Raw genomic sequence first — 72089 nt, forward strand, 5'->3', positions numbered from 1 at the left:
GGTCAAATTTAATCTTACTCGACCTATTGATGCATCAAAGGAGAGGGCGTTCGATGAGTGGTATAGGGTGGCACCGAAGGAAGCAACCGTGTGTACATCTTATATGACGGTGGGAAAGGAATTTTTTGCTGAGCTACTGACCGATGAAGGATGGTTGAATTCCGATGTAAGTTATATGTTTTATGTTCATGCAAAATCATTGTGGTCCTATGTTTGGAATGATGTTTTATTTATCACCTCGCACTTGTTACTTATTTCCTTTAATGTGGTTTTGCAGCATATTGACACTATTTTGTATTTCATACGAAAAAGGCAGTTTGATAATCAGAAGATGTTCACCAACACCTGTGCCATATTAGACGTGTTATTTTGGGTAAGATGATGGGATGTTACTGCGTTGCTTAATGTTATATTGATGATATTTTATATTGTATATATTTCATTATTTGGCAGTCATCCATCAAAGGGCGTTATCCCATATGGAGGGCATCTCGTAGCACATATTCATGTGATGCGACCCTTTGTAACTATGTGCGTGGGAGGTCATCCAAACCTAGCGTGTCGTGGCGGATATGTGATTATGTAAGTCCATACATATATTGAAAAAAATTCTCACTAAGTTTCCCATTTTGTGGATAATGAGGTTATGTTCTAATTTGCAGGTGTACATCCCTGTCAACAATGGAGGCGCGCATTGGTTGGCAGCATGTGTGGACTTGAAGGCCCGGCATATTGATTTATACGATCCAAATATGGGAAATAAATATGTCAAGAATAGAGAGTTGAAGAATGCGGAATGCCTTACGTATATGCTGCCTTACCTATTGAGGGATGGGGGATATTACGGGAAGAATCCGGACGTGTCTCCCACTTTAGATCCATTCACGATGACCATGATCAAATATGCACCCCGCCAAGATAATGGGTATGAATGTGTTGTCATTTCAAACAACTTGTATTGCTGCTGTTTTTTATTGTGGTTACGTGTGAAAATACACGTAGTTGGTTTTCATTAATGCTATTCTACAGGGGTGATTGTGGTGTCTACGCTCTGAAATTTATTGAATACATGAGTAGTGAGGAGAACCCTTCATTTGGTCCGCAAGACATTATGTTTTTTAGAAAAAAATATGCTGTTGATTTGTACTTTAATAAACTTTCAATGTAGATCGTATGTTTAATGTTATGACGGTCTATACTAATGTTATACTAATGTTATCTTAATATGCTGAACCTATCGTTACTAATGACAACCGTTGAAAAAAAAAGAAAAAAGATAAAAGATAAAAAAAACCCTCGGTTGTGGTAAAACTTAAAGGAAAGATGATTATCGATGGTGCATCGATAATTCCCGATTCACCATCGGTAATTACAGAAACGCTTTTTCGTAACCAATAAATAAACCCTGGAAAAATTACCGACAGTTTCGTCAGTAATTTCCGAATGTGTACAGTCCATCAAGTTTTACCACTTTGTTGGGCCCCACAAGTTCCATAATGTGTGTTGAATGCAAAAACATGGCAAATAGGGATTCTAAAATTATAATAAGTGGAGAAAATCCCAAAATTTAATAAATGTGTATCACATTTTGCCAGAAAATGGGATTTCTGTTCACCCTCCGTAATTCCCGAGAAAAACGTCGGTAACCGCCAAATTCCCTCGGAAAATTACCGATTTTTTCATCGGTAATTCCCGAGGGTGTACAGTCCATCACATTTTACATATTTTTTGGGCCCCACAAGTCCCATAACGAGTGTTAAAGCAAAAACATGCAAAACGGGGATTCTAAAATTGTACTAAGGAGAGAAAATCCCAAAATTTCATAAAAGTATATCAAATTTTGCAAAATTATTGATGACTGTTCACCCTCGGTAATTCCCGAGGAAATCGTCGGTAACCACTAAATTCCTTCAGGAATAATTACCGACATTTTCGTCGTAATTCCCGAGGGTGTACAGTACATCATATTTTGCCAATTTTTTGGACCCCACAAGGCCCCTAAGGTGTGTTGAATGAAAAAACATGCAAAACAGGGATTCTATAATTGTACTAAGGAGAGAAAATCCCAAAATTTAATAAAAGTGTATCAAAGTTTGCAAAAAATAAGCTAACTGTTCACCCTCGGTAATTCCCGACGAAATCGTCGGGAAAATACAAATGCCCTCTGGAAAAATTACCAACAGTTTTGTCGGTAATTCCCGAGGGTGTACAGTACGGCATATTTTGCGAATTTTTTTGGACCCCACAAGGCCCCTAATGTGTGTTGAATGAAAAAACATGCAAAAAAGGGATTCTATAATTGTACTAAGGAGAGAAAATCCCAAAATTTAATAAAAGTGTATCAAAGTTTGCAAAAAATTATCTAACTGTTCACCCTCGGTAATTCCTGACGAAATCGTCGGGAAACTACAAATGCCCTCTGGAAAAATTACCGACAGTTTCGTCCGTAATTTCCCGAGGGTGTACAGTACGTATTATTTTGCCAATTTTTTTTACCTCACAAGGCCCCTAAGGTGTGTTGAATGAAAAAACATGCAAAACATGGATTCTATAATTGTACTAAGGAGAGAAAATCTCAAAATTTCATAAAAGTGTATCAAAGTTTGCAAAAAATAAGCGAACTGTTCACCCTCGGTAATTCCCAACGAAATCGTCGGGAAACTACAAATGCCCTCTGGAAAAATTACCAACAGTTTCGTCGGTAATTTCCTGAGGGTGTACAGTACGTATTATTTTGCCAATTTTTTTTACCCCACAAGGCCCCTAAGGTGTGTTGAATGAAAAAACATGCAAAACATGGATTGTACAATTGTACTAAGGAGAGAAAATCCCAAATTTTCATAAAAGTGTATCAAAGTTTGCAAAAAATAAGTAAACTGTTCACCCTCGGTAATTCCCGACGAAATCGTCGGGAAACTACAAATGCCCTCTGGAAAAATTACCGACAGTTTCGTCGGTAATTTCCCGAGGGTGTACAGTACGTATTATTTTGCCAATTTTTTTTACCCCACAAGGCCCCTAAGGTGTGTTGAATGAAAAAACATGCAAAATTTGGATTCTATAATTGTACTAAGGAGAGTAAATCCCAAAATTTCATAAAAGCATATCAAATTTTGCAAAAAAAAGAGAACTGTTCATCCTCAGTAATTCCCGAGGAAATCGTCGGTAATCCCAAAAAAACCCTCTGCAAAATTACCGATTGTTTCATCGGTAATTACTGATGGTGTACAGTACATCAAATATTCCAGAGGTTATTACGTACGAAATATCATGCACTGTAGACCCTCGGGAATTACCGATGAAATCGTCGGTAATTTTTCCAGCCGGCATTTGTAGTTTCCCGACGCTTTCGTCGGGAATTACCGAGGGTGAACAGTTTACTTATTTTTTGCAAACTTTGATATACTTTTATGAAATTTTTGGGATTTTCTCTCCTTAGTACAATTATAGAATCCATGTTTTGCATGTTTTTTCATTCAACACACCTGAGGGGCCTTGTGGGGTAAAAAAAATTGGCAAAATAATACGTACTATACACCCTCGGGAAATTGCCGATGAAACTGTCGGTAATTTTTCCAAAGGGCATTTGTAGTTTCCCGACGATTTCGTCAGGAATTACCGAGGGTGAACAGTTAGCTTATTTTTTGCAAACTTTGATACACTTTTATTAAATTTTGGGATTTTCTCTCCTTAGTACAATTATAGAATCCCTTTTTTGCATGTTTTTTGATTCAACACACCTGAGGGGCCTTGTGGGGTCCAAAAAATTGGTAAAATATCATGCACTGTAGACCCTCGGGAATTACCGATGAAATCGTCGGTAATTTTTCCAACGGGCGTTTGTAGTTTCCCGACGAAATTACCGAGGGTGAACAGTTAGCTTATTTTTTGCAAACTTTGATACACTTTTATTAAATTTTGGGATTTTCTCTCCTTAGTACAATTATAGAATCCCTTTTTTGCATGTTTTTTCATTCAACACACATTAGGGGCCTTGTGGGGTCCAAAAAATTGGCAAAATATGCCGTACTGTACACCCTCGGGAATTACCGACGAAACTGTCGGTAATTTATCCAGAGGGCATTCGTAGTTTACCGACGCTTTCGTCGGGAATTACCGAGGGTGAATAGTCATCAATGTTTTTGCAAAATTGGATACACTTTTATGAAATTTTGGGATTTTCTCTCCTTAGTACTCCAATAGAGTCCCTGTTTTGCATGTTTTTGCATTTAACACACCTGAGGGGCCTTGTGGGGTCCAAAAAATTAATAAAATATAATGAACTGTACACCCTCGGGAATTACCGACAAAACTGTCGGTAATTTTTCCAGCGGGCATTTGTAGTTTCCCGACGCTTTCGTCGGGAATTACCCAGGGTGAACAGTTAGCTTATTTTTTGCAAACTTTGATACACTTTTATTAAATTTTGGGATTTTCTCTCCTTAGTACAATTATAGAATCCCTTTTTTGCATGTTTTTTCATTCAACACACATTAGGGGCCTTGTGGGGTCCAAAAAATTGACAAAATATGCCGTACTGTACACCCTTGGGAATTACCGACGAAACTGTCGGTAATTTATCCAGAGGGCATTCGTAGTTTACCGACGCTTTCGTCGGGAATTACCGAGGGTGAACAGTCATAAATTTTTTTGCAAAATTGGATACACTTTTATTAAATTTTGGGATTTTCTCTCCTTAGTACTCCAATAGAATCCCTGTTTTGCATGTTTTTGCATTCAACACACCTTAGGGGCCTTGTGGGGTCCAAAAAATTAATAAAATATAATGAACTGTACACCCTTGGGAATTACCGACGAAACTGTCGGTAATTTTTCCAGAGGGTATTTGTAGTTTACCGACGATTTCCTCGGGAATTACCGATGGTGAACAGTCATCAATGTTTTTGAAAAATTGGATACACTTTTATGAAATTTTGGGATTTTCTCTCTGTAGTACAATTATAGAATCCCTGTTTTGCATGTTTTTGCATTCAACACACCTTAGGGGCCTTGTGGGGTCCAAAAAATTGGTAAAATACAATGAACTGTACAACCTCGAGAATTACCGACGAAACTGTCGGTAAATTTTCCAGAGGGAATTTGGTGGTTACTGACGATTTACTCGGGAATTGCCGAGGGTGAACAGTTATCAGTTTTGTTGCAAAATTTGATACACTTTAATAATGCTACATTTAGCATGTTATTGGTTGGAACACACATGATTGAAGTTGCAGGATGGAATTGTTGTGAGTCTTTTACGACGGTGTACAAATGTCAATTACCGATGATGCATTGGTCATTACCATTGGGCAGTAATATCATCCATGCAATAGTAAGAAACATACAAACAACTGAACCAAAAATTGAAGACGGAATGATATGTTATCAAAACAATACGACAGATGAATTTGACAATAAAAGAACACATAAAGCCAACGTCTATTACGCCAAAACACATGTTACGCGGTTGACCAACTAATTGCATTCCTGACTACATTTCATACACACGCATACCACATAACATGGCCTCATTGTCTGAATATAGCATCATGCGATTGATGGGAGTTCGTTTCAGTGGTGCTGTTGGTTGTTAATGCTATCAAGAGGTACGGCGGCGGAGCATGATCGGCTGGTGTGACCAACCTGTTTGCACCTCCCACATCTATATTGATGACGCTCCTCTCCTTGAGATTGAATCCTCTTCTTTCTCGGTCTTCCTGACTGTTTGCCAATTTGAGGTGGAAGTACAACCTGGTTTATGACATCATCTGGAGCATGCCACTGACATTTATCTCCAAGTGGATATATGGTTTCCGAATATGCATAACGGAGTGAGTCAACTGAGTAATGCGCCGAGCAAAGGAAATATGGAGAAATATGTCGATGCTTACATGCTGCAATTGCATGGACACAAGGAAATCCATCAATGTCAAATTCCTTGCATGAGCACGTCTTATTTTCTAAGTTAACAACTCCAACGAACATGCCATGGCCAACAACTTGAAACTCATATAAGTTCCTTGGCATAACACGTAAGCCTCTACCATTATTTGAGCGGTCCTGCATGATTTTTTCCAACCAATTAGTAACAGGAGTTTGCATTGCAGCAGCGTTAGTTCGACGTTCATACCACCACCTTTGCAAGACATCACGAATGTGATCTAGTAATGGCAAAACAGGTTTATGCCTAGCATCAATAAGCACAGAGTTCATGCTTTCTGCAATGTTAGTTGTCATTATGTTGTATCTATTGCCCGGAAAATGTGATCTAGCCCATTTTGAAGGACTTGCATCCTTGAGATATTGTACAGCTTCAATACTAACCCCTTCTAAAAGCTGCATGGCCTTATCAAAATCCTCAACAATATATGCTCTAGCTGCATCATTAAAAGTTGATATAATCGCGTTGACATTACCTTTAAACTTCTTAGCACGTAAATTTGTACCAAGATGATATGTGCAATGGCCATGGTGATTATTAGGGAAAACTGTACGTATTGCTTTTGCAATGCTCTTGTGTCTATCCGATATAAAAGCTATATTCGGATCATCCCCAAATGCTTCTTTAAAGCTCTCAAAAAACCATGTGTAAGCCGCATCCGTCTCCCCAGGTTCCATAAGCAAGTGGATAAATTTGATTGTTCCCATCCAAACATGATGCAATATATAACAAACCTCTATATCTATTCTTCAGTGTAGTTCCATCGACAGCTACGACTTTCCGCATATGCTGGAACCCTCTAATGCTAGCTCCAAGTGCCATGAAAAAATATAAAAATCTGTTTTGATCATCAGTTTCAATTCGAGTAAACGTGCCCGGATTTTTGCTCTTCAAAATATGACTCCATAAAGGAAGTTTTGCATATGAATCTTCTGGCGTGCCCCACAAACCTGATAGTGCAACTTCCTTAGCGGCCCATGCTTTGTTGTAGCTTATGTTTACTCCGTAATTAGAGCGAATGTCATGCACGATATCTCAAGGTTTGTATTGCCTTGAAATCCCATCAAACATTGGCTGGATGATGTCTCCGATAACTGAACTTGTTGCTTGACGATGATCCCTTTTCATGATATTTAAAGAGCAAATATGCTCATCTTTGAAGGCCCTAATCATGAAGGCCTCTGTATTATCACCATGTAGTTTGGTAGCACGCATTCACCACATGCAATTGTCGTTTGCACATACAACCTCATATTGGACTCTATCCGACTTCTTGACCTTGAATTCAAAATTTCTCCTTAGTGCATAAAGACTAATCTTCTTCTGTAGCACATTCTTACTCGCAAAGATTTGGTTGATTCGAATGATTTCATGGGCATTGACGGATGAGAAGCGATGGTTGACCCTACGTTCAGCCATGGTTGCCGTCGAATCCTGTCGAATGTCCAAATGGTTTTCGGTACAAGGAGAGGCAAGCACATCATCATTCACATTATCAATTGGAGTACTACCATAAGGAGACTCACCATGTCGACTATCACCAGCTGAAAGTCCCGAATGTTGGGTCCAAAAAATGTCTCGTAACCCATCTTCACTACGATCAGTGTTGACCTCAACCTCAAATTGTTCATCTTGATCATAATCATGTCCACGATATTCATTCAAATCATTAATTTCGAAGTGCTCGTTATCATGATCATGTTCCGCAGATTGCACATTGTTTTCACACATTTGATTTTCAGAGAATCCAGGTTGAGTTTCCGGCACATGAATTTCGGTCGCTGGGGATTGCATGTCGGCATCAGAGGTACAAGTAGCTATCTCGGGAACTGCAGATAGTGGGGCAATAGTCGTAAATCCTGAACTTGTAGGTATCCTATTCACCACACATCCAGCAGTATCAATACTCTTTGGAACCCTGGATAACATATCAATAATAAGTGGAGATCTGTCTTGAGGTCTGTGTGAACTATACTCTTCTATAAAACTTTGTAGGTCTTCATCATTTTCCACAACGTACGGCTCACATGACAAACACACATGGTATATGAACTTGAAGATTAATTGATGTTGTGTAGAATCTAAGTTTAGAGCGTTGTAGACAACATCTTCAAGTTCGGCCAACGTACAATTCCTTTTGATACGTATAATCTTCGTTCTTTGACGTTGGTATCTCCAGGTACCTTCAGAACATACACTCCATGTTCCATCGTAGAATAGTAAAACTGAAATTTGTGACATTGAGCACAAAGAGTTTACCAATTCAAAACATACTAAGTATCTACTTCTGCAATCGTAGAATCTTTGCTGGAAGGTTTAACTATAATCCTGAAGCAAAAGTAATGAAAAAATACAAATACATTTTTAGTAAATGAGTACATAAAATAAGCCAAACAATTATGTTATTAACACCTACTGGAATAGCATTTTAAATACAAATACAAATGCATTTTCAGTAAATGAGTAAAGATAAAATAGGAATGCATTTTATGTAAATGAGTACAAATGCTGATTAAGGGAAAAATGTTGCCATATATGTACACATATTTATATTTATAACACACCCTGTGAAATCTGATAGAAGGTACTAGCTGCTGGATAGAGAAGACAAATGAGTTTTGAGGACTCTACAATGAGAACATGTTTCTTGGTACTAAAGTGCTACTAAAAAAGGAACCCTATTACCTAGCTTCGTAATCTTATACAATCTGAGATCTAATTACTTGAAGATGACTGGCTTTTTTAAATTTAGTATTTGTAATATTTAACATAAATATATCGTTTTCATGTAGGTATATGAAATTGACTGATATGAAAATTGTAAAAGAAAGGAAACAAATATGTTAACAGTCTTTCCTGAAACAAAAATATGAAAGCCAAAAAAAAAAAAAAAAAAAAAAAAGTCATGGTTTGCAAGCCACAATAATGAAAATTACACTCATTAAATTTAAATGAAATTTTGTGTTCCAAAATACAAGTCCAATTGAGTCATCCAAAATCTTGACTGGAAACCAATGATCTTATCTTTCCTATAACCCTGAGGTGTTCCTTGTCACTTTGTAAATTGTCCCGCCTCACTCCTCCCAAATTCATTGTGAATTTGCTACACTTTAAGCCAAAAGTACTTGTCAACTCATAAATCACACTCTCTGTCTAATAATTTCTCTCAGCAACTTTATTCTCCCATCTAGAACAACAACAAAAAATAATAATAATAATAATAATACACGGTTTCGGTGAATAATCCTTTTTTGTGGAAATTACCAAAGTAATTTTTTTTTTATTTTTTTTTTTGTGGTACAAAGTTTTGACTTAAGGAGTCCTATTATTCGATCCTTTCCAATGCAGAAGGTACATATCCATGCTCCTTCGGCGAATTTTCACTTATCTGGTTAACTGGACAACAATTTTTCACCAAAACTGAATTGGAAATAAATAAATAAATAAATAAATTATGGGTTTGAAATTTGAAACCCAGTTGCTTTAGGGAAAAAAAAAAAAAAAAAGAAAGTTTTGTGGTCTTTTGGAGATGGTCCAGGCGAAAAACCTTTGCTCCTTTTCTTTATTCATTATTAAGTGGAGCTGTCAACAATGACCTTACATGTAAATTGGTAGGAAAATAATGATCAGTGAGACCATTTCCATATGAATTCTAGTAAATGTTATTTTTTTAATACAATATTGACTAATTAAATTCTTATTCTTAGGCTAATATATTTGACTTTATCTATCACCTATACATAAAATATATTTTAGGAAATTTTTTTCGTAAAATCAATTAATAAAATTAATATGAAGTATATTGTATTTATTTTTTGGCTTACTTATTAAGCCATTTATGTTTACTATTGGGAGTTCATGATTTCAAAACATTAAGATGGAAAAAATTTATTATAAATGATAAAAAAAATTATGTAAAGAAGTAGCATAAAGCCAAATTATGTATATATATATGTATATATATCCACATACCAGGTAATCGTTAACTCCGATCTGTAGAAACGTACAATTTAATTACATCCTTTTGAAGTGTATGGGCTCCACAATGAATATTTTCAGATGATGCAGGGAGAGTGAACTGAACTGAAGAGATTTTGGGATTTTCTGCAATGTTCGTCAATGCAAAGAAAGAAGGCTGAAAGGTACCCAACCAACAAAAGAGAAAGAGAGAGGAAGACACAGTATACATTTAATGTGGTAGCAGGACAGAAGTTAATGGGGTAGATAGAAATGAGGGATGGTCAAAAAAGTTGTTTTAATATTATCACCTGTATTCGAGACAGTCAATGAGAAAACTGTTATTTTTACTTGACACTTTCATAGGTATCCATGTATTTAAATAGTTTACAAAAGCCAGACAATTAATTCCCTCCTAACAAGTCTCATTTGGACATACTACCATGGAGCCATTCATGTAAAAGTGATTGATACCATTCATTTAAATTATCATCCTTCCTTACACATCATATTGACACGAGAATCAAGTACAAAAACTAAAAACAAAATCTGAATATGGAAGAAATTGGATCCTTTCACAAATATGGAAGTTTCCTTTTTTTTTTTTTTTCTTTTTTATTTATTACATTTTGGTATCTTTTTTTCTACGAAAATCCAGCTGAACACAACTCTATAATTCCTATGTTCCAAGATTATGTATAAGATTCGAAACATGTTGGATACAAAGTCCTACAAGGTAGCAAACACGGCAAGACGTTGCTGGCATACCTCATGCTGAACCAGAATCCTGATATCCCAAACAAAAATATATAAAAGAAAGAAAAAATTTGTGAAAAATTAAGTGAAAATTCAAACTCCAATGCCTGTTATCAACTGGCCCAGCGTGAAGGATTCTTTTCACATATACCAGGTTAGGCCATCTGCCTCTGTGCTAATAAGCCTTTGCAATTCAAATTTTTTTATGATGCTAAAGAATGATGCCTAAAATTCACACAGCAGCATGCATCTCTAGCCGTCTTCATGCTAAGATTTTCAAATTTGTTCAGAATGCTTTGAAGCAACCTGTGTGTCCACTGTTCTCGTGTCATGCTTTCTCTTGCTTCGTCTCTTTCATCTAGATGTGCGGGTCTTTGTAGGATGCCTTACAGCATGCTCTTGGATGCCCAACACTACATTTTCATTGGTAGGGAGTTCAGGAGGGGCATCAGGCCATGGTGTGCGTTTTGATGGTACATTGACCTCCAGAGGAGGATCAATTATCCATCTGTAAAGAGACCACACTAATGTCAAATGCATGTGCATAGGAAGAGATTCTGCTAAATGAATTTTAATTAAATAGGCAATTGACTGTCATGATTTTTGTGTGTCAATGATATATATTGAAATTTAGATGGCTTGATGAGGGGTGGGGGGAAAAAAGCCTTTCCATATGACAAAATTATTGACTAAAGGTAAAGATTTGCTGAACCAAAGTAAAATAAAAAGAAGCATGCTACATAAAATCATAGTACAATTATATAAGTCAATTGTTTAAAGGATTGTAGTCAAATTCCAAGTAAGAAAGCCCTTGGGAATGAGGTCAGAGGACTGAACAGAAATACATTGAAATGCCACACCAATACCACTTGACCACTTGAAACAATGCAATGACATTCACTTGAAAAGAGAAGTTGAGCATCATTGTCACATTCACAGGTAGGTTACTAATTTTAAGTTCTACCCATGTGTGATATTCAAAATCACAATTTCACAGCCACAATTTTATGCTTTGAAAATAAATTAGAGACGCATAGTACTTAGAAATTGAAGGATATAACAGCAGAAAGTTTAACATGACAAGAGCATTACAAAACATTTCTACCAATTGTATATGATCATTGGCACTGTTGACTCCATCTATGCTTCAAATTTTTTAAACAACCATGACAGCTTTCAGAATGCAAAAATCATATGCACTATAAAATGGAAAATGGATTGGAGACACAATAGGAAAGAAGATATGGTACCTGTAGGGCCAAACCATAACCGCCATTCACATCTTGCTCGAAATAAAGTAACTGGAAAATAAAGCAATTAGATTATAAATTTAATGTCACATCAGCAACACAAAAGAAAATGCAGATGCAGAGAGAGAGAGAGAGAGAGAGAGAGAGTTCGTAGTCATCAAACATGGTATATAAACAATTTAAATGCAAAAATATGAAATATACATACCTTAAATTTGCTTTGTGCATTTGAAGTAACTCTTACTACAATACCACACTCGGCTTGTTGCTCGTTGATCGTAACACCAAAGAAATGAGCATTTTGCTTATCCACCTGCAACAAAACAAAATCAACCAAACGGAAAATTCCAGAAAGAATGAAAGTCCATGATAACAAACATGAAAGCACCTTTCCACTAATTGATGACAGAATGGAATGTATCCCTAGTTGGCTGTACTCCATCCAGCATCATATCATCATACATATCTCTCAGCAAGAAATGCCTACCACCACCGTTATTAAAAAAAAAAAAAAAAAAAACAGAATACAACTTTCACAATTTCTCCCAAAAAAAAAAAATTCCCAAAACCACTAAAAGAAAATCAAAATTAGAGCTGTTGCCTACCTGTTGCTTCTGCTTCTACTCCTAGGGCTCTCTAAAATCCTGCAGTTTTCTCTCTGAGTCGCCTCTTCACCATCTCCTTCAAAACGCGCAGTCTCCACGCTTACAATCCGACCGATTCATGAAAGGAAACAGAGGGCTCCTAAGGTCTGGTTATGGATAAAGAGATGGAGGGGAAAAGTCGAAGAAAGGAAAGAAAAAAACATATAAAAAAAAAAACACATAAGGATATTTTGGGATTTTAAAAGATTGGAGGGGTAGATCAAAAAAGAAATGAATTGAGGGGGCAAAATTCATGAAGCTCGATCCTATGGGGGTATTGGGCCAAATTCCCCTTAATGAAAGGACTTCGGCTCGAGCTCACGCAGGCTTGACCCAATTCTTTTTTGTGTTCTCAATTGGGTCTTAGGACGTCTGTGTGTGTATGGTTTTATTTCTTATTCTTTTTATTTTTTATTTTTATTTATTTTAATTTTTTAAATAATTTATTTTTATTTTCATTTTATTTTTACTATTATTATCTCTTTTGAGAGAGGGAGGGAGAGAGAGAGAGAGAGAGAGAGGGAGAGAGGGAGAGAGAATGTGTGTACAATTTTTGTAAATTTTTTCACACCCTTAATTATTTGTTCCTGGTATAATAACTATAATAACTCATCAGCTCATTTTCCAAGAAAAAATACAAAATTACAAGTCAATAATATGCTTCAAAAGTCTTGATTTAGATTTAGGGACTTTGTCCCCTTGGGACGTGTAGGTGTATATATCTTGCCTATAGCAAAATTTCCACTTTTATCTAAAAATTACGAAATCCATAGATAAAAAATGTAAATTTCAATGAGAAAAAGAAATTGCATCAATACAAATAATCTAACCGGAATTTATACTAGCTACCACCAAAATGACTAGTATAACAAACCTTGACTTTTGATGAAGCATAATGAAAAATTAATGAAGCACTAAAAACTAATTTGTCATCATTGTTGCAACCGATAGAAAAAAGTGTTGAAAGACCTATTATCATCTTCTTAGGCAAAGATTTTAGGAAATGTTGTTCAGCGTAACGCGATATAATAAGGATACCAAGGAACATCGACACCGTATTAGTTGTGGAGGAAATGAGTGATATGGCATCTGAAGTTATGAAGAGCATGGAAATTTTCTTCTATATCAAGGAATAATCGAGGGTACCCATAAATATAATATTTTAAATTTGATAAACAAGAGTGCAAAGCTCTCGTGCTAGTGGAAATAAAATTGAATTATATATAACCCTTAAAAAAATTAATGACTAAGATAAAACTAACCTGGAGCCACTTCACTGTTAGCCAAATATTCCTGCAAACAAAAAGTCCAAAAGTTCACAACTTTCACCCCTTTAAAACCAAAAGTGAATGATGTGGATGTATACAGAACTCATGTAGCTTCACAATGTTTCAATGTCTTATATGTGTGTTAATGCACGAATCTCCCTCGTAAACGCTTTGAGATATCCAGAAATCCCACCTTCTTTTGTTCCATGAAACATCTTCACGGCAACAACCTGAACATATGCATGTGCATTAAATATTATAGAATGCTAATAATAACAATCATGGCTATGATTTAGTAGTGCAACAACTGAATTATATTAGAGTTGTTAAATTAAAGTAAGCACAATGTAACTGAAGGTACTGATATAATATATGAACAAAAGCGTATCAGGGTCTTTGAAATCGAATATGCATGTACAAAGTATAGAATGCAAGAATTTGGGCCATAATTCTATACAAGAATCAGTTAAATGAGATTTATTTGCAAAAGGTATCAAGTGTTGAATTTATGAGGATTGAGAGACATTTCTTTCATGTTGAGAGGCTAGAGTAGCTAGACATGGTAGGCTAGGCTCACAATCAGGTGCAGTGAAGGAAACTCAATCTCAAGTGTTTCTTCTCTTTCTACTGAAAATGTGATTTTATATGTATGGGAATTGGTAAATTTAGTAGCTCTAGTTTTGGACCTGAATGTATGGCAATTGTTAAAATTAAGAAATGTGTTACACCCTTGACCCTTAATTATTCATGGGGATTTCTATTCCAACTAGAGAGAAAGTTAGAAATTATTTTGAGATTGAATGCGGTTGTTCGTTCATGTATGATCTATTGCACGCACAAATTGAAGAACTACTTTATTCTTGATTCTCCCCAATAGTTTTAATGAAAACTCTCTTCCCTTCAGTTGGAAGCTTCTTATTTTCCCAGAATGTGACTACCAAATGATTTGGCCTAATTATTCGTATCATATGATTCATTGGACCTTTGGATGTATGTAGATGAAGAGGCAATCGGCTTAATCATTGTGCAACATTTTCTTGTCTCAACCAAAGTATCCCAAGCAATTTTAGTAGAATTAAAGTCTCTGGCCTCACAGAAAAAGCATCTGAACCACAAGACATCTGGATGGCATGGAGAGCGGATCAGGCTTCTTCATCCCAAGCTTTGAATTCAGCTTCATCACCACTATCTACAACTGGTTTTGGAGGTTCTTCCATGGATTCCCCTGTGTCCCACAAATCGTCACCTATCAAGTAGGTTTCAACCTTGAACTCCCCAGTCAGATAGCCCATCCTTGACACAATACCTTTTTTCTTGCTCATAGTCAACCTTCAGAACACAGAACCAAAAAATTAAAAAGAAAATTGATCAAAAAAATTTAAAAGAAAAAGAAAAATAGAAAATGGAGAAACAATAATCTGTGGTAGCAGATTTTGAGTTTATGAATCCAGTGTTGAAGCAAGAACGTAGGAAACTGCAAAAAAATTACATTTGATTGTATCTCGCATAAGATAGATGGGAAGGGAAATAGGATGATTTCAATTATTGAATTATTATCTCCATCCCAATATACATTTTAGAACGAATATCTTAAGTTCATTTCAAAGGCAATCATTATACTGAAATAATTAATTATAGCTGACTAAATATTTAGCTGTAGTTTCAGTTTTGTTTTTCCTTTCGATACTATTTTTTTTTTATTTAACTAAAATATATAAATATATATATATATATATATATATTTATATGTGTATATATATATATATATATTTATATGTGTATATATATATATATATTTATATTTATATGTGTATATATATATATATATAATACATATTTTTTCTAATCACAGTTATAAAAAAAACTATTACAAGGGTAATTTTATATAACTTCAGAAGGAATAAAAAATGAGTTTATGTGATTAAAAAAAAGTATAAATTTGTTCGCTAAACTATCGAATGTAATTCAGTTTCTTTTCTGAGGGAGATTGCTTGGTCAAGCCATTGCACTCTCCATCTTTTTGCTCACCTGAACTAGTTTCAACTAGAGATAGATGAAACCCTGTATTGTTGGAAACTTTTGAACCTACACTTCCTGTGTGCTAAGTTATGATAAGTTGCAGAACTAGGGGTCAAAACTTTGATGAGAAGTTATTCACCGTTATAACCTTCTCACTGCTATGGCAAAATAATGCAATCATAGTTGAACTTGTAAGCTGTTATTCTATGCACCCAAGGAAGGTTACTGAATGAGTATATTTACTCGGTTAGAAAACTTCCCTGCACCCTCCAGCCGCCAAATTTTACAAAATGATGCATTCTGCAGTCACCAGTGCAGAAATCCTAAACAAGGATGCCGAGAACTTATATGTCAATCTCTTACCATTTTCCATCATCAATCATCAACCGGACTGACGTTTTGATCTTCTACATTTCCCAAGAAGTATAAGCATGTTGTCAGCCACATCAGGTCGGGACATGTCATCTTCATCTCGACTGTCATAAGAAGTATGAGTTAACCATGCCAATGCCTCTACAGCAGCATCCCTATCAGCAAGCTGCATGTTTTTCTTAGGTTTTCCAACAAATTGCATACCCTTGAACTCTACCCGCACTGTAAACTCATTTGTTTTTAGGTGCTTTGCTTTGTATTTAGGAGGAGAGTGCCCTGCCGTCACCATCAGACTTTGAAGCCAGCTCTTGGGATTCATTTCATCTCTTGTGAATCTGTCGACATTACCAGACTCCTTTGGCTTCTTGCTATCCCTGCCAAATACAAATCTTCCTTCACATTGATCTCCAGATACCAGCTCTCGAACCGCAAGCATAAGATATTTCCTTTCCTTGTGAATGTCCAGGCTAGGATCTTCAAGCTGCAAAATTGCAGGAGTTTTATGTCCAGGCTACGATTGTTTTCTTTCAAAGATAGACCAGAAACAATCATCAGTGGAAGAAATCTGATATGTAAGGCAGCAAACATGTTGTGAAATTGAAAAAAAAAAAAAAAATGCTATATCACTTGTTAATGAAAACAATGCAAGTTTTTCAAGAAAAGGGTAGGAAATCAAAATCTAATAACCAGGAGAAAAAAAAAAAAAAAGTCTTAAAAAAAAAAAAAAAGGATGAACAACAGTGTTTGTAGTGGTTCATTAATGCCAGGATGCACCATACAGTACATAGGATGCATGCGGGTATGGTCTCTGAAGCACTGATGCAGATATTTTCTTATATCCTATCTATGAACTAGCTATATCCATCTTTAAGAAAATAAGGTATCTCAGGTAAAGGTCTCGATGATAGTGCAACATTTTAATAGAAACGAAAATACATGTTATTTTAACATAGTCAAAGGTCAAAAATTATGCTTAAGACAAAGAAGAAAAACATATCTGCAAAATCAAATTCCAGGAAACACTATGTTTCTCAATGAAACACTCAAATGTTCCATCTATATGAGGCACATTTATGAATGTACAATACAATTCAAGAAAGAAACAATTTATTTATTTGCCTATTTAATTCTAAAAGTTTATCACTACGGGGGTTTGGAAAATTGGGCATGAATGTTTTGGCTAACATACCTTATTACGTCTAGACTAGATCCTTTCAAGTACAAAAATACTCATTTCCAATATTTCATTGAGATATCTAAGTATAGGCATATGGAATTGAAATGAAATTGCTTATGATTTTCCATAGTCTGACTAACCACTACTAGAGCAAACATAATGTCCGGTATCGATGTTGTCTGAAACCCCATGTTTGAAATGTCCTTTTTAACTGGTTCTTGACTGCTAGAAACGCTTCTGCTTATCTTTACTTCAGAAAAATAAATCCTCCTTGGAACAAAAAGACTTGTTGGATTCAATACAGAAGCAGAACCAGCTCTTCTAATAAGGTCAAAAGAAAAAAAGTTTTTAAAGTCTTTCAACCTCCAAATACTCAATGAAAAAATTGAACTTTGACATAATTATTTATACCACAATCTGTTTATTCATCAGAAATTCCTATAGAAAACAGAGAGAAATTAAAAAACACATAATAATCAGTGTAGTGAAATTGTTTGTGATAAATTCTTCCCAAAATTCTTACAGCAAATTGAAAACCTACAAAAAAATTAGTACTGGAATTTAGATACAAATCACAGTAACAAAACCAGCAGAAACCAAAAAACTAATACAAAAAAAAAAAAAGAAAAAAGAAAAAAAGGAACTTCATGCAGCAGCACAATTAGCAATGACAAAAACAATCCCAAAAGCCAAAAAATGAAAAAGGGACTACGGACCTTTGGTTGAAACGGTAATAAGAACATTGTACGGAAGAAGCATAGGCTCTCTGTTGATGCTGGGCTTGGATTCGGACCGTACAGTCAGAGAATTGAAAACCCATTTGCCATACATGATCATCAGACGGTGAGGAGGAGTTTGGCGATTATGGGTTTTGTTGAGACAGAGGAGAGGGTAAGGAATGACTGGTTTTGGAAGAGAGAAGAGGAAAGAAAGATGGGGAAGGAAGATGGAGGAGAGAAGCACTAGTCGTCGCCATTTTTGCAACCACTGAAAGCTTCAAGCTTCACTCTACACTGTACAGCCTACCACCAACTGCCTTAGAGCGCACAGACACCAGCCGATAAACACGTGTCTCTGCATTCCTTGTACGTACTCTCTAGTCTCTACATTTAAAGTTTGGTTAGTCCAAAATTACCTCATCTCATGCCTTCGATTTTCCTCACATAACAAGGTAAAGATGATAACGGCATTTTTGGAATTTAATGTTAGAGGGGTGTATAAAGCAGGTTTTGGCTGTTTACCTTTGACTGTCGGATATAAAAAATAAAATTTTGCTGTTATAGAGAAGGTTGCTTGCTTCAAAATAAATGGGCGTTTCACGCTGGATTATACATCATTAGAAAAAAATATTTTTATGAGTTATATTTGTTCCCAAAATATATATATATATATATTTATTTATTTATTTATTTATAAATTGCGTGTATTCAAATAATATATTGTTATATATGAACATCCTGGTTGAACACAACAAAACAGAGTAAAAATACATATATTTTCTACTTTCTCCTCAAATATCATATATCCATGATACAATAACCATTTATATCAACTTCATAAATCTTCCAAGGTAAATTAAATAAAATAAGAAAAAAAAAAACATAGGTATATGATATGCTAAACAGTCTTGAATCAAAAGTTTATTATAGATAACAATTTTGATACATGAAAATTGATAAATAATAATAATAATAATAATAACGCACAATTTGCATACACTTCCTATATATAATCAATTCTATGGCTTCCTATTAAAGATATTAGGTCTATAAGTAGAAAGGTAAATCTCAATAAGAAGAGGGAATTGCATCAAAACAAATAAAGTAATTGGAATACCAGCCAGAGAAATTATAAAAAACGCAAGCCAAGATTTCTTATCATCAAGCATCACAGAAACAGCAGCACAGAAAGATATCATCATTGCAGCAATAGAGAGGAAAAGTGTGCCAAGGCCAATCATGAGCTTCTTAGGCAAAGATTTGAGGAAATCATCTTCATCATACGTTGAAGTGAGGATTCCCAAGAACATTAAAACTGAAGTAGTGGAAGAGAAAAGTGAGATTGCATCTGATTTGATGAAGAGCATGAATGTTTTGTTATCAAGAAACTTTGGGTAACCAGTTCCTTCATCATTCCCACCAGGAACAGTAAATGTTGCAGCAAACATGATTGTAACAATGAGTGCACCAACAACAGTACATGATGTTGCTGTCTCTTTCATCCATTTTTCTCCATCAGATAACAATTGTTTGTGTTCCCTTGTAAATAGTTGTCTTGGTGTCAAGGACTCAGAGTTTATGTGTTCATATGTCCATGGAGGTACAACTGACTCCACCTCCTATATATATATATATATATATAGTAAGAATATTAGTTTATAATTTATAAAACACACACACACACATATATATATATATATATATATATCACATGTTATAGCAAAAACATATAATTTTAACCCTATATTATTTGGAAAAGTTACATTTCAGAGTCTTTTAAGTTTCAATTATCATATATATTTTAGTTTAATTATTTATTTATTATTATTATTATTATTATTATTGTTATTATTATTTTGGTTTAAGAATGTCAATGGTTAGAGGGTACTAAAATATAAAAATTTTAAATTAATAAAGAGTTTAAATTACAATGAAATTGAAACCAAAGTTTAAAGGAACCAAATAACAAGAAGTTGTTGTTCATGTGGGAGGTAGATGAATACTAGGCAAAATATCTAACATTTTCAAATTAAAGAATACTAAAATATAATTGTTCCTTAATTAAATTGGCCAACAACTAATTAATGGTTGTTGTTTCTTTAAGAACAACTTAATAACAGAACTACTATTTTATTTGGCAATAATCTTAATATTTAGATTTTTTTTTTTTGAAAAATAATAATTTTCTTACTAGATTGTGTCCTTAGAAATGCACGGTTATGTTAAATACATTTTAGAACATATAGCTAAAGAAATTAATATATATGTATATATATTACGTACCTTAAACCATTGTAATTCTCTCTGCATTTGTAAAGCAGCTCCTGCAATACGATCAAGCTGTGGGTGAGGCAATGATAAGCCAGCCATATGTAGCATGTTATTAGAATCTCGATCTCTATGATTTGTTGCTTTTAATTTGGAGCGAACTCCATGAATAAGGCTAAAAAGTTTTGCCTGGCGACAACGAATTGCAGCCATAAATATATTCCTCTCATGGAAACCGTAGACCTCCTCTAGATCTGGACTTGACTTAAATATACTTCTAACAAATTCAAAATTTCCCTTTTCCACAGCTTCAAAAAGTGTTGTTATAATATCTGGTCTTGACATTTGGGTTTCATCTAATTTTTTTATTTCGTCGCACATTCGCCGTAGAAGTTCAGAGGTTTGAATGTGGATCAATTTCATTTCATATATTTTCTTGAACCCTGTGTAATTATTAATAATGAAAAAAATTATTTTAGCTATTATTGGATGTATGAAACTAAATAAATGTGAGGAAGAATTTAAACAATAATTGTAATAATAAAAATTGAATATAACTAATTAATTACCTAAAATGTCGAAGTGTACTGCGACTCTTTGTAATGACCAAACTTCACCATGTAATTCCTTATCTGTTGATTGACTAATGGCTTTGAATTAATAGTATATTCAGAAGAAATATTGTTACAATTATAACTATAAACATTTATCGTGCAAATATCTAACAATCTTCAATGACAAATGGAGATTTTTTCAGGAAAATTATGTATAAGCTATCGTGCAAGATTAACATATATGCCTAACCTTTCCATTTTTTAATTTTTTTAAAAAAAAATTTGACATTATGAATGTAGGGAATTAATTCAAACTGGTGATCATTGTACAAGTGGAAACAATGGTTTTTGCCATTCTTTTGTATCCATGAAACAAGTTCTTAATATCTTTGATTTAATTTAAATCTTCAATGTTATTTATAAAGTATTTAATAAAAAGGATTTTTTTTTTTTTTTTTAGATGCTCATTGATATTAAGTTTTATTGATTGAATATATATTAAAACTAGAGCAGTTTGTAGAAGTTTTCTTTTTTCTTTTTTTTCTTTTTGAAACAAATCATCTAATATACAAACTACTTGAAATGCCTTCTTGTATTCTGTGTGACTCGAACTCGTATTTTCATAGATATAAATAGGGATGTTCAATCACTGAAGCTATCCGTTTTGTCACAGTTAGAAGTTACCCACAATAAATTTTGTCAAAGTTTCTCATATATATATATATATATATATATTTTTGCACTAATTGTACACATGCTTCAACCTAAATAACCTAAATTAAAATAATGTGGAAAATTTAGCATACCTGAGCTCATATTAGGATTGGTGGGGGGTTTTGTATATATCTCTTTAATGACACGGTCTCCATCTATAACTATAGCTATTGAAACAAAGGATTGTATAAATATCAATATCATATACACATATTTATATAGATACAAATTATATTCTATATTAATTAATAAAATACGTACTAACATTTATAAATCCATTTTTGCTAAAATGGGAGCGGACGTCCACTTGGATATATTGCGAATACATACACAGGAGTACCAATTCCAGCTGTGTCAGCAGTTGTGGCCAACTGTGGACAATGCTGCAGAAGATGCAAAGCGACATCTACATTGCACATATGAAATGGGAATTTGTAAAACCACCATCCAAAAAATAAATATATATATATATATATATGATAACGACAACAATAATCATTTGCACCACGATTATTAAACACAATATATGTTACATATTAATAAATATAAAGATATGAGTCTGACTATATATATATAATATGTGTATATATGTATTATACCCTTACCGTAACATTTCGTCATTATTGCTTGGTTTATGAGCCCAGCAGCATGTGCACGATTGTCGTCGTCCGACAATAATGATTCTATCGATGCGACTGAATATAGATAACGAGCCATTTCAATATGACAATACCGAAAGGCCCATACCACAGGCATACACAATTCATCAACCACGGTTGGTAATTTCTTGTTCTTTTTAACCATGCATTCGGCTATTTTGATATTTGCATTGTAACTAATAGCTGCTGTAAGAGCTGTAAAACCACTTGAGTCTTTTATTTCCAAGTCTTCTGGTGACATGTTCTCCACCAATGTCTCCACAATTTCTGTATGTCCAGCCATGGCCGCAACATGAAGGGCCGTCCTCCTTGTACGTGTCATGATTATTGTTCTTACTGCATTTGGGTATTGCAAAATGATTTCCTTTGTAGCATTTAGGTCTCCATCTTGCACAGCTTTGGGAAACCGTTCGCATAGTTGGTATTGATCTGTTGGAATATTGGCTACAACGCAAAAAATTATACAATGATAATTTAATTTAATATCAAAGCAAAGATCCATAATATTCAATGTAAAAAACTTAATAATTTCTATTAAAGCATATGGAATGGCTTAATTGAATACAAAAGATAATCATAATGGATCTACATGAGAGAGAATGTTAAAAGAAATATAATTTAATATAATGATAACCTGTCTTTCAATAGTATAATCTATGTTTAATTCAATGTAATTATTTAAAATTAAGATAAAAAGTTTCATTTAAATACAAGTTGGTAAAAACAAAAAAAAAAAAAAAACAAATCAAATATATACAAAATTAAATTGTCTTTGAAATACAAGTTAGTAAAAAGTGAAAAAAAAAAAAATCAAATATTATGCTATGTCGTGGAAGATTAAATGGTCTTTGGGTTCTACAGGCTTACACATATTTATATATGCAAAACCACTTACAGCTGCAAAAGAGAAACCACTTACACATTTATGTTAGAGCTCTCTCAGCTGCAAAATTGAAACCGAATTCTTTTGAGGACAAGATGCACAAAACCACACTTAGACATATTTATACAATTTTATTTTTTTTTATTTTTTATTTTTTATTTTTTTTATCATCATCTATATATATATATATATATATATATCCTTGGCGTGGTACAAAAGGCTGGTATCAGATAAAAAGACAATTCACTACAGTAAAAGTAAAATTGAGAAAACCAAGAAAAGAGCAAAGGAAATATGCAAATTAGATTGAAGGATTTTTTTTCTTATTCCAAAGAGGGAATGGAAGAGTAAAAGAAAAGAACAGATAAAAATTTATGCTTATAAATATTATAGAGAAGCAATATTTCTCTGACCAATAAATTATCTGGTTCAACAAGTTTTCTTTTCCATTTTTTTTTTTTTCCCAAACATCAACGATGAAAGAATTTGAACTCGAATGAGAAAACAGTAGGTTTTATTGCACTAGCTGTCCCCACAAGGACATTCCAATGAGTTATCCTATAAGTTCATGCTTAACTTTATTTGTCGGAGGAAAAAAAACAAAAAAAAAAAAAGTCTATAAAATGTAGATTTGTTGATAAAATAAAAAAATAAAAAAATTCCCTTGACTGTATCTCTATGGAAGCACATATACTCTGGTAGTGGTAGTCCTCCGCAGTCCGCAAGCTTTTTTGGGTGAATGCACAGTCCACAAGCTCGCTCCATAAAGTATATTAATTTGGCATTCACCAAAAGCCTCGTTCATAAATACTAGCCAAATTAATCTCACTCGTATACTGTTGAAGAAGCATAGTATATGAAATATAAAACTTACTAAACATAAAACAACTTATTGTGAGACTTTTTAAACATTGTTTAGTTGAGATTTATCTTTAAAAAAAAAAAAAAAAAGAATTTCCGTTTTGTATAAGGAATAACTTTTTTCTTTTTAATTTTTTTTTTTTTATTTCTTCTTTGTTAAGTATTGAGACATTACCTGTCCCCCTCACCCCATATCAAAAAATAAATAAAATGTAGTATTGCTATCTTACTTAGAGCCAGAGACAGAATGTAATATTATATATAATTATGTCCTAGAGCATTAAACTACCTATGCATAAAATATTATTTTCACCACATATTGTTATGTATCAAAGATTTTTACGTTTCATCATTTTTTAATAAAAATGATAATTTGAAAAGAGAAAGCACACACAACATAGAAATCTAACAATCGATCGGGTGCAGGGAAGGAAACTCAATCTCAAGTGTTTCTTCTCTCTCTACTGAAAATGTGATTTTATATGTATGGGAATCGGTAAATTTAGTAGTTCTAGTTTTGGACCTGATTTCATGACATTGTTAAAATTAAGAAATGTGTGTTACCCTTGACCCTTAATCATTCATTGGGATTTCTATTCCAACTAGAAAGAAAGTTAGAAATTATTTTGAGATTGAATGCGGTTGTTCGTTTATGTATGATCTATTGCACGCACAAATTGAAGAACTACATTATTCTTGATTCTCCCAGAGAGTTTTAATGAAAACTCTCTTCCCTTCAGTTGGACGCTTCTTATTTTCCCAGAATGTGACTACCAAGTGATTTGGCCTAATTATTCTTATCATATGATTCATTCGACCTTTGGATATATGTAGATGAAGAGGCAATCTGCTTAATCATTGTGCAATATTTTCTTGTCTTAACCAAAGTATCCCAAGCAATTTTGGTGGAATTAAAATCTCTGGTCTCACAGAAAGCATCGGAACCACAAGACATCTGGATGGCATGGAGAACAGATCAGGCATTCTTCTTCATCCCAAGCTTTGAATTCAGCTTCATCACTACTATCTACAACTGGTTTTGGAGGTTCTTCCATGGATTCCACTATGTCCCTCAAATCTTCGCCTATCAAGTAGGTTTGAACCTTGAGTTCTCCAATCCCATAGTTTTCTTTGTTAAGAAGATCATGAACAATTACATCCTTGACACAATACCTTTTTTCTTACCCAAACTTCAGAACACACAACAAAAAATTTAAAAGGAAAATTGCTCAAAAGAATTTAAAAGAAAAAACAGAAAATAGAGAAACAATAATCTGTGGTAGCAGATTTTGAGATTATGAATCCAGTGTTGAAGCCAAAATGTAGGAAACTACAGAAAAATGAACATTTGATTGTATCTGGCATAAGATAGATGGGAAGGGAAATAGGATGACAGAAGTTATTGAATTATTTAATGTTGGTTGGGAAATGCTATCTCCATCCCAGTATACATTTTAGAACGAATATTTTAGTTCAGTTCGAAGGCAATCATTGTACTGAAATAATTAATTAAAATAGTTGAGTAAATATTTAGCTGTAGTTTCTATTTTGTTTTTTCTTTTGCTACTATTTTTTCTTATTTAACTACATATATATATATATATATATATATATATATATATATATATATATATATATATATATATATATATATATATATATATATATATATATATATATATATTCTAATCACAGTGATAAAACAACCATTATAAGGGTGATTTTATATAACTTCAGAAGGAATAAAGAATGAGTTCATTGAATAATTTACAGAAAATTACAATATTTTATGTGATAAAAAGTATAAATTTGTTCACAAAGCTATCGAATGTAATTCAGTTTCTTTTCTGAGGGAGACTGCTTGGTCAAGCCATTGCGCTCTCCATCTTTTTGCTCACTCGAACTAATTTCAACTAGAGATAGATGAAACCCTGTATTATTGGAAACTTTCGAACGTTCACTTCCTGTGTGCTAAGTTATGACTTGTGATTAAGTTACAGAACTAGGGGTCAAAACTTTGATGAGAAGTTATTAACCTTTATAACCTTCTCATTGCTATGGCACAGTAATGCAATCATAGTTAAACTTTGTAAAGATTATCTCATTTGAGGGAAGCTGTTATTCCATGCACCCAACAAAGGTAACCGAATGAGAATTTACTCCGCTAGAAAACTTCCCTGCACCCTCCAGCCGCCAAATTTTACTACACGATGCATTCTGCAGGTCACCAGTGCAGAAACCCTAAACAAGGATGCCGAGAATTTATAGGTCAATCTCTTACCATTTTCCATCATCCATCATCAACCAGACCAACGCTTTGATCTTCTACGTTTCCCAAGAAGTTTAAGCATGTTGTCAGTCACATCAGGTGGGGACTTGTCACCTTCATCCCGACTGTTGTCAGAAGTATGAGTTAACCATGCCAATGCCTCTACAGCAGCATCCCTTTCAGCAAGCTGCTTGTTTTTCTTAGGTTTTCCAACAAATTGCATACCCTTGAACTCTACCAGTGCTCTAAACTCATTTGTCTTGAGGTGCTTTGTTTTGTATTTTGGAGGAGAGTGCCCTGCCCTCATCATCAGAGTTTGAAGCAAGCTCTTGGGATTCATTCCATCTCTTGTGAATCTGTCATCATTACCAGACTCCTTTGGCTTCTTGCTATCCCTGCCAAATACAAATCTCCCTTCACATTGATCTCCAGATACCAGCTCTTGAACCGCAAGCATAAGATATTTCCCTTCCTTGTGAATGTCCAGGCTAGGATCTTGGAGCTGCAAAATTGCAGGAGTATTATAGTTCAAAAGACTAACTAGATTAGCTACAACGATTGTTTTCTTTTAAAGCTAGACCAGAAACAATTATCAGTGGAAGAAATCTGATATGTAAGGCTGCAAATATGTTGTGAAATTTTTTTAGAAAAAAAAAAAAGGCTGGAAAAAAAAATGATGAACAACAGCGTTTGGAGTCGTTCATTAATGCCAGGATGCACCATATATAGGATGCATGCAGGTATGGTCTCCAAAGCGATGATGCTGATATATTTTCTTATATCTTATCTATGAACTAGCTATATCCATCTTTAAGAAAATAAGTTATCTCAGAAAAAGGTCTCGATGATAGTGCAACATTTTAATAGAAACGAAAATACATGTTATTTTATGTTTCCAACAATATTTTGTAGTGAACATGGTCAAAGGTCAATTTTATGTTTCCAACAATATTTTGTAGTGAACATGGTCAAAGGTAAAAAATTATGCTTAAGACAAAGAAACAAAAGCATATCTGCAAAATCAAATTCCAGGAAACACTATGTTTCACAATGAAACACTCAAATGTTCCATCTATATGAGACATATTTATGAATGTATAATACAGTTCAAGAAAGAAACAATTTATTTATTTACCTATTTAATTCTAAAAGGTTATCCCTACGGGTAGGAAAATTGAGCATAAATGTTTTGGCTAACATACCTTCTTTTGGATGAGCTTATTGAATTCTTCCTTTAGCTTCAAATAGCATTCTGACAAACTAGGATCCATAAAGAAGTCAACATACCCTTCCAACATTTTCAAATTTCCAGCCTGAAAAAAGAGTTAAAATATGATGCAAACTGGACATTACCAAATCCAAGCAGTAAATTTCATTAACATCAAAACTTGGGGATATATGTCAGTAGAAAAGATACCTGCACTCCTTGGTTCAGCGCACCACCAAAAAGAATGAGTATTGAATCTGAGACACCAGTGGAATCACGTATGAAAACAGTATTGACCTTCACTTTTTCACCAAACACCAGCCATGGATAAGGAATAGTTTGGTAACGTGCATTCACAGAATTCTGGAGCAAAATAGTTGCCAGTATCAATTAAATGCTTGTAAAACCACGGACAAATTAGCAAGACCACATATACAAACTGAAAAATAACTTCAAATTTGTTGCTCGAATAGGAAGCTAAACTAGACTGTGAACTTCTGGGATGATTAATAACAAGAAGTCGTAATTTATTAATAAACTTGATTTGGAGGACTTAAATTTAAATGATTTCAAAATTCACAAATGCTGAATTGAGATAAGAATTCACTTATACTTTTGAGGCATTAAACTAGATTATAGACTTCTGATGCGCATTAAAGTACACGATCATAGCTGTAAAGCATGAAAGGTCATTAGTGGAAAGGTAAGACTCTGCCACCTCCTTTCCCATGTAGATAGGTGGAACTGCTAATGAATGATAAATAATTGGACTTGTCCTAGCAGCTTAAACTTGGAGATAAAGTAGTAACTTAACATCACATCATATTTACGTTGTTTGCTCTTGACTCTTGGTATTCACAACCCATGGTTGTTTGGTTGTTTAGACATAAGAACCACATTTGGTTCCCAATTATTATTTGGTGGGCAAACGAGAGAGTGTAGGAGTATATGATGCTGGCTTGACATACATAACTGGACCTTAATTATCATACATGAAAAGGGGTTCAGAGGCGTACCACATCCTCTGTGAAAGAGCAAATAGGCAGAAAAAAATAAAATAAAATAAAATAAATTGATTAAAAAAGAAACACAAAATCAAAACAATAAAAAATTAAAAATAAATTAAAAAAAAAAGATTAGAGATGGGGGATGGATCAAGCATTGTTACTCACCGCATATAGTAAAACCTGGCCATCATCCATTGTTTTGAAAGACATGGATGTCTCTCGGTGCTGCAAGTATGAAAGATAAAGTGTCAACAAAAATCTCGATTTCTAGGATTAGACATTAGAGTACATCTCCAAATAGAGAGTCCTTACCACTACAGATGCTATGCCAGGAAAAAGGCCAGAACAAATAATTGCACGGGCTAATGATTGGTTGTGACTTAATCTGTTGTTGATGCTTGCATCTTCATCTACCAAGCCAGCATCTTTTAAAATGAAGCTAAACTGCTTCCGAAGAGAATGGATAGCCTGAAGAGTTTGAGCTGAGAGAAAATTTCTCCAGCAATACTCATATGCAGATCCTTCTCTTTCTGCATCTTTCCATCCTTCATATGCACGAACAAGAGCCATATGATCACTGTAATCTTTTGCAGAAAATCTAGACTTTGCTGTCCCTGCTAACTGAACCACACAAAGAAGGCAGTTAACATTGTATCCTTGCAGTTAAACTTCACAAGCCAAGTAGAATCCAAGCTACAATTTAAATATCCCAAAGGACAAATGGTTTATTGGTTAAAGAACGCTCAAGCCTGTGACGTATTAAACAGTAAACAATAGAAGTTATGCATGGATCTTGGGAGCTGTAATCACAAAGTGGCTGGGGAAGAAGAAAACATTAGTATCTGGAAAAATATGCAAACAGAGAAAAAGCTATTTCTAGTGGAGATTGGTGAAGAATAGATGGCCTTCTGCCTTCCTTCTCACTTGCCGAAGTAAGGTATAACTAGAAGCTAATTGGCCAACAGCTAGTAGGGATGATGAAAATAGGTAGGACTACAATTCGTTCATTTTGAAGCACTAGTAGGTACTATCTTGAAACTGGCACTTACGTCTTTTTTGTCTTGAGGCAATAAGAAAGGATCCCTGACACTAAGCCCAGATACTATTGTAAGAATAGGATCAAAGCAACGAAAGATAGCACCCATGATCAGCATTTTCCCAAGCTTGGGATCTACTGGAAGCATTGACAAGAACTTTCCTGATCAAACAAAACAGGGAAAAAGGCAAAGTATAAGCAGTGAGACAATTATAAGTAGTTTTATTAAATACAGAGTACCATGTTATCTCATGCAGGGTTCAACTAACCAAGCTCGGTCAATTTTTCCTTCTCATCTAATGCTCCAATCATCTTCAGAAAACCAATAGCATTTTGGACCTGTAATTCATAGGACTTCTTAATTTGTGTGCAAACTGATAAGTAATCAACGAATAAACATAGAAAACACCACTTTCCAACAAAAAAGCATATAAATTGGAAATCAGCAAACCTATGTGATACGTAAATAGATAAAAATAACCCTATTATTGATTGGAAATTTTTATAATTGATGTAGGATAGGGAAAATGATATTGCAGCTGATTGGACCAGGGACAAGTTTTCCATACACTATACCAAGACAGGCATCAAGTAGACTAAGCGGTAATAAATATTTAACAGAGCAACATCACTTACAGCAAGTGATTCTGGCGGCTGCAGGGCAGATGACAAAAATTCTCCTATACTTTCAACCTGCAAGCTTTTTATTTGCAAGCAGAGAGAGTTCAAAGGAGTTCTCAGAAGTTCTGGAAGTTGATATTCTGCAAAAGCTTCATAAACACATTTGGGGTAGAGGTGGTAACATTCACCTGGTTGTACACGGCCAGCCCTACCCCTTCTCTGCAGCAGAGAAGATTTCCAACAAGACCCAATAAATTTTTATTTTATTTTTTTAAAAAAAAGAAGGTTTTGTGCATATTAGAATAACAGATCCCAGCAAGAAAATATAATAAATGAAGATGAAGTAGGAAAGACAATTGAAGGTGGCATGACATTCAAAATGCTTCATATACGATATGCTACTATGATGCTATATCTATGAACCAGTCAAACACTTCCTAACAGGACATAGGTCTCCTAGGCATAGCTACATGTAATCCAAGCTGTTGAGTTGCAATTGGTCCTAAAGTTTAAGTTATCAGTGAGTGAGCTAACTATAAATAAAAATCAAACACAAACACACATTTATCAACCCCCTATTCACATGTATATCAGCCTATTAACTGGAACCAAGAAAAGGGTCTTAAACATGCAGAACAACAAATACAAAAATAAGGACCATCCATATCTGAATAAAAACCAAATAGGAGCTCTAGTACCATGTTCTGCTATTATCCATCCAAAAGCATTAAGGTAATAGGAAATGGACCCACTTACGTAAATCAAACTAAGATAAACACATAATTAACACAAGCAAGGTTCCACCTTTACAAAGCATATCCATTCAAATACTTTTATGGATATAGAACTGAAAAGGTTAAGTAATAAGTTTGAGAACTAAGCCAATTTCACCGATGATTTCTAGATGAAATTAACCATTACGCACTGCAAATATATGGCAAATATAGGCAAAGTGGGCCTAGTTCACTCTCTTACCTGTCGTGCAGATGCTTGTGATATCCAAGATGGTAGTAGACAAGGTGTATTATTTAGAGCATCATAAGTTGTCTCTTTTGCTTTTCCACAGTCAACAACAAAAACTATATCATTGATTGTAATGCTTGCCTCTGCCATATTTGTAGCAAGAATTACTTTACGCACATTATGAGGTGGTCTCTCAAATATGAGTTTCTGCAGAAAACGACATCAAAAGATAATGAGAAATATGATCTGAAATGATCACTCACTTAATAAAATGTCTCGTTTTCTGCAATAACTTAACAAACATGTATCTACTTAACAAATATATATCTAAGTACAAACCTAATGCACAATATGCAAACAGAAAGCATTTAATTGGAAGACACACACTTGCAGGTGCAACTTTAACTGTACAAAACAACAAGTGACGTGCACAATCCTGAAAAAGCATGCACATCCCCAAGAATTTACTTCAACACCAAATTTAATGAAGCATCCAACCGGTAAGGATCAATAAGCTAGGGTAAACTTAATAAACCAACCTGTTCAGATGTTGCCATTGAACCATGGCAAGTTAGAAGCAAAACTCTGTTAGGATCACCCAAAAGAGGATGCGCTTTAAGTTGATCTCTCAAGCAGCTGATATCCTCCCACCCAGTCATGAACACTAAAACAGCACCTGGTCGCTCCTTTCGACATATGTGGCATAGAACTGCCTCAATAAGATTGAATCCTATGCAATCAGGCACCCATGATGCTAGAGAATCACGTGCCCTGGGGCTATAGGTTTCAAAGCTTGATTTATTAAGAGCATCCTGAACAGGAATAAAACAGTTAGGTAAAACTCACATCAGATTCGGCATATAAGGCTTCAGTATTTGACTAACTAATTTTCTTGTATAGTCAATATATTACAAAACAAAAGAATAGATGAAATGCATAAGGTCTCTTAGATGCATGCGAATGTAAATCGATTTCATTTTTAGAACATGTACAAAATTTCTATCTGATTGTATACCTCAACAAAGGTCATGTCAATGACCTCATTTATTTCAATGAATTGCAAACCATGCATTGTCAAATCCAAAAAAATAATTATTCAAAGTTTTTCAAGATCATTAGAATGAAAGAATAAAGAAATAAAGATGATGTTACATACAAACCCATAGCCTGGGGCCAGAACTTCATGACAGCTAAAGTGGTGTGACAGACAGTATAAGGAAACACTTCAAGTTAAACCCAAACATCACACTGATTACAAATCTCTCAATATCCTTTCTTTTTAAAATTTTTTATTCCTTCTGTGGGGAAATACGAATAGCTTAAGGCCTATTTGGACCAATAAGACTATTTTTCCCTGAACTGCAAGCAGAGAACAATTTTTGGAAACATCATTTTGATAACTCCACAATAAGCTAGTTTTCTGAAAATTTTTTCAAAAGCACTTTTCAGACTCTCGTATAATTACATTCTTCTTAGAGTTATTAAAACAGAAAACTGCTCTACTCTGAGTGAAAGCAACAATATTCTTTTTTGCAATGAAGCTATATTGGAAAATCAACAATAAGTGCAAAAATATATAAAGTTAAAAGCAACAATAGGCGACTCTACAATGAGAGCAAAAACAATAGAATAAAATAAAACTTTAAAAAAGAAGAAGGAGAAGACAAATGAAAAAAATAAAAAATAAAAAATAAAAAGGCACAGGAAAAACATCACACATCAAAATAATTATGAAAATCCTACATTATAGATATAAAAACACATAGAGGAGTTTAATAACAAATTACAGTATGAAACCATTCCCTCTGAGACAGAAACATACCTCTACAAGTGTTGTGATCTGGTTTTTTCTTTTCCTTGGAACTAACTGTTTCTGTGTTTTCCACATTTTCTCTTGGCCATAATCATCAATTTGGTTGAAGGGAGAGAGTTTATATCCTGTTAATTCCAGTACATCTTCCAAAAAGTGTGCTTTTACAGGATAAGCAAAGCCCTAAATATAATACAAACGCATTAAACACCAGATGTAGGAATTATAAGGCTAAAGACCATTTTATTTGCACAGCTAGTTACAATCCACATCAGCAACAAAGAGTGGACCATAACGAACTACATGCGGCACGACATAAACCTTTTTGACTTATTTTCAAAGGAGGAAAAAAAATTAAAAAAAATAAAAAATAAAAAGTAGACATATATTTACCATCACATTGATGATTTTATGTCAACAGTTCAAATAATACCATGATTTAATACTATGATTTACAATAGTTTAGCATAAATATGATAATTAACTTGTCTGATATGCTTTTAAAAGCATAAACAAAATAATCTGTTTATCACTAATTGATCACTCATTAAAAACCACACAATTTCGTATAGATAATTTTCATTCAAAAAGAGCAGTTCAAATCAGCAGTTTTCCCATGCATAGCAAGGATGAGAAAAACTCAATTATACACAGCACAAAACTATTAAATAACTGGTCTATACTATACAAAAAGACAACAATATAGAAAACACAGGTCACCCACAGAAGATTATATTAATTAAAAAAAAATTATTAGCATAAATTAACACATGACAAATAATTTCTCAATATATAATTTCCAAGGAAAGAAAAAAATTTTGTGTGTCTAAGATAGGAGCTTTATGAAGAAAGCCACTAATCTGGAAGTTTTCTCTTTTCTAAATATCTATACATATACATAGATGGAAAATTTCATCAACCTCCCCTAAGATTCAACAAAAGTACAATATAACCAGCCACAAACCAACTCGTTTGAAAATTCAAAGAAAAAATTAAGATGTATCAAAAAGAATAAACCCATTATTCACACATTATAAGCATAATACTCACAATCACCGGGGAGCTGGAAGATGAAGTTCTATTTTATAACACTTTATTTTCTGTTTTTAGTTTTTGCTCACAATATTTTTGAAAAATGAAGAAAAGATTTGGCTGTTAACCATTTTGCTTTTGGTTTTTAGAAACTGTTTAGTTCTAAAACCATTTCAAGTTAAGAACTATCTGTCATCTCTCTCCTTTCTCTAATATCATTTTCTTTCTCTGCTCTCTACTCCCTCTCCTTATCTTCCTCTCAGCAATATCTAATTTCCCTCATCTTTCATTCACAAGAAACTAAAAATATAAACGAAATTCTGTTACCATACAAGTTTATGCTTTTCATTTTTTTTTTTTTAAAAATAAATAAATAGCTTTCATTTTTACAATTTGAAAAATCCAGAAACTAGAAACAAACTACAGACTATAAACAGCACAAAATGAGCTCTAAGATACAATTAGTTATTTAAACCATGAAAATAAAGAACAAAAATAAAACTGAAGGTTTAGCTTACAGGAATATGAATCATTGGTGCCCCTTGAAAATAATTGGAAAACAGTTCAGCATTTAGAGTGGCACTCATTAAAACTAGGCGCAAATCCCTACGACGTGGCAGTAGATCCTTCAATACAATCAATAGAAAGTCTGCAAAAAATTAGGCAAAAGGATAATGTTAGAATTTATGCTACACTGCTTCTCCAGCAACTCTACCATAATAAAGTTTTCAGAATATTTACCTTCATTCATTCCTCGCTCATGAATTTCATCAACGAAAACATGGGTTATACCATTTAAATTGCGATCACTCAGCAAACGCCGAAGTAGAATACCGCTTGTACAAAAAAGCAGATGGGTGTTTTTCCCTTTCATTCCCTCTAATCGAACTTTATAGCCAACCTAACAAAAAATCTCTGTTTTGGTATAGTTGAAGGATAAAGAAGCATTCATTTAAAAACCTACTCCCTTTTTTATTCTTTGAGCATGAATTTAATAGTTTCTTATGTGCATATGTGTCTGTGTGTTTTCAGGGAGATGGCTCACCGTTTCACCAAGTGGCTCTCCTCTCTCTGCAGACACTCTTTCTGAAACAGCCATGGCAGAGATTCTTCTAGGCTGAGTACATATGATACTACAGAATGCTCCACGTCCAGATTCTATTTCCGATTCCAATATGTATTGAGGAAGTTGAGTGGTCTTGCCACATCCAGTCTCTCCAGATATTACTATCACCTATCATTGTAATAACTTATTAGGAAAGCTACAAATAACTTATTAGGAAAGCTACAAAGTAATGTAAGTAATTAGCATCTATTGAAACTCAGAAATTTATTTTCTAAAAATTTCATCAGCTGTTGAAAAAATATAATAAAGAGAAGCCAACTTTTCAGCAAACATATCCTCCTCACAAGGTTAATAGTTTGTATAAAAATGCTACTACAAGTTGATAAAGGCATAAAGCCCCACAAGTTTTTTCAAGATATATAAAAAGACATGATATTTTATAGCACTTGATGAATTACAAATCATTCAAGAGCAGAGAAATCCTCATAAAATAAAATATAACTGGAATCCTATTCTACAACCAGAAAATATTACGCCAGATAGAAGCCAACTTTTCAGCAAACATATCCTCCTCACAAGGTTAATGGTTTGTATAAAAATGCTACTACAAGTTGATAAAGGCATAAAGCCCCACAAGTTTTTTCAAGATATATAAAAGACATGTTATTTTATAGCATTTGATGAAATTACAAAACATTCAAGAGCATGAGAAATCCTCATAAAATAAAATATAACTAGAATCCTATTCTACAATCAGAAAATATTATGCCAGCTGAAGTATCACAAGTAAAATGATAAATCACAAAAATCCTTTGCCAATGACACCCGTAGTGAACCCCATTAGTCCCCACTTAATATTCGTCAATATAATTATTAAATAAGGGCCATGATTGGGATATAAAAATAAATAAAAGTAAAAAATAAAAAAGGTAGAATATAGTAACCATGATAAATTTGGTAGTAAATAGAGGGCAATGACACCCATAGTGAACCCCATTAGTCCCCACTTAATACTTGTCAATATAATTCTTAAATGAAGGCCATGATTGAAAAAATAAATAAATAAATAAAAAATGAAGGTAAGATATAGTAACCATAATAAACTTGGTAGTAAATAGAGGGCAACAAGTGTCGTTAATCCACCAATCTACAAAAATCCAAAAACATGCATTTTTATCCACTGTTTAACTTTAAGCTATGGACCCATCAACCACTTAAGATGACCACAAATGAGGATTGTTCCAAAGATGATTCATATTCTTCATCCAAAACTACCAAAATGAGTTAGTAGCCGCTAATCATGTTACTCATTAACAATTCCAAAAAAGTAACCGATTAGATTCAAAAATAAATTTATTAAAGAGCATACATATTCACCTCCCCAAAGGGCAAACTATGGAAAGAAAAGTTGGATGCTTTAAAATTTCCAAAGGGACCAAACTTTATAATTTAACTGAAATTAGTTTAAACTGCACATAATATGCAAGTGCCTGAGAAATAAACGGTACTACAGCCGTCTAAAAGCGTTAACATCTAAAAAATTGGAAAACAACATTCTTGCACATCTAAGCACAAAATGATGCAACAAATTCCCTATTAAAACCTGATTTTGTGCAATTGCTTGGAGTAGCCTTTCCTTCTCCCTGAATGATGGCAGAGATTTCCGGAAGTCCAGCATTTTCTTGCCTTCTGGTGATTCCTGTGCAAGAGGTAACAAATGCAGAAAACAGACCAAATAGTTAACAAATTATAGCTAAAAGCTTTTACTTTAGGTATCTGCTCTAGCATTTAAAAGAAAAGCTAGGTAACTACAAGACATGTCATGATAATGGTAAATTGACAAAAGGACAGGTTTCATGGGAAATTTTCCAACAAAACCTTGCAACTTAGGACAGCAAGCATGTGGACTGATTCAAGTTTATAGACTTGAGAAATCTGCTTCTCTAAAATTTAATTTACAGATTCCCTCTCTTTAATAAATACCTGCCAAGTTCTTTGCATATTACGCATTCGCAAACTCCGTTTCTGAAGAACTTTCTCCATAACAGAGTCATCAAGGAAAGAATCAGCAGTCTCTTCCTGATTGACATCTTCAACCTGGTCAATGAACTTAGCATCATCTGAATTGTAAGTGACCTTTCCAGAACTTAATTGACTTCGATCTAAGTGCTCCTGCAGTAAACCTTCTACCCTTCTTTGCAAACCTAGTGGTATAACCACCTGCAGAAATGGGTGCATGAAAGATTCAATTTTCCATACTAATAAGAACAGTCATAGAGGAAAAGATTCTCATGCTTTTTAAAATTTGTTGGAAATGATTACCTCCCTTTGTGGCCGCTTATCATCCAAATCTGGTCTATAGTTAGGAAGTGGAACCTTGCTGGCAACCACCACCTTCCCATACATTTCACTATGATTGCAAAGAACAATGTATAAGTTGAGCCATAATGTCTACTCTTTAATTGTACAAAAGGCAAACAAAAAATGGTGATAACGATGGGAAATACTTCTTCACCTATAAAGACCCATCCTTTTTGCAAGGTTAGATATCTGCTCATAGTCTCTCCTATCTCTCTTATCTCTTGATACAATCTCTTGGTCCTTTTCATTGCGTAGTAGCAAGCTCATTTTCCATTTCCACTCATCAATGTTGGCCACTGAAGAAGATGCCTACATTTAAGCCATTGACATAGAATTCTCAATATCCAATATAATGTTCTTCCATAAATCCAACACAGATTTTTATTTTAAGGGGAAAATCTTTATCCATAAAACTACCAAAATGATATTCAATAGTTTTTTGAAACAAATCAAATATGCATAATAAAGCCAGGAAGCAAGATTAAAAAGAAAATTAATTACAGGGCTAAGAATTCTTTCTAAGCAAACAATATGCAGAATCTTGTTTGACTGCTATAAAGGTGATGGAAGATAACAACAAACAAAAATCATAACCCTTTTGACATATGTTTTCCTGATACATGAGGAAACAATTCCTGAGCCCAAAAATCTATCTTTAACTAAAAAAATCTACATCTTTCCACTTAATAGAATCCAACAGAACAAGAAAGACTTCAAATTTAAAGAGCCATTATCATAAAGTCAGCCCATTTATCAAACTACATGTACATTCACTACCTGCTTACAAGGCCTTCAAGAAGTTGCTTTCACTACTTTGCCATTTTATTAAATTAAAAAAAAAAAAATTCACTCCGAATTCCTCAAAAATCAAAAACAACGAGCAGCTCAACAATAAAAACTAATAAATTACAATCTAGTAAAGGAAAAAAAAGAAAAACCTGATGGTTCTCAAAATCGCATTCGTACTCGTCGTCTGAGAATTGCTCGGCGGCGTATCCGCAGAAGCGACGGTTAGGGATAAGGAATAGGCCATGAGAAATGGAAGAATGCGGAGGGAGTAGCAGGAGCAGAGTGAGCAAGGGATTGTTTGCCCTAAAACTACTACTACTACTACTACTACTACTACTACTACAAGAAGGAAGAGTTCGGTAGCAGAAGCTGTTGGAGAAGGACTTGGCTCGCGCTAAGAGGAAACCAAGGGCAGGCTTGGAATTTCGCATTCTATCAGACTCCCACCAGGAGTTTCAGGCATGGCGCTCTCTCCACTTCCACTACAGTTTTTGCTTACGCTACCAATTATATAGTTTTGGTTTTTTTTTTTTTTTTTTTTTTAAGTTTTTTTTTTCAATAAAATGATAATATTTCGATTAAAAAAAAATAAGTCATTATTTTTTTTATTGTGAGGAATTATTCCATAAAAATAATAAATATATATATATATATATTTGTAAATTAACAAAAAATAACACTGATTTTTATTATTTTGAGTTCACTAAATGTATTTCAATATTTATTTATATTTATTTATTGCTAAGCATTACAATTTTTTTTATAAATTTAATTAGCATGTTCAAGATTATAAACCAATTTTGGTCCTTATTATATGCTTACAAACTTAGTTTGTAAACATAAATAAACCAATTTTTTGAACATAAGAGAACAAAATTGGTTTAGTGCAAATATGTAAGGAGTTTGTAAACATAAAATAAGGTTTTTCCAATCAATATTGGTTTTTTTTGTCCATCAATATTAATTTAATTGTTACAGGAGTAATGAATGAAAATAATAAATAATGGTTATAGGAAAAATTAAGGAGTATAATTATGCAATCAATTTGTGATTAAAAAAAGACAAAAATAATTATGTTTCTTAATTTCATCTATCAAATTTATATCTTAATTAGCATGCACTCAGGGTAATATAGCAAAAAAAAGAACTTAAAGTAAAGAGAAAAGAATGTATATTATTGAATTATTCATACCGCCACATGGCAGCAGATAAGTGGTGCCAGCTCAATCATCGATGTATTGCAAATATGTAATCACGAGTGCAGGAGAATAAAATTTACAGCCCGAACCCGTTTAACTTCCGGGTTATCAAATCGGGCGGAGCAAAGCGAAAGAGAGGAAACAGAGGGAGAGAAAAAAGAACCCGAGTGAAGTGGGTAATAGGTATTCGGAATACTGAAAAAAAGAGAAAAAAAGAAAAAGTAGAGGGGTTTTAATAAAGCTCAGTGTTTGTCCTTTGTTTTTGCAACGGTAAGTAGTACTCTGCGTCAGTTTCTTGCTTCGTGTTCTTCTTCCAAATTTTTCTCTCTGAATAAACAAAAAGCCCAAAAACCTCTGGGCTTTTTCAAACCTTCATTCTTTGCAATGAACGCCCCAATAATAGGTCAGCTTTCTTCTTCTTCTCCTTTGTTTTCTTCTTGCTTCTTCGCTTGCTATTTTTATGTATATCTCTTTTTCCCTTTTGAGATTTTTTTTTTTTTTTTTTTATCTGTGTGAATTTTTTGCCTTTTAGATAATTGGGTTTGTGAATTTGTTTGTTTTTCTATATTGGGTATTTGAAATTTTCCTTACTTGGTTTACTCTGTTTGGAAAATTTTATGGTCTTTTTGGGTGACAGACCCTTTGCAAGGGGATTTTCCGGAAGTCATAGAGGAGTATTTGGAGCATGGAGTCATGAAGTGCATTGCCTTCAATCGCCGTGGAACCCTACTTGCTGGTAACTCTCTCCTACTTTTCTACATTTTTTTCCCTTCTGGGTTTTCTCTATTTCATTGGATTTTTAATTTTTTTTTTAAACTAAATTTTGATATTTTGTATAATGTGGTTTTCGAGTGTAGTTTGAAATTTTTGATTGGATAATCCTTTGTGCCTATTGGTCTTCAATACAGTTGCATTTCTGTGAGTACTCTTCTTTGGGATATTTTTATTGCTTATAGATACAAGAACTACCATTGATTACATGTTGTTTTCTTTTGGTTTCAAATATAATTATATTCCTTCATTAGATGCCTATTTCGACAAAATTGGGAAGCTGAACTAATTTGTGAAAAGTGAAAACAACAGAGACCAGAAAGCTAGTTTTTAACAGAACAAATCTAAGTTACAGATCAAGTCCTTTTTTACAGTCCATGTGGAGCCTAATGATCAGATGAAGAGCTTTTGCAGTTCTTTTGAGAATTAACTTGTATATATATTAGTTTTTTTTTTTTTTTCAAATAATTTATTTTCTTTTATTTTGGTATACTGCTTTTGTGCACTCATTGCCGCTCTTTCTCCCAGTTGATATTTTGTAATGTGTTGTTGCTATCAGGTTTCTTTTTCTGAGTTTCATGGGGTTTGCCAGATTGTATCATACACTTTCCAACATCATGATATTAGCTACGATCCCATATTGATATCTTTTGGTAGTTGTTGGTTGTGGGGATTCTTCTTTTGCATAGGTCAGGTGCTATATTGTCAGTAGTTCCCAGGCTTAGAAAAGATGCATTGGTTGTTCATTTTTGTTTGCCTTATAATGCCAATAACTAGTATTTTATTCTTAAGTGATGATGCTTCTTTCGACTCACTTTGTTACCAATTCATTTGTATGTGTATTTTCCTTTAAAAGTTTGAAGGAGTTAGTTGAATATTTGGATGCAATATTTGGTGTTTGATTTATCTGATATTTGGTTTTATGCCGCGGTCCAAACTCTTTAGGTGGCAAAAGTATGATACCAACTCTGCACCTTTAGCCACACAGTTTTTTCACCAGGATTTTGTTACTTCTTTTTCTGGCAGTAGCTGATAGGATTTTATACATGATATTATTGAAAGAAAATGGTAGCTGTTACATTTGATTGTGGCGGGTCAAATTAATATTTTTTTTTTTTGCTGTTATAGATGTATATATATTTGGAACTCTATTGTAAGAGCGTAATCGTTTATCTCAAAACCCTGAGTCTTAACAAGTCAGGGTTTTGTTATTAATTTTCTTTTGAATTGGAGTGGGAAGTTTGTAGAATCTTCTACTGACATCACTTCTTGTTTTCTCAATATTTCTCAGTTGAGCAAAAATCCTAAACATGTTCTCTGATTTAGTGTCTTTTTAATGCTGGACACATTGCTTGCACAAGCCTCTGATTTTCCTTATTTTATACTGACTATGCTTTATTTGGAATGTGATGCATGTTATCTCCTTTAGTTTGTTCTTTTATTAGGTTCTTTTATCAATTTGGAGATGTTATATTAGGTTTAGTTTCAATTAGAGTTTCTTACTTGGTTTACTTATTGAATTGAAAAGCCTATTATATGAGTAGGTTTTTGGTGATCCAATTTCTAAGGCTATTTATGGAACCCACATAATAACATGAATGCATATTATTCCGTTTATAAGTTGTTTGCTGTCACCTGATTTGTTCTGTTTCAAGTTGTATTGATTAAAGAAACTTCTTGTGATATTTATGGTGACATTCCTAGTAATTAGTTGTATATGGTTAATCTTGGTTTGTTTTGCTGAACAGCTGGGTGCTCTGATGGAAGTTGCATTATATGGGATTTTGAAACCAGGGGCATTGCCAAGGAGCTCCGGGATAAAGATTGTATTGTTGCAATAACTAGTGTGTGTTGGTCAAAATATGGTCATCGCATTCTTGTATCTGCTGCTGACAGGTCGTTAACTCTATGGGATGTTGTGAAAGGTGAGAAGATAACTCGAACAACTTTGCCGCAGACCCCACTTCAAGCTCGCTTACATCCTGGTTCTTCTACTCCATCTCTCTGTTTGGCATGCCCCCTCTCATCTGCACCGATGATTGTTGACTTGAAGACAGGAAGCACAACTGTACTTCCAGTTTCTGTTTCTGACAATGGTAACGGAGCTGCACCTCCATCGCGGAGCAAGTTCTCAGATGGAGGTCCTTCATTTACTCCTACGGCTGCTTGTTTTAACAAGTATGGAGATGTTGTATATGTAGGGAACTCCAAGGGGGAAATACTTCTAGTAGATTACAAGAATACCCAAGTGCGAGCCATGATTCCTATTTCTGGTGGTGCTGTAATCAAGAACATTGTATTCAGCAGGAATGGTCAGTATCTACTTACAAATTCAAATGATAGAACGATCAGAATCTATGAAAACCTTCTGCCGCTAAAAGACGGACTTAAAACTATTGATGACATAAATGAGAACCTTGATGGTCTAGATGCTGTTGAAAAGTTAAAAGCAGTTGGATCAAAGTGCTTAACTCTTTTCCGGGAGTTTCAAGATTCCATAACAAAGATGCATTGGAAAGCACCTTGTTTCAGCGGTGACGGTGAATGGGTAATTAGTGGTTCTGCAAGCAAAGGAGAGCACAAAATTTACATATGGGATAGGGCTGGACACCTTGTGAAGATCCTTGAAGGACCAAAGGAAGCCTTAATTGACTTAGCATGGCATCCTGTTCACCCAATTGTTGTCTCTGTTTCCTTGACTGGGTTGATTTATATCTGGGCTAAAGATTACACTGAGAACTGGAGTGCATTTGCTCCTGATTTTAAGGAGCTTGAGGAAAATGAGGAGTATGTAGAACGAGAAGATGAATTTGATCTGATTCCAGAAACTGAAAAGGTGGGAGAAGTTAAAATGAGTTTGGCTTTTATTGGTTTGTTATTGGTTTCTAAAACATGTAAGCTTGCAGGTGAAAGAATCTGATGTCAATGAAGATGATGAAGTTGACATTGTCACGGTGGACAAAGATTCAGCTTTCAGTGATTCAGATATGTCCCAGGATGAACTTTGCTTTTTGCCAGCAATTCCTTCTCCCGATGTTCCAGAGCCAACAGAGAAGTGCATAGAGAGTTTATCGAAGTTAGTGGACAGTAATAATTCTGGATCCCCTCTTTCAGAAGAAGGTGAACCAAATGGAAGAGCACTGAATCATGCATCAAGTCCACTTGAAGGTAAGATCGTGAATTAGCAGTATATCTTAGCTTTTCTATGTTAACCATATGTTGCCAGTCAACTTAAATTTGTGAACTGTTCTCTGTGTTCTTGTTCATTTATATGTAGAATCTAAGATTTGAAATTCCCCCCTGAATTCAAAATCTTTTACTATTAATTTGTTTATCCATAGTAAGATACTGTAGCAATAACCTAGCAGAAGCACAGAGGGAAACGCAAGTGAAGAAAGATGTTGGTGTCATGATCTCATCTATAGTTTTTTAACCCTGCTTCATCCTTTATGTAGCTCCTCACTTTGAAATGCAAAACTAATATAAAGTTAATGCACTCATTGAATGGTAGATGAAGATGATGAATACATTTTTGTCAATACAATGGTTGAGGTGGTCTTGTACATGCATATGGGATGAGGAAACATTGTTTGTAAAATGTGGTGAAACTAAGTGATGCTTTGTGGAATTGATTTTGGCATTTTGAGTTCAAGTATATCCTCTGTGTAAGTAATAAGAGTTTGATGCCACTGGCCATTCATGGAGGTGGAGTGATATTGTTGTATTGGGGAATTTAGGTAGATCTCCAGTGGTTAGGTCCTGGGTTATGGGTGATTTCTAGTTTTATTTACAACAGATTCAGACCCTTGCTGTTAACAGAATATGTGAAGCTCCTTTATGCCCACTTTTTAATTCAAAGGCCATATGGAATTGAATGGTCATCTGAAAGGGAAGAACTTTTTCATGAGTTATTTGCTGACTAGGTTCTGGCAAATAGGCTAGGATGGATCTGGGTAGTGAATTGCTTCACTTTATCAGGGGCCTGGCATTTCTACTCATCAGGTATCTGATCAACGTTTAACTGTAAGATGTAATTGATTTAAACCACAAGATAATCTGCCTTAAAGGAAGTTGGTTGTGTTTTGGGGCTCTAAGTCAAAATTCTTTCATGGGATTAAGAGATTACTGTGATTAGCACAGCCCTGAAGTTAGAGAGGCAAGGGGCCTTCATACAATCAATAGACGACATACACTAAACAACATTTGGCACTTAGCTTAGGCTTTCCCTAATAATGATAATAACTGAACTTTAGGACCAAGAATCAAGAACAGAAATTGGGGAGTCTTAGTTTGACAAGTAGAGTAGTATTACGAAAAGATGGTTGAGAAAAATTAGGGAGTCAGTTTTTTAAGGGTGTAGGGAAGAGAAATTGGGGTATAAAAAGAAAGCTTGCAACTTAAGCAAAGATATCTTCTATAGCCGTCAATGTATCCAATGAACATTGAAATAATTTGGAACTTTTAGAGCCTGATGAATGCTTGAAGTAGACTGGAAATTGGAAATAAAATGAAAATTATGGAGAAGAGAAAGTACATAGAAACAAGAGTCTCTAAGTCTCACCTAAAGCAAGGATCACAATTTCAGTATTGATGGATAGATCAATACTCAGAATTTATGGAAATATTACTGGAAACATTGATGTCAGCAAAAATTCAATGGAAAGAATAACTAGGCATTAGAAATAAACTCAACGAATAGCTTTTATACAAAATATTGATATTATATCAATATTTCAATATTTTGCTTATATATATATATATATATATATCCTCTACATAGATATTTTTATGGTTTTTTACAATATTTTATGACATCTGGAAGAAACTAATTTACATAACATATTTTTGTGGATTATATTTTATTTCAGCAATATTTGCTGATAATTAACATTTTGAAGCTTGTCTATATCAGTTTTGGATGGAGTCTCATCATTAAATAGACTGTAGTTGCTAAAATTCTTCTTTAATTTATGTAGTTATTTCTGCAAACACTTATCTTATAGAAGGTACATCTTAAACAATATCTCTAATTAATGAAAGAAGACTTCAAAAGAATTAGGTATCAAACCTAAACCAAAAGCTTCAAATTACAAAAGGGAAACAATATTTCTAAATGAAGAAAGAAGACTTCAAAAGAATTAAGTATCGAATCTAAGCCAACATCAAGTGCCATGGAAAGAATATTAGCCTCTTTTTTTTTTCTTTTTTCTTTTCCCAAGGACAAGCTGTAGTGTTTGAAAACGAAGATGGCGATGATGGATCTGTCCTTCAAACATTCTCTGAAATTCTAGTGGAACCACCCTTTTCCAAGGACATTTTGCAATGGATGTGAATACGAACAACTCTTAAGGCATAAGTCTCCAAGGACTTCTAAAGGACTTTTTAGTCACCTTTATAGGAATCTTAGCCATTATTCATATATATATATATATATATAGTTATACGTAAGCTTTTAGGATTCTTTCCTAAAGGAATCTTCATAGCAGCTTGCCTAGCGAAGCAATGTTTCTTTGTTAATGTAACCCATTAAATGTAGATTTTTGGTGACTTTACAAAGAAACTGAATGATCCTTAACAGCCGTCCCCATTTTCTTAGACCAACAAAGAAAGGTAGTAATTGGGAATGCTGGATAATACTAACTGGACTAAAGTAAGTCTCCCTTCCTTAGATAGACACGCTCTGTTCACTTTTCAAGTCGCTTACTTTTGGCATCCCTGGCTCACCGAAACAAACATTAAAAGGATTTCCACGTAGCAGAATAAAATCTACCCAGTAGACTAAATGATAAAGAATTGATGATATGTATTGGTTGTCAATATGTCTCCGTTACCTCATATAGAGATCTTAAATCTTGTTTTTAAATTCTAAATTTTCTGGTTTTGCCTCTTTGTATGAACTCCCGTTATCCCTTAATTTGATAAAGTTGTATACTGTTGCAGAGGATGCAGGAGGCACGCGTGTGAAGAGGAAACGAAAGCCTTCAGAGAAGGGGTTGGAGTTGCAGGCAGAGAAAGTAAGAAAGCCTTTGAAATCTTCTGGCAGGACTTCAAAATTTAAGAATAAATCTGTGGTTGATCAGGATACTAGTAATGGTATATATGGAGATGATGTCTCAGATGACGATCATTAGATTAAAATTCTTGTATAATTTTGTTTTTGTATTATTGGAATTTATATATTTAACTGTATGATTAAGAGACTAGTCGTCTTTTACATTAAAAGGTGCACGCTTGGAATTAAGATTTCATAAAGTTAACAAATTTTTAAATTATAGAGAAGAAGAGATTGACATCTATCTACTTTTCTATCCTAGTACTTTTTTACATAACCGCTGGAAGTGTATACCACAGGTTTCATCTAGAAGTATGTTTGTTTGTCCTTGCTCCACCATTGAAGTCATGCACGCAAACTTGTTTCTGTTTGATTTCCAATTGATTTTTTTATGAGGGATGTGAAATTCAGTTATGTGCTTTTATAAAACAAAAGCAAGAATATGGCCAATGAAAATGGCATTAATTCCACTTTGAAACTATTCATTGGTTGTTTTGGCTAGAAAACTGTCAATTTAAATTGATTTTCTTTATGAAGTTGCATTTGTTATGAATAAGGAATGATTTAACGGTAAAGATAATGATTTTGAATTCGAATTTTTTATTTTTAATATCTGAAAAATAAAATGAAAAATTTAAAAAAAAAATTGCAAAGTTGCATTTGTTAAAAATCTTTGAATTCTTGATAGAAGATGGATCATGTGTTATAGTGTTAAGCAGGTCAAAATAAGTTTAAGAACTGAGTGGGTTTTTTTTTTTTTTTTTTAAATTCGAATTAGCGGGATATAATTGCAGCCCTATATATCCTAGACCCCACCCAAAAAAAAAAAAAGGACTAAAATATTAGGTATAATTGATAAATATGGACTCCATAAAAGGAATGGCATTTGGTCATTGCTGACTGATAAAAACAAACAGCTGCCTGCATATGCAATAAATGTGCTGACTGAATAATCCATAAAAAGAGGGTAGGGGGTCGGTGAGACTGACATAATCACATGTGAATTCACGTGCTTGTTGACCACTTGATTGATATTTGACTCCTGTACTTAAGAGTGTGGACCCCCTGTATTTACGAACTTTATCCATATATCTTCTAAAACCAGGGATCATAAAAACACGCTGATATTTAATGGCTAACTTTTTTTATTTCCTTTTTATGGGAAATTCTAAAATTCCCTTTGAAATTTTATTTGAATATTAGATGGTCCACCTCTTGTTAAACATTTTCTGGGAAATATCTTTACTACACCGTAAGCGAGTTACCAAATTTTGGTTTAAAAATAGTGACCTCTTTTGCAATTTGATTTTGATTTTCATGTTTTTTATTTTTTTTAATTAAATTCATAAAAAGATGTTATTTTATTATTTTACTATTAAAAAGCTCCAAAACTATCTTCTTCTTTTGTATAAAAAGCAGAATAATATAACCATTTAAATCTCCGTTTAAAACTATATAAATAATCTTTTTAATTTAGACTTCAAGGATGCAAAAAAAAAAAAAATCTTTTTAAAATTGATGGTGTAACTGTGTAAGCTTTTGTGTCTTTTCAAGGTTAAAATCGGTACTTCATGTTTTATATTTACCTCTCTTTTCCTTTTTGGCCCTGTTTTTATGTTTGTTGCTCCATTTGACCTTTTAGTGGCACCCATCACACAAACAAAAATAAAAATAAAAAAATTATGTTGATTAATTAACGTTAATAAATAAAAAGTATTTTGCTCTATCTTGTGGATCAAATATTTTAATATCTATATAAAGTAATTATTTTTATTTTTGGAGGTGTGAATATATATACACATATATGTGATTAACACCATTGAACATAGTATTAATATATAGTTCATTGGCCACATGAGAAGAACAGCTCCTCATTATCTTCCTTTTGTTATACATGGACGGTAGAACTTCGGTATCTTAGAAAGGTAATCTCATCTATATATATTGAAAATTGATGTGACAAAATGCTAATGGTTATCATTTTTGGATGAAGATGTTTTGTACTTCATCTTCTACGTGACCACTAATAACTCTCATTTCATCTCCCACTAATAAATCTAATTTCATCTTAGAAACACTTTTTTTTTTCTTTTTTTTTCACTTAAGTTATTCTTCTTTTTTTTTTTTTTTGGTTAATATTTTTAAATAAAACATCATTATATCAATGATAGACAAAGACAGTAGACACAGGACAGAATATCCAGACCGTCATTTGCCTCCGGTATATAAGATGATACCATTTTTATTAACCACACACCAGGACATGAACTCTCATCCTTTGTATATATATATATCTTAAATATGGATATAGAACTCCATCGCTCAAACAAAACGAAGCCTAGACCATAGAGAAAGATTGAGCTAGAGAGACCCTGAAAGAGCCCCAAAAAACAAAAACAAAAAAAGTCATGGTGGATGCAACAAAGAGGAGTGTCAAAGTTCTAATGCTTCCGTGGCTGGCTCATGGTCATATATCTCCGTTCCTAGAGCTAGCCAAGAAGCTCACTCTCACTCACAGAAACTTTCACATCTATTTATGTTCTTCTCCTGTAAACCTTGATTCCATCAAGTCAAAACTTTTGTTTGATCCTAAGTTAATCAATTCTATAGAACTAGTAGAGCTTCATCTTCCTGAGCTTCCTGAGCTTCCTCCTCAAAACCACACAACCAAAGGCCTCCCACCACATCTCCTACCCACTCTCATGAAAGCCTTTGAATTGACAAAGTCTAACCTCTTCAATATCCTTGAAACACTAAAACCAGATTTCATCATCCATGATTTTCTTCCTTCATGGGTGCCTCATTTAGCTTCTTCTCTCAATATTCCAAATATTGCTTTCATTACAAGTGGAGCTTCAATAATCTGCTTTTCCTTTCACTTTCAAAAGAACACTATTGATGAGTTTCCATTTCCTGAAATCTGCCTAGATTCTTTGATACAAGAGTTTAATCGAATGCGCGAATCTTCTTTGATAAACAATACCGGTGGTGACCCTCACCAGTTCTATAACAGATCCTGTAAAATCATTCTGATAAAGTCTTTTAGGGAGCTCGAAGGGAAATATATGGATTATCTTTCTTCTTCTTTTGGCAAGAAGATTGTCCCCGTTGGTCCTCTCGTTCCGGACCCTGTTGACGACGACGAGGGCATAGACATCATCAAATGGCTTGACAAGAAAGAAAAATCATCAACAATTTTCGTGTCATTTGGAACTGAATGCTATTTGTCAAAGGAAGATTTGGAGGAGATGGCTCATGGACTAGAGCTTAGCAAGGTGAATTTTATATGGGTTGTTAGGTTTCCAGAAGGAGAGAAAGTGAAGCTTGAAGATGCTCTTCCAAAAGGGTATTTAGAAAGGGTAAGAGACAGAGGAATGATTGTTGAGAATTGGGCACCACAAGTTAAGATTTTGAACCATCCAAGCATAGGTGGGTTTTTGAGCCATTGTGGATGGGGTTCATTCATGGAGAGCATAAAATTTGGGGTCCCAATCATAGCAATGCCTATGCAATTTGATCAACCATTGAATGCAAGACTAGCTGAGATTTGTGGGATTGGTTTGGAGATTAAGAGGAGCAAAAATAATGGAGGGATTGAAAGGGAAGTTGTGGCAAAAGTGATAGAAGAAGTTGTAGTTGAGGAAAGAGGAGTGAATATTAGGAAGAAAACTAGAGAAATGAGTGACCACATAAGAATGAAAGGTGAGGAAGAGATTGATGGGGTTGTAGAAGAACTTTTGAAGCTCAATTTGTGAGATGTAATAAATTAAATGGAGTTTTGAGCATATACAACAAGATGTGCAAGCCTACACATAGAGAATCTTTTTCAGCATATGTATTTGTTTATATACGAAAATACACTACATATTGCAACATAAAAGCGCACCATCAAGCTCGGGTGTATGTATTATCTGTCCGGAAGGGCATGATCATTTTTCCATAATAGTTGCTTTAGGGAGTTTTCTTGAACTGTTTGTTTCGAAAAGGCTTCAATGCATGATATTTTGGCATTATTCTTTGTATTAAGCCTTGAATATATATCCCAACTGATTTAATAAATCAATAATAAAGTGAACAAATTGTTTACTGTGATAATATTCAATTATTTTTTTATTATTTATTTAATTAATTAAGGATTAATTTCTTCACATTTTCATTATACTAATATATTATTCAAAATATTGACAAGTTATTACGTCAAGTTATTTGATAAATATTTTTGATAAATAATATGATATTTGCAGCATTACTGCAATAATATTATGAATAATTTTAAATGTATCAACAATTCTATCTTGATATTTATGAAGATGATATGGTAAAATAATGTTGTTAATATAAATATGTATAAATAAATTTTTAAAATGATAGATTTAACTAAATATTGGATAAAATAATACAATCAAGAGTTGAAAATGAAACCATAAGTAGAGGTGGTAATTTGGCTCATGATACGGCGACACGATTCGAAAACGACACAGAATAAATGGATTTGGATTTATTATAAATGAATTCGGATCATAATCGGATCAACCCGTTTAACACGATTATTAATCGTGTTATTTTCGGATTGACCCATTTAATTCGAAATTGATCCGTTATGATCCATTTATTAAACGTGTCAATTTCAATCCGACATGATTATATACCTATTATAATCCATTTAAATTTAATTTTAAATTATAATTTTATCCATAATATAATATTTAATAACTAAAAAATATTATAAAAATAATTTTTTATTATTAATTTTTTAAACAAAAAATAAATCTTTAACAAATTGATGGGTTAATTTCAGATTAACAGGTAAATAAAAAATGATATTGAAAAATAAATTAAAACTGAGAAATTATATGATAAATCAATCTTTCCCTAGGCTCTGTTAAAAAATAATTTGTTACTCACGTATGATTCTAGAACAATCCGTGTGAAAATATACAGAATTATTATTATTATTGTTGTTGTTGTTGTTGTTTTAAAAAATCGTGGTCTCACTGAGCACTTATTACTTCTCTCTAGCACAATATAGAAGTGAGATTGCTGGGCTTGGATGATCCTCAAGATTGAGAAAGAGGAGTGAAAAAATGGAGAAAGAGTTGGTTTGGACGATTATTGGGTTGTTGGTGGGAGGGTATGTATTTTTGTTCGGGTTTGTGGGAAAACTAAATGACTGGTATTACAGCGTCAAGTTATGGAGGAAAGAAGCGCCTCTTCCACCTGGTGATCTTGGATGGCCTAGTATTGGCAAAATGTTGAGCTTCATCAAGCTTCCAAATTTGGAGACCCTGATTCTTTCATCTTCAATCTTTTTAATATGTTTCGTTTCTTTTCTCTATTTTTTTTTCCTTTTTTTTTGGTATGGTTTTCTTTTATTGTTATTACTATTATCTTTTTACATAGATCTATAAAAAAATAAAAATAAAAATAAAAAAACTTGTGTGTCAACTTTGTTTGAATTTTGGGATGATATGAGTTCTTGGTTAGCTTGTGGTTGGAAACTTCAGAAAAGGGAGTTTACTTTTTTGCTACTTTAGATCATATATAGTTTAAAGTCCAAGAAGAAATTTATGCTAGAAATATTTTGAAGCCTGTCACAATATGAATGTTCTTAATCAATTTCTTAGTAGACTGTATAATAATTTAGTACAGTTCAGATGTTTCATAAATAAAAAATAATCATAAAAAAAAAAATTGATATAGTTCTAATTCATTGGAGAATCATATACAGATATGGTAGAACTGTATCTACAAGACTCATTTGTTATCCAGTCCAACTATCATTGTTGCGGTTCTCTGACCACTATGGAGAAGAAATATAAGAAGAAAAATAAAAATGTAATTCTATTATTTTCTTAGAAATAGAATACAAAAATACAAACTTCTCTCTCGGAATCTCTTTCTATTCTATCAAACTCTCTTTGGAATTTGATCACTTTTCTTTCAAGCTCTCTCTAAGTCTCTACAATGCTCACAACACTCCTCATTTGGGTGGTATTGAGATTGCTTGGATTGGATACCATGCATGCAACGAGATGGAGCCTATTTATAGGCTCACAATGTCGGTGCATGTCCACCATTTTCAACCTCTTCTGACAGTTGCCCACAGTTGCAGCAGCAAGTTGGTTTTTCCGTGTTAAATGCAGCAACCATTGTCAAAAATGGTGAGCTTGTGGCAGTGCGGCTGGTTTCACACTATCGGTGTGGCTGGACTTCACAGTCATTGTCTGCTCACCGGATACTTGCCCGAAAATATTGGCCGACGACAAAAATTTCATCCTTGGTTATCCCCAAACCAGCAAGATCTTGGCCGGAAAAAGATCGTTCCACAGCATATTGAAATCGGAACACAAGCATCTTAGGCGGCTAACCACATCAATCCTCAATGGCCATGAAGCTTGGTCACATTGAACACAATGTGATTAACTCCCTTGAAGAATGGTCAAGATTGAACTGTCCAATTGAAATTCTACCAGAGCTGAAGAGGATTGTTTTCAAGGTCATTACACATATCTTCATGGATGCTGATGATGATCCGGTTGTGGCTGATATGGAGAGCTTGTTCACAGAATTGCATGCTGGATTGTTTTCCTTGAATGTCAATTTGCCTGGCTTTGCTTTCCACAAAGCAATCAAGGTAAATAATAACAATAATAATAACAACAATAAACAAATAAAAATAAATTTCTTTGTTATGAAATTATGATTTATATATGGGTTCACTACGCGAAAATTAAGCTTTAGCGACACATTATTAGCGACGCTACGAGATAAATGCGTCTAAAAAAATAAAACCGCGACTCTGTGGTTAATACGTCAGTAAAAATTCGACCAATCGACGACGCATAAGAAAAAAGTTGACGTCGAGAAGTCGCGAGAAACAACAACACACGACGCATAAGACTGATAGTCGCTGAACATTCAGCCCAATAGAGTCCCGAATATTCAGCCCAATAGAGTCGCCTTTAATAGAGTGCGTATATTTTTTTATCAATTGTATTGTTTAAATGCTACACTAAAGATAATTGTTAATCAATCTGATTTTCTTTCAACTTTCCAAATAGGTGAAAATATTTAAGAAAACTTACTGTATCTTAATTTTTTTTTCGTTCCACTTTAAAAATATCCGGTGACGCATAACAAACTCTATGAGTCGCCTATTAAATTATTATTTTTTTTTTTGATTTTTGAAAATATTAATCAGTTGATTTTCTTTCAACTTTAAATAGCAAGTGAAAATGTTTAAGCAGCATCACAGTGCTTTTTTTTTTTTTCCAAAAAATTTTTAGGAAGACATATTATTGATATCAGGCGACACAGAAGCATTATGCGTCACCTATTAGTTACTTTTTTTTTTTTTGGGGGTTCTTTGTAAGTATTAAACAGTTGATTTTATTTCAACTTTAAAGAACAAGTGAAAATGTTTAAGCAGCATCATATTGCTTTTTTTTTTTTGTTTTTTCAAAAAATTTGTTGGAAAACATTTTATTGATATAAGGCGACACATAAACACTGTTATGTGTCGCCTATTAGTGTAACATTTTTTTTTTGCATTTTTTGTAAGTATTTAACAGTTGATTTTCTTTCAACTTTAAATAACAAGTGAAAATGTTTAAATATTTCGGAAAATATTTTATTGATATAAGGCGACGTAGACACACTATTATGCGTCGCCTATTAGTGCAATAAATTTTTTTTTTTGGTGTTTTTTGTAAGTATGAAACAGTTGATTTTCTTTCAACTTTAAATAACAAGTGAAAATTTTTAAGCAGCATCACAGTGCTTTTTTTATTGTTTTTTCCAAAAAAAGTTTTGGAAGACATATCAATGATATCAGGCGACACAGAAGCATTATGCGTTGCCTATTAGTGTATTATTAAATTTTTTTTTTGGGATTTTTAGTAAGTATTAAACAGTTGATTTCTTTCAAATTTAAATAACAAGTAAAAATGTTTAAGCTGTTTCAAAGTGCTTTTTTTTTTGTTTTTTCAAATAAATTTTTTGGAAAATATTTTATTGATATAAGGCGACTCATACACATTGTTATGAGTCGCCTATTAGTATAATATTTTTTTTGGGGTTTTTTTCTAAGTATTAAATAGTTGATATTCTTTCAACTTTATATAACAAGTGAAAATGTTTAAGCAGCATCACAGTGCTTTTTTTTTTTTTTTTTTTTGCAAAAAAAATTTTTGGAAGACATATTAATGGTATCAGACGACACAGAAGCATTATGCGTCGCCTATTAGTGTATTATTATTATTATTTTTGGAATTTTTAGTAAGTATTAAACAGTTGATTTCTTTCAACTTTAAATAACAAGTGAAAATGTTTAAGCTGCTTCATAGTGCTTTTTTTTTTGTTTTTTCAAATAAATTTTTTGGAAAATATTTTATTGATATACGGCGATGCATAAACACTGTTATGCGTCGCCTATTAGTGTGAAATTTTTTTTTTGTTTGTTTTTCTTCTAAGTATTAAATAGTTGATTTTCTTTCAACTTTAAATAACAAGTGAAAATGTTTAATCAGAATCATAGTGCTTTTTTTTTTTTTTTTGCAAAAAATTTTTTGGAAGACATATTATTCATATCAGGCGACGCATAAGCATTATGCATCGCCTATTAATGTATTATTATTTTTGTTTTTGGCATTTGTTAAGTATTAAACAATTGATTTTCTTTCAACTTTAAATAACAAGTGAAAATATTTAAACTGCTTCACAGTGCTTTTTTTTTTTTGTTTTTTCAAATAAATTTTTTGGAAAACATTTTATTGATATAAGGCGACTCAGAAACTCTGTTATGCGTCGCCTATTAGTGTAACAATTTCTTTTTTGGTTTTTTTTCTAAGTATTAAACAGTTGATTTTCTTTCAACTTTAAATAACAAGTGAAAATGTTTAAGCAGAATCACAGTGCATTTTTTTTTGTTTTTTCCAAAAAATGTTTTGGAAGACATATTATTGATATCAGGCGACGCTGAATCATTATGCGTCACCTATTAATGTATTATTATATTTTTTTTTTTGGTTTTTTAGTAAGTATTAAACAATTGATTTTCTTTCAACTTTAAATAATAAGTGAAAATATTTAAGCAGTATCACAGAGCTTTTTTTTTGTTTTTTTTTTTTCTTATTTGTATCAGGCGACCTTCAAGCATTTTGTGCATCGCCTGTTGACCTTTTATTTAAATATTTTTTTTTCCTTTGGTTTTGTGAAAATATTTATCAATCTGTTTTACTTTTGGCATCAAATAATCTGTTAAAATATTGAAGCACATAACTGTGATGGTTTTTGTTTTTTTTGCATTATTTGTATCAGGCGACTCTCAAGCATATTGTGCGTCGCCTGTTCATCGTTTATTTTAATTATTTTTAATCTTGTTTGAAATTTTGTAAAATTGGTATGTTTAAAACCAAAGTTCATGCAAAACAAATACTACCTTATGAGCGATTTTCACAAATTTGTCTACGATATTTTATATGTACAAACAAAAGCTATTAACAAAAGCTAGCTATTGCACTACCATGCATATATATTCATTGGTTTGAGATACTTGTGATCATCACTGTTGCCCATTCATCTCTAAATTCGTTGACATTTTCAGCTTGTAACCAAGTGACACCTTCGTACTGAACATGAGAAACTTATGTTAATACATATACAAATAATCATAAATATTAATTATTACATAATAGAAATATGATGAAATCATTAAATTAATAATAATTTACCATTCCTCTTAAGTCCCGGGGAGGAACTTTGCGCCTAAGGATATCTCGCATTATCATCATCATATAGTAACCGCATTCCGTATTCCTGGGCTGCATCGGTGTCTAAATTTGCAAACAGTAAATTATGTGTAATATTAGATACGAATATATACAAGTATTTAAATTAACTAACAACTAATAATGCTAAGTTTATATATAATAATTACCTTAGTATTTTGCCATCGAAGTTTCTTTTCAAATGTCTTTCCTTGGTTCCATGCAACGAAGGAACTATATAGAAATATAAATATTGTATAAGATTATACAATAGCTTCAAAAGTACAAATCCAATATAAGAACAATTAATTAAAAATATTAGAGTTATTAATTAACTTACTCGTCGATCAAAGATTTTAGATCCTTATCAATTATATTCTTACGAGTCTTCAAAGAATCAAAAAACCATGCTACTGCTTTGTATAAATCAACAGCACATAGCATCCAATGATTCCTAAAAACACCAATAAATATTTTAGTTAATATGATGTTTCTCGAAATGAATATTTTCATAACATAATTCAATAAAACTAACACAATATTACCTTGCACAGTAGGGAAAGAACCATAGTTGATTATTTCTTGCATCTTGCCATTTACTCAATATATTTAATATCCGTTCATGAGGGTTTGGATGACCAACCGAAGCAATAATATCCGGATGAACAAAGCAATAATTCCTTTCAAAGGAGCCCGTCAATCCCTCACATAAATGCCTACATAATCCGATTACAAGTAATTATAGTGTTTAATTAATTAAATTAAAGAATTAGTTATAAAGACATCCAAATTTAGTTTACCTTATGTAGAATAAGATGCATTCGGAAGATAATTCTTGCATGTAACAAAAATCGTTTATATCGCTACTCGCTATGCCCAACTGTTGTTCTTCCCCAAAGATCTCTTTTTTCATATTAAAAAACCATAAATGATCGCTATCGACGTCCTTGATCCGACGTAGCAACTCTCGGATCGTTGGGGTAACGATTAAGGGATCAACATTATCATCTTGATCATTCTCAACATTTGACCTGTTCGAGCTTCCCTACAAAATATCAACTAACAACATTTAAAATAGAACAAAAATGAAATTATTTTAAACTTCATTAATATATATAGCTGCATCGAACAATACCTCCTCAGATGGCAAGATAACAAGATCTTTTGGCCATGCAACAAATGCACCTTCAGCATCACCGACACATATGATGTCAAATGACGGAATAGGCAAAGGTGCAAATCCATCAATAACGTCATCAACAGTGACCTTATAATTTGCTGCACCTAGCTTCACACCATGGCACATATCCGTTGGCAGCGAAGGTACCAAAGGGCCACGTGCTACTATATGGCCAACATTGCCTTGTGCAAGATTGCATTTTACACCCTGCAAAGTTTAAAAAAAAAAATAAAAAGATTAATATATGTTCACATGACAATATTCCTTCAACTTAAAGACTCGATCCCATGACCTCATGGCGGTAGGTAAGACTCTTCAACCATGGGAGCTATATAGATAGTAATAACCCACTTAAACATACATACATATATATATATATATATATATATATATATATATATAATTACCTCAGGATAGATTCGAGGAGTAGGGGTGGGCAAAAACCGACCTGACCCGACAAAACCGACCAAACCGAAGAATTTGGATCGGTTTGGGTTGGTTTTTATTGTTTAGTCGGTTTGGGTCGGGTTATACATATTTAAATGTTAGATTTTCAGTTCGGGTTACGGGTTGGAAGGAATTTTAACCCACCCAACCCGAACCGAACCGTTTCATAACCAAAGAGCCATTTTGCAAAAATTATTTTCATTAAATTATTTCTATGAAATTTTGTAAGCCATTGATCTCTCACCATCTAATTACCACCGTTGGATTTCAAGATGAAAACACAATACACAACAGTGACAGTACTCAACAGAACACAATCTCAGATTCTCACAAAACGAAATTGAAGCCCTAGCATTCGCGTCGCCAATCGCCACTCGCAGGCAGCATCCTCCGGCCAGCCACCACCCGATTGAACTCCCAAGCAACGCCACCACTCGTCACCCTCCCAAGTCCCAAGCTCTGCAGGTAAAAATCATTATATTTCTTATTATTATTATAGTGATTATTGATTGATTGAAATTGAAAGGAAATCTTTCATAATTTTATTTTATTTCGAGTTAGCAACTTCTATTTTATTTTTTTTTCGTTCCTTTCTGCTTCCCTTCGGATTGGAAAATTAAATAGATCTTTGCATCTCACACAATTCAAATCTTGTAACACTCAACACTTTCACGAGGCTCACTCTACATCCTAATTACACAAACACTGAAACACCTATGCACAAATTAAACAATTTTCCGGGAAATTGCAATCATCCTTCACAACCCAATTAAGCTAAAAACCCAGAAATGAAAGCAATGAAACACAGAAAACAAAGAGACAGAGACAGAAAGAGACTGACTTAGCTGAAGCAGACAAACGGAGTCTGGGCTCCACGGGACTCGGAGAAGCTCCTCTCATCTCAATCGATACAGCAACAAGATGAGAATGGCACCATCTGATTCTGATTTAGAGAAAAAACAAACACAAGCAGAAAAACAGAAAAATAGTATTTTTATTACTTTCTGGAAACACCCAAAAAAAAAAAAAAAAACAGATTCAGAGAAAGCAAATACAGAGAACTGAAAATGAAAAGTAGAAAATACCCAGTTGCTGTGATCTATTTAAAAGAGTGAGTAGCGGAGCTTTTGCTGGCTTAAAAAGAGTTAAAGACTGCCATAGAAGGCAGTTAATTCATTACTTTTTCATGCTCTTGTCTAAAACCCGGTAATCCAATAAAATATTGAGTATTGACTCAGACTAGTCAAATTTCCTCTTAAAAGATAGTCAAATTTCACTTTTTTTCTTTTCGGTGATGTTTAAGTTTATTCTTTTCTTGTGTAATGGTGTAGGTGCAGAATGATTTGGTTGGGGATAAGTGATATAAAAAAGAACAATGATTAAGAAAACTAAGTGGAAACTTTTTGGGTTATGTATAATTTCTTTATCAAATAATAGTAATTTTGAATCTAGAACTTTAAAAATATTTAAAAATTAATTTCTTTGTTGAACAATCTGTCATTGCCAATTTGATTCTTGCTCTTAATGGTTAAAAATGCATACTTGTACTCAATTATGTCATTTGCATGAATGATGGAAAATAAATATTATTTTTTTATTTCAATTCATTTATATTTATGCCCTAAAATCTTGTGCAAATCAGAGTGTTTATATTGTTGTTTGTTTGATTCAAATGGCTTATTTTGTTGAATGGTGGACTTGGCAGTATCTGTCCAATTATTATATAAATTCATCATAATAATGTTCATAATTATGTACAAGCTAAACTTAAAGTACAAGCTGCATATATATATATATATATATATATATATATTTTTTTTTTTATTTATATATTTATATATAATTATATATGAGGTTCTTTTCCTCAAGTCACTCAAAATTATTTATGCATAACTAAAACTTTTTGTCTTGATAAATATGAATAAAAACCTTAACCTGCATTTTTTGTTCACAATCGCAGAATATATTGGAAGAAAGCTACTTCTTCAGTCACCTTCAAGGACCAAACAGCTTGCCTGAATCACCTGTTGGACAGGCTTCTCAAACTCTCAGCAGTCAGCACTAATTTGGGCAGTGAATCTAATTCCTCTCCAAATGGTAGAACAGATGTGGCAGGTTTGATAAGCTTCTAATTCTCTGGAATTTATTCTCTTTTAATTTCCTTTGGTGGTTGTTTCCCATTACTTAAAGAATCTATGCTATTTTAAATACATAAAATATTATACATGGAAACTATGGAATGCTGTTTTTTCTAATCAGTCTTAACAGCAGGAGTTTGGATGGAAGAAGTGTATTTTTTTTCTGTTTTTTCTAATTAGTATTGCAATTTTATTTTTTTTATTTTGCTTTGTGGTCTAATATATTTTTTTCCCCTGTTTTGTAGATAAAATCAAACAGCCTATCGTGACTTGCATAAATCGAATAACATTCCTTTTCTTTGTTTAATTCCAAGATCACAAACAATTGTGTGATTGTCTATTATTTGGAGGTAAGTTACTTAGCCTTTTTCTCGTTATTTTTGCATGTGGGAAGGTCAAAAATTGCTTTTGGAAAGTGTAGTGAAGCATAGGCTGTGAAATTGTTTGCTGTGAAGTTTGGAGATTGTGAAGTGATGTGTGACTTGATTGCTGTGAAGTTGTTAATATAACCTGGCCTGCTGATTTTGACAGCTATATGTATATATATTTGTATATATATATATATATATACATATATGTATATGTTTATTTTGTTTTTAATAGGTTCTAGATGGATGAAGGCCACAATGATTTGTATGATATTAATGAATTGGAAGAGTATTTAAATGAATCAGATAAAGCTGAATCTCAACCTTCACAGTTGGATAAACCTTATAAAACGCAAAAGAGAAAACCTTCTAGGGCTCCATCTTGGGTTTGGGAACATTTTGAAAAAATTCCAGATTATGATCCAAATAATCCTAGGTGCAAATGTAAACATTGTGGGGTAGATTATGCATGTAATACCAAGAGATGTGGAACTAGTACATTGCGAAACCATTTGATGAACCAATGCAAAAAATACCCTAATAGGATGGAGGATAAAAAGCAACAAGTTCTTTCATTTGAAAGTGGTAGTAGCAATTTGGTCTCTATGAGTACAACATTTAGTAAAGAGGCATGTAGGCTTGCATGTGCAGAAATGATCATCATGGACGAGTTACCATTTAGCCACGTTGAAGGAGAAGGGTTTAGAAAGTTTTGTAATGCTTTGAACCCTAAGTTTGAACCGCCATCTCGTAGAACAATTTCTAGAGATGTGTTTCAGTTGTACTTAGATGAGAAAAAAATTTTGAAGAGTGTGTTTTCATTGAGGAAGCAAAGGGTTTGTCTTACGACGGACACATGGACTTCCATTCAAAATAACAATTACATGACTCTTACCGCTCATTTCATTGATGATGATTGGAAGTTGCATAAGAGAATTTTAAATTTTTGTATTGTGCAAAATCATAAGGGTGAGACAATTGGTAAGGTTATAGAAAATTGTTTGATTGAATGGGGTATTGAAAGGGTTTTCACAATAACGGTTGATAATGCTTCTTCAAATGATGTGGCTGTTAATTTTTTGAAAGAAAAATTAAATTATTGGAAAGGAAATGTTTTGGATGGTGAGTTTTTACATGTTCGTTGTGCTGCACATATTGTAAATTTAATTGTGACATTTGGATTAAAGGAAATCCATGATAGTATTGCTGGAATTCGTAATGCTATTAGATATGTTCGATCATCTCCTTCAAGGTTAAACAAATTTAAAGAATGTGTAGAGAATGAGAAAATTGAATATAAAGAAACCGTGGTTTTGGATGTGTCTACTAGGTGGAATTCCACCTATTTGATGTTGAACTCGGCTTTGAAGTATCAAAAAGGTTTTGATAGGATGATAGATGCTGATGGACATTATCTTAGATATTTTGAGGAAGATGAAGTAGGAAGGAAGAGAGTCGGACCACCTCTAATTAAAGATTGGGATAGTGCAAGGGTTTTTGTGAAATTTCTTGCTACTTTTTATGAAGTTACCTTAAAGTTTAGTGCCTCTTTGACTGTTACTTCTAATATATGTTTTCATGAATTGAGTTTGATGTATAATGCACTTGTTGAATGGAGTAATAGTCAAAATCATTTGATGGGCGATATGGCAAAGAAAATGTTGATAAAGTTTGACAAATATTGGGGTTCACTTGGAAATGTCAACAAGTTGTTGCTTATTGCCATTGTGCTTGATCCACGATATAAGCTGGAATATGTATCATATCTTTTTGAGGATGCTTATGAAAGTGGTATGGTTGAATCTTTGACTAGGGATGTAAAAGATACTTTAGTTAACCTTTACAACTTCTATAAGGAAATTGATTCTATGAATGGGAGTTCTAAAGTATCAAATTTAAATGATGGTCAATCAATGCAAGCACAACAAAGTGGGATGATGATGGATTCATTGGATGATGGAAGCATAGATGATCGTCGGCGTTTGAAAGAATCACAATTTAAAAAAAGAAAAATGGAAAAAAATGAATTGGAAATAAAGAATGAGGTTGATAAATTTTTGTTTGATCCATGTGAGGATGTGGAGAGGGAGAAATTTGATATTTTGGCTTGGTGGAAAAATAATTGGACAAAATATCGAATTTTATCTCAAATTGCAAGAGATGTATACGCCATTCCAGTTTCTACAGTAGCATCCGAATCTGCTTTTAGTACCGGAGGGCGTATTCTTGATGCATTCAGAAGTTCATTGGGTCCAAAAATGGTGGAGGCTTTGATTTGTTCTCAAAATTGGTTGCAATCAAAGCCTATGACGTATGATTATAGAGTTGAAATACCAATAGAAGATGTCGCATATTATGATTCTATTGAATCGGGTAAGAATTTTTTTTATTATTATTATTTGTAATTTTATTTTTATTATCTATTTTAGAGTTTTTAGAATTTTTTAGTAATATTTACAACTTCGTTTAGCTTACTAATTAATCTAATATCATATTTTAATTTGTTTAGGAGCATCTTGGGTTACAAAACAAAGTTTACCTCCACCTAATTGATATATGATTACTTGGTAAGTTTGTTGTTAATTCCAAATCATCAATTATCTTTTACGTTAGATAATATTTTAGTAATACACTTAATGTTTATTGATTGCTAATTCTTTACATTTAATGCTTAATGTTTAATGTTTATTTATAATTTTAATGTTTGTTGAAGGATGAATGGAATTTGGTTTATTGAGGTAGTGAGCTTGTGGTTGCTGCTGGTGGCTTTTCATGCAATGGAGAATGTGGAAGAAAACAATATTTAAACTAATTTTTATTTTTATGGATTATTAGTTTATTTAATTATTAGTTTATTTTAAAATTTTAGATTTCAAATATGGGTTGTATTTTATTTTGTAGCTAATAATGGTTGTAGACTTGTTATATACTTTATTTGTTGATGTATGGTTTATAATTGGGTGGTGGTAGTAGTAGATTTGTATTATAGTTGTATGATTATGTGTTGTATTATTTAATATGTTTGATGCTTAATAATTAACTTATTTGGTATTTTTGTTTAGGTGGATGGATGTATGTTAAAATTATTTAATTTAAAGAATAATTTGAAAAGAATATCTAATTTAAAATATAGATTGATGATTAAAAAGGTCTAAAAATTTTTTTATACAATTTTGGTCCAAAAAATACCAAATTCGAAATATATATATATATATATATATATATATATATATATATATATATATATATATATATATATATATATATATATATATATATATATATATATATATATATATATATATATATATACAATTTGGGCCGAGGCCCAACACGAAGCCCAGACCGGCCCAACCCGCAAACCCAACCCAAACCGATCAAGTATGGTCGGTTCGGTTCGGTTCGGTTTTTGTATTGGGTTCGGTTCGGTTCGGTTATGTAACCAACCCAAACCGAATTGGTCGGTTAGGTTTAAAAAAACCCCAAAAACCGAACCAATCCGCACCGAGCCCACCCCTACCGAGGAGCATCAATCCAAGATGTAGATTGGATCCCATGAGCAGCAACATCATCGAATTGGGTGCCCGGAGCATCAACATCATCGGCTGGGGGGGTCCCATGAGCAGCAACATCATCGACTTGGGTCCCAGGAGCATTAACATCATCGGCTGGAGGGGTCCCTTGACCAGCAACATCATCGACTTGGGTCCCAGGAGCAGCAACAGTATCGGCTGGATGAGCGAGTGACGGAATATGAATACCACATGCCGATATGAGCGCATCAACTTGGGCAGCGCTGCTGCTGCTTGAATTTCTGACGATCGCCACCAGACCTTTGAGTAGCATCTCATAGGTTGAATTGTTTCCACTTCCCTCCAACTTGGTCTTTTTTTGTGAACTCGGCTTAGGAGTATGGAAAAAGTTATTCACCGTGTATCCTTTGCCTCGACCCCTAAGCCTACCTCCATACTCCTCTTTTCCCAAAGCTTGTGTTAGGATATCCACAGGAGGTGAAGGCCGAATTTCTCCTTCTGTTGCCTTCTTCTTTAAGTCATTCTACAATATATTGTTTAAATGATTAAATATATCAGTTTATATAATAATGAACTAAATAATAATATATGCAACAAATATTCATAAAAAATACAATACTCACAATTTTTTCTGCTACATGTTCAGTTTCTTCATTTGCATATTTTCCATCATTCCCCATACATGCCCGTATCCACAGGTCATCTCGGTCTACATAATCTTCGGTGCCTCTTTCAAGTTGCTTCAAAATTACAAATAAATTAATTTTAATAATGCAAGTGATCAAGTAACAATGACAAAATTAATATGGTTAAATGTAAATAAAAATAAATTGCATACAATGGCTCTTTCTAATCTCGCGTAGCCCATTGCACCCATCCTATGCGGATACTTGTTTAATTGCCGTTTTTCCGAATATTTTTGACTTAATGCCTACAAAAGTTATAAACAAACATATTAGAAAGCCCAAATAACATAAGTCACCATAACAAATTTTAATTTTTATATAAATAATGGCAGCGCAATTTAATACAACAGTAACGTGCGTTAAATAAAACTATACTTGGAATTTATCCGACAACCTTTGTTGTACAAAATCATCCCACACCTCTTGGCTTATGAATTCATAAATTGAGGGCCGATGCTTCAACTTTTCAGGTGTGTCAATATATGGTCGAACAAAATATCTATATAAGTAATTCTTGAATTTTCTCCATTTGTCACAACAATCTTTTAAAGTTGCCTTCCTAAAACTATCATCCTTACCCGTATATTGCTGCAAAATTAATATATATATATATTTAGTAACATTGATTGACAAGTAAATGCGGTAAGTTAGAAATGCAAGTAAAATGCATATATATAAGTTGCAAATGCAAAAAAAGAATTATAAAATCTCCATCAATTAAATATTATTCATAATAAACAATATCTAACAATAATGCACTCCATACCTTTATTGATGCCCATAGGTTATCTTTTAACCTATCGGACACATCTCTCCAATTAGGTATATTAATTGGTATTGTGCTCCTAGCCAACGAAGACTCCAAATTGTTTAGTCGAACGGCCTCAGAGTTAATAGCAACTCCAACCTCATTATATTGAGGTTCCAAGCTTTTGTTTCCCGCCAAATGCTTCCTAAGGCCTTTCATTGTTGTGGCCCCTCGTTTTCTACGCCTTGGGGATGATGTATTCGGCCTTTCCATATCACTGGATGGTGATCCAGTGCCATCCCCATCCGAAAGGACATGTTCATTAAAAGGATCCATAATTCTACATACAAAAAACATAAACACAAATTAATATTACTGACAATATGAACATAGGGTGTAGTATAATGAATAAACCATTAATAACAATAATAAACCATAAATTCATGTAATTTATTTACCAAGTGATGCAGTAATAGTATCTTCTCTTAACATCTATCCTCTTTAACAGTCATTAATATTTTCAAACTTTGCATCCGGCGACTAAATCACTAATGGATTTTGAGTCGTACAAACAAACGACGTCGTTTTAAGATCCGCAACAGAGCACCACCTCTGACATTTCCCATGCAATTTATAAAGGCTAGATCTTGAATTTAACCATATAAACACATAATACAAATAATAGCATATCATTTTGCTTTACATACAATCGAACCCCACTCAATAAATATAGCTATTTTTCCAAACAAAATTTAGCTAACCCATTGTCGACAACAAGCCATGATTTTGACAACATAAAACCCCACCAAAATTACAGTAACGAACAAATATTTAAAAAAAAAAAAACAAAAAGACCAGCAAACAGAATTTTTTTTCCAGCAAACACATACACCACCGAACTCCAAAAGGGATGAAAAACAGCACACAAAAACAGCACACATACACCACCGAACCCCAAAAGGGATGAAAAACAGCACACCTTTACAAATCTAGCAATCAAGAGGAACTTCAAGCCACCACAGCAGCGACGGCAACGGCACGGCAGAAACCCAACAATCTAATCCCGGCGACGAGACGGCAAAAACCCCAGCCACCCAGTGCGACGGCAAGAAGGTGAAGTTCTTCCAACCCAACCACCGGCAAGAAGGAAGAAGCAGAGGAAGAAGGAACTTTTAAATTTAGGAAAGAAACCCACAAAATCCTTCAAACCCTTGAAAGAAACAAGAATGCATAATGAGAGTGTGATCCTTCAAAATCTTCTCATACCCCCTAGATTGCTTCCAACTCTCAAGTTTCCGTACTTGGGGTTAATTGTTGAAAAGAAAGCCCATAGATTAACGTGCCATTTTATTTCTAATATTTCATGAATATTGGGGAATAAAAAATGGTTATTAAAAACATTTTAGGGGCAAATAAAAATATTTAAAGACACTTACAAACGAAAAAATAGAAATACAAAAAAAAAAAAACGAAATTAGAACGAGCGACGTATAAAGAAGAAACTACGTCGCCTATAAAAATTAAAAAGCATATAAATTTTAAGTGTTTTGGAATGTTAAATAAAAAATAAATATACTTGAAAGAAAATCATGTTAATGTATAAAAAAAAAAAAAAAACTTTGGATTATAGGCGACGCATAAGAGCGATTATGCGTCGCCTATTACTATAATTTAAAAAAAAAAATTCTTTATCTTGTTTAAATATTTTCACGGGTTATTTGATGCTCAAAGAAAATCAAATTGTTTAAAAGGAAGATTTAAAAAAAAAAAACTTTGGATTATAGGCGACGCATAAGACTGATTATGCGTTGCCTATTACTATAATCTTAAAAAAAAAAAAAAACTTTCTTTATCTTGTTTAAATATTTTCACAGGTTATTTGATGCTCAAAGAAAATCAAATTGATTAAACAGGAAAATAAAAAAAAAACAAAATTAAAAACAAAATTAATTTAAAAAAAACAACTTTCTTTATCTTGTTTAAATATTTTCACTGGTTATTTTATGCTCAAAGAAAATCAAATTGATTAAATAGGAAGGTAAAAAAAAAAATAACTTTGGATTATAGGCGACGCATAAGAGTGATTATGCGTCGCCTAATACTATAATTAAAAAAAAAAAAACTTTCTTTATCTTGTTTAAATATTTTCACTGGTTATTTGATGCTCAAAGAAAATCAAATTGTTAAAAAGGAAGATTTAAAAAAAAAAAAAACTTTGGATTATAGGCGACGCATAAGACTGATTATGCGTCGCCTATTACTATAATCTAAAAAAAAACAAAAACTTTCTTTATCTTTTTTAAATATTTTCACTGGTTATTTGATGCTGGAAGAAAATCAAATTGATTGAACAGGAAGGTAAAAAAAAAAAAAAAAAAAACTTTGGATTATAGGCGACGCATAAGAGTGATTATGCGTCGCCTATTACTATAATTTAAAAAAAAAAAAAAACTTTCTTTATTTTTTTTAAATATTTTCACTGGTTATTTGATGCTGGAAGAAAATCAAATTGATTGAACAGGAAGATTTAAAAAAAAAACTTTGGATTATAGGCGACGCATAAGACTGATTATGCGCCGTCTATTATTATAATTTAAAAAAAAAATCTTCTTTATCTTGTTTAAATATTTTCACTGGTTATTTGATGCTGAAAGAAAATTAAATTGTTAAACAGGAAGATTTAAAAAAAAAAAATAACTTTGGATTATAGGCGACGCATAAGGCTGATTATGCGTCGCCGATTACTATAATTTAAAAAAAAAAAAAAACCTTTCTTTATGTTATTTAAATATTTTCACTAGTTATTTGATGCTCAAAGAAAATCAAATTGATTAAACAAAAAGATAAAAAAAAAAAATTAAATTTTGATTAGAGGCGACGCATAAGAGTGATTATGCGTCGCCTATTACTATAATATAAAAAAAAAAAAAACTTTCTTTATGTTGTTTAAATATTTTCATTGGTTATTTGATGTTCAAAGAAAATCAAATTGTTAAACAGGAAGATTTAAAAAAAAAAAAAACTTTGGATTAGAGGCGACGCATAAGAATGATTATGCGTCGCCTATTACTATAATATAAAAAAAAAAAAACTTTCTTTATCTTGTTTAAATATTTTCACTGATTATTTGATGCTCAAAGAAAATCAAATTGTTAAACAGGAAGATTTTTAAAAAAAAAAACTTTGGATTATAGGCGACGCATAAGACTGATTATGCATCGCCTATTACTATAATTAAAAAAAAAAAAAAACTTTCTTTATCTTATTTAAATATTTTCACTGGTTATTTGATGCTCAAAGAAATCAAATTGATTAACAGGAAGATAAAAAAAAGAAATAACTTTGGATTATAGGCGACGCATAAGAGTGATGATGCGTCGCCTATTACTTATAATCGATTAAAAAAAAAACAAAAATAACTTTCTTTATCTTATTTAAATATTTTTACTGGTTATTTGATGCTGAAATAATATCATATTGATTAAACAGAAAGACCACAAACCTAAAAAAACAAATTATTTGCTCATAAGTGACTCATAAATATTTTAATGCGTCGCTTTTTATTTGAAATGTCCTTCCCAAATGTAATCTATTAGTTTATTTGGGTTCATATAAACTATCACTGATAGCCGAAAACATGAAAGTGCAACTCGTTGAACATACTTACTTCGAGCAATTGTACTATGGGTCCTTGCTTTAGACCAATTTACAATTGTTATATCCTATCTCAAATTATGTCGTGAGATGTGTTTTTGTGTTTGTGTATACTCATATATGAGAATAATTGAAAAGAGCATTGATAGAACTGTTTTATATTTTTAGATTAATTGACTTGGTGTTCATTGGAATGCTATGTGAAAATATTTTTTGAATGTAATTTTAAAAAAAGTAACAAAAATTAAAAAATAAATTTTAATTACTATTGGATAAGGCGACCCTTTTATATGTAAATGCGTCGCCTGTTTATATCAATGAGTCGCCAGATCATCTACTTTTTTAAATGAAAAATTACAATTTTAGAGTTATTGCCAAAAGTTTAAGAAGGAAATAAACAGTACTTGGAGAAAATTATTTGTTTTAAAAGAATTAAAAAAAGAGCGTCTATGAAACTGTTTATCCTTTAGCGACACAATTTATCTGAATACGTCGCCTGTTTATCCAATTTCTTAAAATTTTTGGCGCATTTTCAAATTTTACGCCGGATTTTGAATACCATTTCTTTTCACAAAATATGTGTTAGTACACTTCATAATAGGTGTTAGAATTGGAAGCAATCTAAAAGAGACTTGAAGAGTGGGATATTTCGTGTTTAATTTTCCATTTGCTTGCATTGCTATCTGGAAGTTGGATTTCTTTCTTCGTGGATTCTTCTTTCTTCGTCGCCCTCGTGGTTAGCTTGGATTCTTCTTTCTTCGTCTCCATGGTTTCCGTGAGTTTCTTTTCGCTTTATGATTGGCGGTGACATGTGGTGGATTGGGTTATTTTTTATTTATTTATTCATTATACCCGAAGGTTAGGTTCGCTGGGTTTTCTTAATCTTGTTTTTGTGGATAATTTGTTTGCGATGGGTTTTCTTAATTTTGCTTTTGTCGATAATTTGTTTGCGATGGGTTTTCTTAATCTTGCTTTTGTCGATAATTTGTTTGCGATGGGTTTTCTTAATCTTGCTTCGATGGGTTTCTTAATCTTGCTTTTGTCGATAATTTGTTTGCGATGGGTTTTCTTAATCTTGCTTTTGTCTTAAATTTTTTTTATGATATTGTTTGATATTGTTCTGTTTAGATTGGTAGGGAAATGGATAAATCGTGGATAACGAATGATAGAACCTCAAGCGATTTTGCTAAGGGGGTGAGTGAATTTTTGAAATTTAGCATGGAGAATGCCAATGATTGTAATGCCATACGGTGTCCTTGCATGCAATGCGGGAATATGAAAATCCATACTATTAGGGATATTAAAGGCCAGATATTGGAATGGGTTTGATGTCAACTATCGGCGATGGATTTGGCATGGTGAGTCATGTGCTGATGGTATTATACCATCTTCTCATTTTGGGAATATTAATGTAGAATATAATGAAAATGATAGTAGTAGTAAGGAAGACGTGGCTTTCAATAGCTTAGACATGACCCGTGCTGCATTAGAAACTTTTGATAATGATCCTAATGAATTTGCTACCTTATTGGAGGATGCGGAGAAACCTTTGTACCTAGGTTGTACCAAATTTACCAAGTTGTCGGCTTTGGTTAAATTGTACAACTTAAAGGTAAGATATGGATATTCTGATAAGAGCTTTGATGTACTGTTGCAATTGTTATCCGAGATGTTGCCAAATGACAATGTGTTGCCAACCTCCATGTACAATGTTAAGAAGACTTTGAGTGCTTTGGGAATGGAGTACATCAAGATTCATGCATGTCCTAAAAGTTGTATTCTGTTTAGGAAGGAATATGTGGACCTTAATGAATGTCCTAAATGTAGATCTGCTAGATGGAAAATTGATAAGAATGGAGTTGCTAGCAATATTCCAAATAAAGTTTTATGGTACTTTCCTATTATTCCCCGTTTTAAACGAATGTTTCGTAGTGTTGAAACAGCTAAGAATTTGACATGGCATGCCAATGGGAGAAAGGTTAAGACAGGGGAAATGCCACACCCTACGGATTCTCCATCTTGGAAGTTGGTTGATCGTTTATGGCCAAACTTTGCATCCGAAGATAGGAATTTGAGACTTGGGATCGCGGCCGATGGAGTTAATCCACATAATATGTTGAGTAGTAGGTATAGTTGTTGGCCTGTGATGACGGTTGTGTATAATCTTCCTCCTTGGTTGTGTATGAAGCGGAAATTTATGATGTTAAGTCTTCTAATTTCTGGACCGAAGCAACTAGGAAATCAAATTGATGTATACATGGAGCCGTTAGTTGAAGACCTGCAGCGGTTGTGGAATGAGGGTGTTACAGTCTTCGATGCTTACCGTCAGGAGAAATTCACGTTGAAGGCAGTGTTGCTATGGACAATAAATGATTTCCCAGCTTATGGTAACTTGTCCGGCCATGCGGTGAAGGGATATTATGCTTGTCCAATTTGCATTGAAAATACTTTTGCTACAAGGCTAAAGCATGGAAAAAAAAATGAGTTTTACCGGGCATAGAAGATTTCTTCCTCCAAATCATCAATATAGAAGGCAAAAGAAGGCTTTCAATGGATTTCAAGAATTTGGAGTGCCTCCAAAACCGTTGACTGGAGAAGAAATCTTAAATAAGCTTAATGTAATGAGATTTGATAACTCACACAAGAGGAAAAGGACTGTTGATTCTGAAAAATATTGGAAGAGGAAGTCCATTTTTTTTTGAATTGGAATATTGGAAATTTCTCCATGTGCGACATAATTTAGATGTCATGCATATTGAGAAAAATATTTGTGAGAGCATATATGGTACATTGCTCAATATTCCTGGTAAGACGAAGGACGGAGCTAATGCTCGGTTAGATTTACAAGAAATGGGTTTGCGGAAAGACTTGTCCCCTAAGCCTCAAGGAAATCGAACTTTCCTACCACCGGCCTGCTATACATTATCAAAGCATGAGAAGAAATTGTTTTGTAAGTGTTTAGTGCACTTAAAGGTTCCAGATGGTTATTCTTCAAACTTTAGGAATCTTGTTTCAATGGAGGACTTAAAGATGGTAGGATTGAAATCTCATGATTGTCATACATTGATGCAACAACTCTTGCCTCTTGCAATTCGTGCAATCTTTCCTAAACATGTGAGACATGCAATTGCAAGACTTTGTTTTTTCTTCAATGCAATTTGCAAGAAGTCTATCATTGTTGCTGAATTGGAAAATATTCAAAATGATCTTGTCACAACTTTGTGCCTTTTAGAGAAATTCTTTCCACCATCATTTTTTGATGTAATGGTTCATCTAACTGTACATTTGGTTCGAGAGGTAAGATTGTATGGACCAATACATTTTAGGTGGATGTACCCGTTTG

The 72089-nt window shown here is 33.2% G+C and overlaps 5 protein-coding genes and 3 long non-coding RNA genes across 27 annotated transcripts in view; 4 read left to right on the forward strand and 4 right to left on the reverse strand.

Moving 5' to 3' along the window:
• Nucleotides 1-10582: 10582 nt before the first annotated feature.
• Nucleotides 10583-18526, reverse strand: LOC125421684 (uncharacterized). Of its 20 annotated transcripts, none has more exons than XR_009640177.1 (10): nucleotides 18101-18523; nucleotides 17525-17705; nucleotides 14911-16681; nucleotides 14010-14046; nucleotides 13811-13841; nucleotides 12510-13668; nucleotides 12293-12387; nucleotides 12113-12217; nucleotides 11905-11955; nucleotides 10583-11162 (listed from the first exon to the last, which is right to left on the reverse strand). It is a non-coding gene; the product is annotated as an uncharacterized LOC125421684 (long non-coding RNA). The 20 variants fall into 20 exon arrangements; XR_009640172.1 differs by having other exon boundaries at nucleotides 14799-16681; XR_009640176.1 differs by having other exon boundaries at nucleotides 12510-12655; nucleotides 18101-18517.
• A 596-nt stretch (nucleotides 18527-19122) lies between these two features.
• Nucleotides 19123-22620, reverse strand: LOC125421500 (ankyrin repeat-containing protein ITN1-like). The gene is made up of 5 exons (XM_060819781.1): nucleotides 22245-22620; nucleotides 21980-22045; nucleotides 21732-21806; nucleotides 20387-20814; nucleotides 19123-19722 (listed from the first exon to the last, which is right to left on the reverse strand). Exons 1-5 carry the CDS (start codon nucleotides 22618-22620, stop codon nucleotides 19123-19125), a joined length of 1545 nt encoding a protein of 514 aa, XP_060675764.1.
• Nucleotides 22621-25740: 3120 nt separating this feature from the next.
• Nucleotides 25741-38700, reverse strand: LOC107413059 (DExH-box ATP-dependent RNA helicase DExH3-like). Its single transcript, XM_048471039.2, has 19 exons — nucleotides 38353-38700; nucleotides 37569-37723; nucleotides 37376-37463; nucleotides 37037-37273; nucleotides 36657-36752; nucleotides 35033-35221; nucleotides 34729-34888; nucleotides 34506-34636; nucleotides 32968-33138; nucleotides 31685-31957; nucleotides 31158-31352; nucleotides 30198-30401; nucleotides 29831-29900; nucleotides 29575-29723; nucleotides 28838-29146; nucleotides 28691-28750; nucleotides 27729-27881; nucleotides 27514-27624; nucleotides 25741-26813 (listed from the first exon to the last, which is right to left on the reverse strand). Exons 1-19 carry the CDS (start codon nucleotides 38632-38634, stop codon nucleotides 26343-26345), a joined length of 3504 nt encoding a protein of 1167 aa, XP_048326996.2. The 5' UTR covers nucleotides 38635-38700; the 3' UTR covers nucleotides 25741-26342.
• Nucleotides 38701-39593: 893 nt separating this feature from the next.
• LOC107413063 (protein RBL) lies at nucleotides 39594-46467 on the forward strand. Its single transcript, XM_016020920.4, has 5 exons — nucleotides 39594-39805; nucleotides 40040-40138; nucleotides 41922-43009; nucleotides 43080-43341; nucleotides 46114-46467. The coding sequence occupies exons 1-5, from the start codon at nucleotides 39787-39789 to the stop codon at nucleotides 46302-46304; spliced, it is 1659 nt and encodes a 552-aa protein (XP_015876406.1). The 5' UTR covers nucleotides 39594-39786; the 3' UTR covers nucleotides 46305-46467.
• Nucleotides 46468-48463: 1996 nt separating this feature from the next.
• On the forward strand, nucleotides 48464-50322 carry LOC107413060 (UDP-glucosyltransferase 29-like). Its single transcript, XM_016020919.4, has one exon. It carries the CDS (start codon nucleotides 48634-48636, stop codon nucleotides 49978-49980), a length of 1347 nt encoding a protein of 448 aa, XP_015876405.3. The 5' UTR covers nucleotides 48464-48633; the 3' UTR covers nucleotides 49981-50322.
• A 2285-nt stretch (nucleotides 50323-52607) lies between these two features.
• LOC107413058 (beta-amyrin 11-oxidase) overlaps nucleotides 52608-72089 on the forward strand; it is a 23679-nt gene continuing 4197 nt past the window's right edge. Inside the window, exon 1 of the mRNA XM_060819782.1 lies at nucleotides 52608-52859. Within this exon, the coding sequence (XP_060675765.1) occupies nucleotides 52608-52859 (252 nt within the window). The remainder of the gene's footprint in view (nucleotides 52860-72089) is intronic.
• On the forward strand, nucleotides 57948-60042 carry LOC132804951 (uncharacterized). The gene is made up of 3 exons (XR_009640260.1): nucleotides 57948-58084; nucleotides 59580-59734; nucleotides 60003-60042. It is a non-coding gene; the product is annotated as an uncharacterized LOC132804951 (long non-coding RNA).
• LOC132804950 (uncharacterized) lies at nucleotides 57968-58852 on the reverse strand. The gene is made up of 3 exons (XR_009640259.1): nucleotides 58705-58852; nucleotides 58461-58562; nucleotides 57968-58078 (listed from the first exon to the last, which is right to left on the reverse strand). It is a non-coding gene; the product is annotated as an uncharacterized LOC132804950 (long non-coding RNA).

The sequence above is a fragment of the Ziziphus jujuba genome, chromosome 8 (assembly GCF_031755915.1).
Source record: "Ziziphus jujuba cultivar Dongzao chromosome 8, ASM3175591v1".
Lineage (NCBI taxonomy): Eukaryota > Viridiplantae > Streptophyta > Magnoliopsida > Rosales > Rhamnaceae > Ziziphus > Ziziphus jujuba.

Excerpts from the sequence above, each read along its gene's own strand:
- LOC125421500 (XM_060819781.1), bottom strand. The coding sequence starts at position 22,620 with ATGACACGTACAAGGAGGACGGCCCTTCATGTTGCGGCCATGGCTGGA. Across the intron at positions 22,046-22,244 it reads AATAATGACGAAATGTTACG|ATGTCGCTTTGCATCTTCTG; the intron begins GTAAGGGTATAA and ends TGTGCAATGTAG. Across the intron at positions 21,807-21,979 it reads TGCTGACACAGCTGGAATTG|CTATAGTTATAGATGGAGAC; the intron begins GTACTCCTGTGT and ends TTGTTTCAATAG.
- LOC107413059 (XM_048471039.2), bottom strand. The coding sequence starts at position 38,634 with ATGCGAAATTCCAAGCCTGCCCTTGGTTTCCTCTTAGCGCGAGCCAAG. Across the intron at positions 37,724-38,352 it reads GCGATTTTGAGAACCATCAG|GCATCTTCTTCAGTGGCCAA; the intron begins GTTTTTCTTTTT and ends GCTTAAATGTAG. Across the intron at positions 30,402-31,157 it reads CACAAGCATCTGCACGACAG|AGAAGGGGTAGGGCTGGCCG; the intron begins GTAAGAGAGTGA and ends TCTCTGCTGCAG.
- LOC107413063 (XM_016020920.4), top strand. Across the intron at positions 43,010-43,079 it reads TGATTCCAGAAACTGAAAAG|GTGAAAGAATCTGATGTCAA; the intron begins GTGGGAGAAGTT and ends GTAAGCTTGCAG. Across the intron at positions 43,342-46,113 it reads TGCATCAAGTCCACTTGAAG|AGGATGCAGGAGGCACGCGT; the intron begins GTAAGATCGTGA and ends ATACTGTTGCAG.
- LOC107413060 (XM_016020919.4), top strand. The coding sequence starts at position 48,634 with ATGGTGGATGCAACAAAGAGGAGTGTCAAAGTTCTAATGCTTCCGTGG.